We start from the raw sequence: 72,089 nt of genomic DNA on the forward strand, positions 1-72,089 counted from the left end.
TGTGTGTGAGGCAGTCTGTTCTGGAGCTGGCCCGCATTTCAATTGGGAGCCATTTAAGTTCTCTGAGTGTGGGCGAAATGTGGTCGAATTTCTTAGTTCCGGTGATCAAACCAAGATCTAAAGGAAAATATGTGTTTGTAAAAGAGAAACTCAAAGTAGAAGACCTGTAGGGATTAGTAGTTGTGAACAAACATTTTACATTTGAAATTATGAGGGGCACATGGCCAATATTAAAAACAGAGACCGTCATTTCTGGAGTTCATTTTGTACGTGGAAAGGGTGCTTATTTTTAATTGGCAGCTCATAGGGAAGGTATTTGCAATTTAGCTTTCCTATTTCTTAAGATGTATCATGCATATAGTACAGATGCTTTAACAATGACACCATCACACAGACATACACGTAGCAAAGGTGATGGAACACAACTAGTTATTGCCATTTTTGGAGCAATCATACCACCAGTAGGAATTGTTTTGAATGATGAGAAACTTAAAAAGCTTCCAACAGTTATGGACAAACTGGCAACCAGTACATCTGTGACTTCATTAGTTGTAAATACAGAAGGAATGGCTATTAGGTCAATGGTTTTACAAAATTTCTTGCAGAGAAAGATGGAGTCCGTAAGATGCTGAAAGCTCAGCATTACTGTTCATAAATACCCGACAAAAGTAAGAACATTTTAGAATGCACTAAAGGCATTTGTGATCTGAAACCTGAATTAGATCCTTTAGAGACACCAGAGGGGCATATTTATGAGAGCTTTGTGTCATGCTTGCACCATATAATGTGGAGCATGCACAACTATTTCTTGGATATTAATTTACCCTAAATAAATGTAAAGAAAAAAGGTTTGGCAAAACAAAAACAAGTTGGTTTAATTAAACGTGGAGAGCCTGGACAGAATGCATCTGCTCAAAATCTCTCGATGTACAAAGATTTAGCCATCAATTTTTACAGTTCAAGAGGTACAATAAATCAAACTCCTTCATTCCAAAAAAAGCATCTTAGTTGTAAGCAAAAAACACGAAAATCTGATAAGGACACAGATGTTTTTTTGACTCTGGGGAGAGCTAGTGTGGGCCAGTTTGTATTTGTCCAGATGTCCGGCATGCAGAGTGCGCATTCTGATTGGTTGAGTGTGCCTATCTACATGTGGTATCTAGCTTTGATGTATTTCTGGTAAATGTGAGCCTTTGGCCAAATGGTTTTTATTGGGGCCAATTGTCTTGGTTTCTTTGTGGTGCAACTATCTACCTGTGGAATCGATTGGGGATTTCACTAGGTGCGTCATTGTCTTCAGTTTATGGGGGATCCAACCTGTTACTCGATAGGCATGGAAACTGCTCACAGGACCTGCCTGACCATGGGTTGATGGAGAAGTCGCCTTGGGTGAATACGACATCAATTAAGTGAATTCATCGGAACTCCTAAAAAATAATATGACATCCACTGCTGTCATCCTTATTGACATTATCAACATTACATATACAATGGTAATTTTGTCCATTGATATAATTTGTACTATTTACAAGGTTATGTTGCTCTGGCTTGATCATACGTTGACATTGTTCTTGACCCCAACAATAATTTTATTGTATGGCCATGGATCACAGAATACATTGTTATCATTATTGCTGATGTCGGTGCTGCTGTGTGGGCACAAGTTACAGTATATATTGACACTGCATTGACAGGTGTTGCCGGGGAGAACATGGCAGACAGCTAGCGGATGCCCGACTGCTCACCACAGAAAAGCGAGAATGCGGTTTTAGTGAAATAGCGCATACTTGTAAATAAAGCCCAAAAGTAGAAAAGAGTTTTTAACATGCTGGAAAGCAGAGAGAGTTAGAAACTGTGAGATCTACACTTACGGGGTGTGGCTGTTGACGGAGAGCAGACTTTGGCAATGGGGGTCAAGAGTGCCCCCGGTGGCAGGATATGGCAGGTCGGTGCCGCCGTGCTGCTGGAAGGCATCCTAGAAGGAGAAGGCTGGAGGTTGGTGACCAAGGAAGTGAGGAGAGCACATAGGCCTACTTTCAGGGTCGTCAGGAGAGGGTGGAGAAGTTATGCACAAACAAATTCCTCAGTCCTGGGCTGCATGTCACTGGACCTGCAGGGAGTTCTCCTGGACGGCTGGTGAATGTGGTGGGCGGCAGCAAAAGCAAACCATTTCCAATAGGGTCAACCATACAGCTGGAGGTTTAAAGAAGAGGACTTGCTTCAGGTATGGAGACAATTTGGGTATGGCTAATGAGGAGGGAAGGACCGAAGGCACAGAAGCCGAACAGATATACATTAAGGAGTGTCAGGGGGGTTGGAGGTGGGGATCCTATTTTCCCAAAAGAGCAACCTACCCAAAGAAAGAAAGTGGAGGTGGGCTCAAGAAAAAACCAAATTAAAGGCGCTAAAGGAAGGGGAGAAAAATCTTATTGCACTACAGAAGAAGCAGGGTGTGGCCAGCTTGAGGCTGCAAGGGTTGCTCAGGTCCTTTCAACTTCAAAGACTGGGAAATACGGTCTTGCCCTCAGAGATTTAATGCATTCAAAATGACCCCCTCTCTCAGATCCTACTTTAAGCTGTGGGAAAAAATCTATTAGTCTGAGAATAGCCTTCTATCTTCAGACACCCCCAATCTTCCCTTACCGATCCTCCCAATACCATCAACTGTCGTTGAGACACTGGATAAGGAGCCTAAAGACACATTGTCAGCCCTAGATCAAAACAGGGGGACAAGAGATTCTGGTTAGTCCGAAAAGATACCAATGCTTAGCTGTAGACGACCTTAATGAGGATGCAGGCAAGGGAAGATACTTGGAAGCAGGTGTGGAAATGGATAAGGCTAGTAAAACATTGATGGATTAGGATAAATAAGAGGGGAACTCAATCTTATGACCCTATTGGTCGAAATACCACTCAGGGCCAACATCACAAAACCCTGTAGAGTGAGATGTACAGGCAAAACGATTGGAATAGCTCACAAAATCTCTTTCAGAGAAGGTTAGAAGCGGGTTTGCTGTGTATCAAGCAAATCAGAAGGAGAATCAAGGTGTTTGCAAGGGACTTGAAGAAAAGTTTGAGTCTCTATCTCAAAGGACACAGGTACTCAAGTCCCCAGTTGTGTAATAACAAGAGAGCATCACACAAGACAGGCAAGAGCTGAATAGGCTAAGGCTGAGATTCAAGGAAAGCCAAGACAAATTGCAATCTCTGGAAAATAATGCAATGCGAAAAAACATTGGAATTTTAAATTTGTCCGAAGTAAGCGAGAAGGAGGATATAAAAGCTTTTATGGTAGATTTACTAAAATCCAGTGGTGCATGGTAGGTTTTGACAGAAACGTTAACGCAGGATATCCAGAAGACCCATTAGGACCCCTTCAGGAAGTATGCAAACAAAGCAACATAGAATATTAGTGAGCTTCCTAACATATTCTATCAAGGACAAAATGTTAAATATGGCCTTGAAAGCAGGAGCACTAACTGGGTGGAGGGTTCTCTCTTATTGTCATATTAGATATTTTCCAAACACCGTTAAACATACAATGGGAGCTTGGAACAAGAACGGATGAATTTAAAAACATGGGAGAAACTGTCCAGTTAAAATTTCCAGCCACCTTGTGAGTGATGATAAAAAAATTAAATCCATAACTTGAAAGAGTACAAGAGGCAGACACGTTACTGGAGAAGCTTACATTTTAATGTAGGTCCCATGAAATAGAGTAAGGGGTGGGTTAGATAGGTTTCTCTGGATCGGTTTCTGATTTTTGAGATTTTCGGCGATAGTAACATTTGATCTTTTTTTATTTACACATAATTCTTATTATTATTTTTTCACCTTTTTGGTGGTATTACGTTAATTTCCCTTGACCACTGGTAGGGCCAAAATGGCTGGGTTTGCCAAGGAAGGTATAGGCAGGGTTCTCCAGGGAAATGAGGGAACAAAGTATGAGGTTGAGGGTACACGGGGTGGGGAGCATAGAGTGAATAAAATAAAATAGTCAGATTGCATTAATAGCATCCAAGGATATGAAGCTCTACAATGGCAACATGCAGAAAGGTAGCAAGAGAATACAAATTCTATCCTGGAATCCTGGAACGGGCTACAGGCTAGAAGTAGTAGAACTAACGTCTGAGGATGCCTTAGCTCAAATTATGATACTTCAGGAGTCACATTTATCTAAAGTAGAATGCCTAGTTATTTATAAAAAGAAACAGCAAATGGTATGCTCTGAACAGAATTTCCATATGAAAGGTATGATCAACTTAACAAAAAGCAAACAGAATTATCTATTTTAGATTGGAAAGTGGATGAGAGGGATAAATGGGCCACTGTAACTAAAAAATACATGACAAGCTTCATACGCTGGTAGAATATTATGGTCCAAATATGGATGACACAGAGCCCTTACAATCTATATGCTCAGAGCTGATTAGGTCTTATTGTCTGATTATGTGGCCTGGAGATTTTAATGTAGTAATGGATTACCACTTGGATAGATATAACAATAGTAGATCAGTGTTTTGCCCTAAAATGCATGCATACATTAGATCTTTGATGAAACAATTTGGCCTTAACGATATTTGGAGAGAAAAACATAATTACTGAACAGGGATATACTTTTCACAACAAAAATACAGTCACCACTTCAGGATTGACTATTTTTTACTAGACACATCTCTAAGAACAGATGTTTAAGAAGTGAGGTATTTATCCGCCCACTCGTCTGATCATGTGGCAGTCATATTACAGTTAAAAGTGGAATCAGGGAGAACGGAGAAAGGAAAGAATATGGACATTAGATTGTTCCTTATTAAATAACCAGTCTTTAATTGATACTTTTACCAAAAGAAAATTTGAATTATTTGAGATTGATAGTGCTGCTACAACTAAACACATAGTTTGGGTCACGTTTAAACCTATATAAGCGGGGTTCTGATCAGTTTATCTACTCAAAAGTGGAAGAAATATAGGAAGATGGTTGAATACATAGAGCATGAAATAGTGGCACTAGAAAACAAGTGTAGAGAGCCAATGGGGGTAGGGGGACTCCACTGAGGAGCGAGATGAAGAAAGATTGTAAACTGACTCCTATTACTATTCTGGAAAGCAAGGTTCAAGCACACTGGGAAGCCAGTAAATTAGCCCACTTTGAATACAACAAGTTCTTTTATTAGAGAGAATGTGTGTGTTTTGGAGGTGCAAGTTAACATATGGTTGTATGGGCAGACAGTGGCGAGACTTTCATTTGAAGAAAAATAAACTCTAGAGGAGAAGATAACTCATAATGAGGTATACTCCTTGATAAAAAATGTTAACAAAAAGCGTCCGGGCTAATGGGCTTTCAAATGAATTTTATTTACATTAAGTGATGTTTTATGCCCAGTACTGACTCAGCTTTTCACAGAAATGTGGGAAGAAGGAGCTCCCCCCAAGTAAATTCTTGTAAGGAAGCAGTAGTCACACTAATTTTAAAACAAGGAAAAGTTCCAAGGTCTTTTGAATCTTACAGACCATATTCGCTCTTGAAATGTGACTATAAGCTCTATGCTAGAACTCTGATTAATAAATAAAGCAATGTAATAGAAGGCTGGAAGTGGAAGACCAAAAGGGCTTCATGAAAAGTAGATTTATGCATCATGAGTTGATAGGAACAATTGATTTGGCAATAGAAATTAAAGCACCCTTGGCAATTTTTACGCTCAACCCCACCAAGGCCTTCGATAGGGTGAATTGGCAATATCTCTATACCATGCTGAATCATTGTAATATGTATAATAAGTTCTGCAGGGCTATATGGAGGATTTATAAAGCCCTATCGACAAAGATCTTGTTGAATGGAAATTTTACATCAGGTTTCAAAATAACAAGAGGGACCAGACAGGGATGCCCCCTCTCCCTGTTGCTTTTTAATTTGTATATAGAATATTTTGTTGATAAATCAGGATGGAACAACCGATCTCCCATTTTTCGTAAGGCACTTGGTAAAAAAAAAGTCTTCCTATACTCTGACGATGCAATGGTTTATGCAAAAGATCTGCCTCCAACTTTAGAAAGCTTAGAGCTCCTGGTCACAGAAGGCCCGATTCACAGAACTAACTTAAGACAACATCCTAAACTTACTACCATTTCAGTATTCACAGAAGTTAGGAGTCCTAACTTTAGGACTCCTAAATGCCTTCTGTGAATACTGAAAGTCTTAAAGATAGGATTTTTCTCAGTTTAGGACTCCTAACTTTAGGATTCCTAAATGCCTTCTGTGAAAATCCAAAAGGCTTAAAGTTAGGATTTTTCTCAGTTTAGGAGTAGTAAAGTTAGGAATCCTAACTTTAGGACTCCTAAATGCCTTCTGTGAATACCTAAAGTCGTAAAGATAGGATATTTCTCAGTTTAGGAGTAGTAAAGTTAAGAGTCCTAACTTTACTGCTCCTAAACTGAGAAAAGAACCTTCTGTGAATACCAAAATGAGTAAGTGCCTTCTGTGAATACTAAAATGGTAGTAAGTTTAGTATTTTGTCTTAAGTTAGTTCTGTGAATCGAGCCCAGAATTTGGGTAATGTGACAGGGTAGGGAACTAACTCCTCCAAAACAGAGGTGATGTCTGGAATATAGATGACCAGCATAGGTTGATAAAAAAGGAAAAATACATACTTGGGTATAAAGGTGGAACGCTCACCAGAAAAATTGGCAGAATGAAACTTTAACATAATGATGGCAAACGTAAATAGGCTACTACTCAGCTGCTCCCATCTTTCATTAACAATATTTGAGAGGACTAACTTAAACTGACAATTTCTCTCGACAAGAAACTTCTCCATTCAAGAATACATGGCTCCAAAAGCTTCATGGCAGATTAGACTGTTTCATATGGGCATCTAGGGGCGCAGGAATTGCAAGAAGGAAGTTGCAAAAGAAGTATTATGAAGGGGGCATTGCACTGCCAGATTTCCAATTATAGGCATGGGTGTTTCAGCTAAAACCTTTTTCATTTCTTCCATCTGATAAAAGGGGATCAGGGAGTGATCAGCTTTGAGAGACCTGGCTAAAGGAAGTGGAAAATGGGGGGGGGGGTCCAATTATATATTCAAATTTAGACACCAGAAGTGTTTTAAGACATAAGGCTAAAGGTGATGCAAGTGAAGTCTCAAATGTGAATAGACTCAACACACAACAAACTTGCCATATTTTAGTAAGTATGCTCCATTATGGGACTTTCGTGATCCCCAAAATGTCTAAAAGGCAGACTGGCTGAAAGTTTAAGTGAAGCTGATTTCACCTAATGGGGTCAGATTAACCAAGAACAGCAGCTATGCTCTTGGGAGCAATTCCAACAAGTAACCACGATGGTACACTACAATAAATGTGGCGTAAGGATTGCTGATGATATCAATGTTTGTGACTTGTCCCCTCAACCAGGACTTCTGGAAGGACATATGTAAGTTTGTGAACGACCTCTTGCATACGCAAATTGAGATAAGTCTTGCACAAATATTTTTTGGGTTGGCATCAGAAGTTGGAGAGAAATTAGATTATGGCAATAAACTGATGTTTTATCTAATATTATTGGGAAGGAGGCTGATTTGTAAATTTTGGATTCATATGATACCCCCTCAAAATCCGACTGACTCCAGTCAATATCTGTTGTCTGTGGGATGTATTTAAATCACTCTCTCTCCAAAAAAGTGGCTACGTTATGGAAACCTTTAACAAATTAATTGAAAAGGAACAATGGAAGACAAAGATTTTTGAGTCTGACTATGAAGCCGATATACTGTCGAACTAGTCCAATGATTACAGCCACATGGGGAGAGGGCATGGCAATCAACAACCCCTTTTCCTAAATACTATCATCTTGAGGGTTTCCTAAAGGGCTGGCTACCAAATAAGAATGGAAACTTGGAGGTTTCAGTCGGAAAAAATAAGGCATATAAGGACAAAAAATAAGAAAAAAGACATTGCTTCAATGGGAATTGTGCAGGTACAAGCAGTGGCATAAGTTCACATTGCATTTACTGATATTATCGTTGTCGGGCCTGCACATATCATGACATTCATTAACATCATATTCACCCTATGCACACAACACAATCCTCCAAGTCATATTTATGAAGCCATGCAAACCCACTTTACGTGTCTTCGAATGGCATCAAAAATATGGAGCAAAGGTAACTAGCTGTGCTGCCCTGCACCACAATTCTCACAAATATGCCCCCTAGTTTCTTTGTGGGAAAGTAGATGAAAATGGGAGAGTGACCCACATTAATTTAAGATTGATACAACTTAGTTGCAAACCTAATATTGCTGTCTGAGGATTATTGTATTCCTGTGAGAAGATGAGGAGTGATCCTCTTCCCATAAATGCATTGAACTCTGATTGGCTGGCTGAAGGTGAAGAAGACCGAATGCTGCACGATTGATTAAATGTTATGACTATATTGGTCCATGTTTCTTGAGCAGAACTAGACACTTCTTTCTACACCACTTATCCCCACTTGTCCAGATGCATTTACCCAGACCCAGACTTTATGTCACATAGTTTTGAGACTCTACTGATTTTATTCAATATCCTTTTATGAAAGTTTTGTATATTTGTGATCTATTTGAGCTGAATTTAATGCTAAAGCTTTGCACTTTTATCTCACTCTTTCGAACTAGAACTCTTTATGGGTTCTGACTAAATCCAGTTTCACCCAATTCTTAAAATAGGGATTCTTTACTTTATGAAACATGCTTTGATACATTTATTATATCATCTGATTAACTAAATTAACTGAAAGATGTAATTAATAAAACATGTTAACTCTCATTATTAACTGAAAATAGATTTGTGATTGTGATTATAATTTCTGTGATGCATAGCTCCGGATCTTCCTTAAATAAACAGAAACAATCCACTGCTTCAGAAGTGAGTGGCATGGGTTATACCTGATGCTGGTAATCCATGACATTCAATTCCTGTTTCCACTTCAGCATGACAAATAGGTAAAATTTAATGGTCATTGCTAATAACTTAAAAAATATGAGGAGTTGTCTTTCCTAACCACTGATAGTTCCATTTTCTTTATGGATTATTGTCTGGATGTCACACATTTATGTTGATAAATGCTCTTGGTAAAATTCTCAGTTGGAGATCACTGGAGGATGGTGCAGCAAGTTACTAATCAGATAAGGGGCCCTATTAAAGAGAGTGCTTAGGGGGGCAACAGGTGTTCATGCCCCTTTGCACGCTCCAGGCGCACTTTGATATTACAGAAGGGACCGCAGACAGGCCACTTCTGTTATACCGATAGTGCTGGCGCACATAACATTGCAGCACTATGTGGAGGGGGCATTCCTTCATTTACATGAGGGCATGCCCCAAGCAAATGAGGGAATCCCTTTGCCTTTGTGCCCATGCCATATTACAGATGCGGGCATAGAGACAAAGAAGCTGTCAGGAGGTGCACTGACCGTGCGCCACCTGAGAGCAGCACTCTGCCGGGGGTAAAGGGCTTCCTATAGACTCCCAAGACATCCCCTTGCTTGTGGGTGCAGTCACTGACTGCACCCACCTGTGATGGGATCTCTAATACCCTTCAAAGTGCAGGTGAGCTGAGGCCTTCACAGTGAAGCACAGAGAGGCTGCTTCAAAGCTGCTCCATTTTTCACTTGAATGTGCGGCCCCCAGGGCTGCACAAGTTCACAGTTTCCCTGGGGGCAGCACATTCTATGTAATAGGGCACATTTTCTCTGTTTGCACCTGGCACACCTGTTTTAAGGTGCACCTGGTGCAAACAGGAAAAGTGTGCCCTAATACATAATATGGCGCCAGATATAATGTATGGTGTGGTAGAGAGCCACTAGAGTAAATAACTGAATTCAAGTCCAGTAACCCTGGGCTGTTGTGATGTAGCAATAGTTGTTATCCACTGTTGCTACATCATAAACAAATCCCAGGCTGATTTAGCTCGGCTCTCTGAGAGCATGTCAAAGCAGCACTGAAAAGCATGGATCACATCTTCTGAAAGAGAGGTCACAGAGTGGTGGAGTGAGTGGCAGAAGGCAGGTATTTTTGTTTTACATTTTGGAAACACACGAGAGGCCATGTAACATATGGCTCCCCTATTAGTCCTCTGCCCCTGACTAGTAGTTGAAAGCCAAGGCAGATGATTTTGAGGGCTACACATAACATAAAATTATGGATGGTTAAAAAGTGAATTATACCGATGTTTTTCCCCTCGGAGTCCTTAGTGACAGCAACAACAGCTCAATCTTTGCTCTCGCTGTTTATTCGATGACCCTCTGAACTCCTAAGTAAAAAGCATCCTCCTAACTCACCTGTTAATAATTCTAGTTGCAAAGCATGGCTTTCATAGAAATCGTCTAATGTTTACACCTAATGTTCACTGCTATGAAGCGCAATAGTTGATAACAAACCTCGTTATGCAGTGTTGCTACCTTATAATGGTCTTCCAGGCTAGGCTGATAGGGCTCTCTGAGAGCCTATCAGCACAACTCTGCTTGTCTGATTTGACTGAGAACAGAGAGCAGTGCATCAAGAGGGGGCAGGAAGTCAAGGAAGTTGGTGAGCGTTGGTTAAGGATAGTAGGTAAAGATTTTTTTCACATTTGAGATAGTGAGGAGAAGCCACATTATGAACACCCCCCATTACTTTTGCCTCAGCTACCACTTATAACCAGAGGCACCTGATGGCTGGGGCATAAATAGCATACGATTAAAGATGGGTAACTGTGAGTTACGGGGATGTTTTCCATCTCAGGGTTCTGAGTGACACTATAGAAAACTCATTGTTTATTTGATGCCACTGAGACCAACTTTGTGAAAAACATCCCTGTGGCTAACCATTACCCAGCTATAATTCTGTAAGTTATGTGCAGCTCTCATTGAGGTATACTAGAGTGAACGCCAGAGTCTAAATCTGATAGTTCTCCACATGACGTACCAACAGTTGTGAATGAAAACTGTTATCTACTGGTGCTACATCACAAAGGAATTCCAGGCTGCTCTGGAAGGGGTCTCACAAGCCTATCAGAGCAGTACTTGAAAACAGGGTAGGCACAGCGTCTTGAGGGGAGGGAAGCCAAAACTTCAAGGGCCACATTTATGAAAAGTGACACATCGCTGCGTGAAAACAGCGATGCATCACTTTTCACTGCGCCCTCCTTGCACCACCAATGATGCGTCATATTTACAGTATGACGCATCATTGCACAAGGAGTTACAGATACGTCAGTATTTCTGCCGCAAAAGTGGCGCATTGCTGGAGTGTGTCACAAAAGTGACGCAACTCCAACAATGTATCCTTTCACATGGGGCAAGCCCCCATGTGAAAGGGCCTGTGTCAGTCTTACACCTGCTGTGAGGCAGGTGAAAGATTTTGACGCATCTGAGTCCTAGAAGTGGCGCAGTGAAATCTCATAGATTTCACTGCGTCACTTCCATGACTCTTTCTTGCGTCAATATGTCCCCCTTGCATACATTATACCTGGCGCAGGTATAATGTGGTGCAGGGGTTTACAAAGTGACGCATCTACCTAGATGCGTCACTTTGCAAATATGAGGCAACAAGGCGCATTTTTTACGCCACTGGTTCGTTACAAAAAGTGACGCACCGGCGGCGTAAAAGTGACGCAGAGGCTCCTAAATGAGGCCCCAAGAGTGGTGTGGATAAGTGGCAGGACGCAGGTATTATGTATGAATCCCTTATTATTACTTTGCGCCTGCGAAGCAGTTGGAAGCAAGAAGATATTTTTCTGTAGCCAAAGATACCAAAAAATTACAGATGGGTAAAGAGTGAATTACAGGAATTTTTCACACCAGGGTTCTGAGTGACATCATAGACGACACAATCTGTGCTCTTGTTGCCTCTTTGATGTCATTTAAAACTCTTTAGTGAAAAACATCTCCATAATTCAATATAATCAACCTACAATTCTATACGTTGTGCATGACTTCCATAGGAGACATCTATCTTTCATACCAGATTCTAAAACTGGTAATTCATTTCTATATTGGAGAAAAAGTTCATAACAAAACTCATTGACCACTGTTGCTACTTTATAAAGACCTTCAAGGCCAGGTTAATAGAGCACTCTGAGAGCCTGTCTGCTTTGACTGAAAGCATAAAACACAGCTTCACGTCGGGGAAGGATGGCAGGGAATGTGGTAGAGGTTGGTTGGCTAAGAATGGTGGTAAAGTATTCTTTTCACATTTGGAACAGGAAGGAGAGGCTATATTCTTCATGGCTCCCTTTAGTCCTTTGGCTTAGTCTAGCAGTAATGTGCAGGGACAGATTATTTTAGGGGTCATATATAACAGAAAAATGTACATGGCTAACTATGAGTTGCAAAATGTTTTTCACCTTGGGGTTCTGAGTGATATGTTTGGTAGCTCGACCTGCCCTCATGTTGTCTATTGGATGTCACTCTGAACCCCTGGGTGAAAAACGCCCCCATACTCTCAGTTACCCATCTATATTTCTATATGTGTTGAACACCCAATAACGAATCTTGTTTACTGGTCCTGTGGTAGGTCCAGGCCATTCCACTCAACTCCTAAGTGAACCTATTGTTTTGATTAAGCTGTCCATTCACAGTAAAGTTCGAATTTAAAGCTTACATGACGTAAGCTCATGCAGCTCCGCCCAGATTTATGGGATTATGATATGTTATACACCTGGAAACGCAATAGTAAGCCAACTAAATCAATTAGAATGCTTGAAAATGTCAACAATCAATTTATGAGATGTGCAGTACGGAAAGTACAAGTTGAATCTACATTCCTAAGAGCAGTTGCTGGAGAATTTTAAAACTCTAAGAGCTTATTTTTCTTACCTAGTTAGCTAGTGTCCTGTTTCATCTGAAGACTGTCTACCAGAGCTCATTAAACTAGCTTCATGATCTAATGACAGGCATGATTGATAACTTTGTCAGCTGTTGAATATTTTGCTCGTTCGTTGTGTGGCTCATGTAGTATGCATAACTCTATGTGTTGTGTCTAGAAGATAACCATGGGAAAACGGAGGACACAATTAGCGTGTACAGCCAAGACTAAAAACAACAATCAATTCAGTGTTAATTGGTCAAAATCATGTTCCTTTCTCGCAGAGAAGCAGCTGGACTGTGAACAATCTTCAGAGATACTGGCTGAGTGTTATAATGAAAGAAATAATCCTAATTGTGAAATCCTCTACATTTCTTTAGTTGGATTACGCACTAAACAAACATAACAAATCGAGTGTAGTTTTCCAACTCCACAGAGTCTGTTGAGTAAAGGCTCTTGAGCGGATCAGATGAAGACTGCAACCTCCTCAGGCATGCTAAGTACTAGGTAACATTTGAGATTTTTTGAATGACACAAAGACTCTTCCCTGACAGAGGGTTATTTATGATCCCGTTTGTATTGTGTTTTCACGACGCAACGTGGTACATGCATGATTCAAACCTTAAGCGAGATTTATGTAGCTACATAAGGCCACTTTGGATGATCCTTAATGGCTCCATAAATCTGGAGTAAAGCAGTGTAAAGCAAATCACTGTGTTGCCTTTCTCTGCCCTGGGAAGGTGTTTTGTGGGTGCTCCAACACAACTCCTATAGTTTTTGACAAGTTCCTAGATTAGCAGATTTGATAAACCTGGGAATGCAAATTGTACATACAAAAGAATATCCCAAAGTCTACAAAATAAAAGAGAACCTTATGCCTTTCTCCTGATAAAAACTACCAAGACGTGTGAATAACCCAAAAAAATATACAATACATTTTCAATAAATTTGCGGATTCCCATCACTCACCCAGACCACGTGACATGCTTCATCATCTGGGTCTCCTCTGATAGTCAACCTAGTGACTTCAAGGGCTACAACTCCATCATATTGATGGAGGAGCCCGAGGATGTTTTCATCACTGTTTAGGACAATCTATCTGATCTACCAGATGTGAGAAATAGGTCAATAAAGTGTATGGCAAATAAATGCAGTTCAATAGTGAGATGTGGAGTTAAAATTGGACCAAGGTAGACCCAATATTTATTCTACCGTAACCCAAATTAAAAACAGTAAAAAAAGACAGTTACAACAGATAGCTGTCTATGATGATTAAATGGTCAACATGTTTCAGCACATCAGGGCAAAAAATCTACCCAGTGCTTTCATCAGGACCTATCAAATAAATTCTGCTACTCTAAAAAGTGAAAAAATAAAATGTGTCAATACACTTAAACTGGTTGGAATCAATACAACCTGTTCACCTGATTAATGGTGTGTACAATTCCTCCTCAGCGATACTCATGTATCTTGAGATATCTAGGAAAAGAGTGTATATACAAAATGGCAGCCTGAGAAATCAAGGAAAACCATATGTTCTTTATACTTATAACTTATAGTGGACATAATTTGCCAGCTAGTAGCCTCCATCTTACAGCAAAACATCATTCTTTCTTATCTCGAGTATTTGAGGGAATTACCTTACCCCACCTGGCAACAGCTCAGGGTAAAGGAGGCACCGCTCTAAAAAAAGGGAAAAGCAGAACAACCCATCAATTGCTATGGTGCTCTGCCTATCCTTACATCTTGTTGCTCATTATTCCGATTACAATCTACACACAGACCTTCCATTCACATTTACAGTAAAGTGCCTACCCATCTCTCTATGGGTTAATGCCTTCTCTTGTGTTATTATTCTTATGATGTTATGAAATGTGCCTCAAATCATTCTTGTCATATTGCCCTATCGTGGCACTTTGAGTAATTATCATATATTCTTACAGCCACTAGACCTATAGGTGAATGCAGCACAGATCTAAATAGAATTGAATTTATACACGCTGTACCCTACTCGCCTTATGCTGACAGGTATATCGATCTAAATATAACCGTGATATATATTCTACATGGTTAATTGATTGATATAACTTCATGCTTTATTTGTGTTAGAATTGGAGCTATGTCCTGCCTCTCAAACACTCTCATCCTTTTGTGTGTTATCACATTACTACCTTTCATGATAAATCGTTAAACAACCCTTTGTGCAGCTCGTTCTTAAAGGAACAATGACTGGGTGCCCAGTTGTACTGATAGACCCCTCTGTACATTCCTATTTTATTGTGCCTCTTGCGTTGCAACAAAGACGAATATTGTACAACTAATGTAGGCAGAAATGATTAGGAGAACACACTCGCACACTGCCATCAGCGAGTTTATGAACAAAGATGGAAAGTTTACAGCTCCGATAGGTGGAAATGATTTAGAGAGCCTAATCGAACACTACCATCAACAAGTATATTAACATCAACTCCTCACCTGTTTGTCGGTACCTCGAGACGGTCAACCGAGCCGTCGGGGAGGTACCGACTACGGGGTGAATTCACTTATATCTCTCGGGCTGATTGTTAGTTGCAACGACGTCAGACGCGCAACCGACGTGATGACATCATCATACTTATGGAAAATGTAGTGTAGACTTTGAAAGTTTGTCGATAATGCTCACCAATACTTTGTGGGTATCACAATCTATTATAAGTGAAAGCTTATGCTACTGGTAAGGGATCCAAAACTTCCAATACTGCATGTTTATAGGTTTTATAGGTTTTATTGGAGCACTAGTGAACTTGATAGCAATACGCCAGAGGGTAATCATAACAGCCCTGTTTGTTGAAACACAGCAGGATTGTATTGTATGCTCATAGGTCCACGTCTAGAGAAGAACCATTAAGAGCAATTTAGATAATTCATTTCTAAATTGGGATAGTCAAATGCCTCTGACCTATAAATTCCAATGACCCAATCCTAAGCTGTTGAGTGTTAGTGTATATTTTGTATGGCAAATCTTTATAATATGTCTCCAAAAAAGTCACCGCATATGACCAAACAATATCTCTGGATCTAATTCCATGTGTGTTTATTAACAAAACTAGCCTATTAGCTTCATTTATAGTACAACTACTTCTTTAAGCAAAATAAATTTAGATATATAAGTCACATGTTCTGGGATGTTCCAGTACTGTCCAGACAAAGTCGTCTGGACGATGGTTTACCTCAAGCAAATGACTTGTCAACTTTGTTTCTTGCTTTCTACACTTCACAATGATTCTGTGTTCCATGATTCTAAGCTTTACTTTGCGGGTAGTCATCCCCACATAGTTTAGTTAGCATGGGCACGTAATTAAGTATACCACTCTCTCGCTGTTACAATTTGAAAATGTCCTCTGCATCCAGGGTTTATTTGTGCCAATGTCTATTGATTTGGATTTCATTGTTTGTGGACATGCTTTACACGAACCACAAGGATGACCTTGTACGACCGGTAAACTCCATAGGGTATCTGTTGTCTGGGTCTTGGAGATTTGTGGTCTAGTATGTACCAGTTTATTCCGGAGATTGGTATTCATTTTAAAGGCAAAAAGTGGCTCTGGTATACCCTCTCCCCCAATATTCAGTATCTTCCAGTGTTTTCGCACCGCTTTTTTCACTTCATTAGACACTGTACTGAAAGTGTTAACAAAAGTTAACCTTGATGTTTCTTCCTTTGGTTCTGATTGCTCAAGCAGGGCTTCTCTATTGTTGTTAGTTGCCCGCTTAGCTGAACGTCGTACTAGTCTGGGAGGGTATTTCCTTTCTACCAGATGAGATGTTACATTTTTCGCATGTTTCTGAAAACTGTCCTTAGTGGAACCGTTTCTGTGAATCCGCAGAAACTGACCTTATGGGAGATTGTCCCTCAATGCCCTCGGGTGATGACTCTCATACCTCAATAATGAGTTCCTTGCCATAGGTTTAGTGTATAGTTCAGTTTCTAACCCAGTGGAAGAGGCTACAATCAACAACTCGAGGTATGCCAGCTTCTGTTTATTGATTTCCACTGTAAATCTCAGAAAATAATTTCTGCCATTTAGCCAAACAAGGAAACTGTCAATTGCTGCTGTTTCTCCTCACCAGATGACCAAAATATCGCCTATGTATCGCCTCCATAGGCGTATAGAACCATGAAAGGGATTGGTTGTACTCAGCACATGCTCCTGCTCTAACCCAAAAGTGGTACAAAAGGGGGTGGTGATGGACGGAGCATCTGAATCTAACCCATGCACATATAAGTTTGCCAAGCTAGGAGCAATAACACTCCCCATGCTGGTACCGGAGGTCTGGAGATAGATGGTATCCTCAAATTTGAAAAAAATCTCCTTCATGGCAATCTGCGCACATGCCATGATAAAGTGTATAGGTGTTATTGATTTCAGGTCTCTATCTGCTAGGAGTAACGCAATTGTGTCTAATGTCTCGTCCTGTGGAATTGAAGTATAGAGTGACTCCACATCAAAAGATACAAGCACATCGGTTTCTTGATTGAGCTCAACTCCCGTTAATAGCCTCAGCACGTCCTTAGTGTCTTGTAAAAAAGTGGGCATCTCTCTTACCATTGGTCTGAGAAAGTGATTGACAAATGTAGACAAAGGTTCCAATAAGGATCCGATGCCAGATATATTCGGGCGTCCTACTGGTGGTCTAGTGGGTTTATGGACTTTTGGAAGAACATAAAAATAGGGCATCACAGAATGCTTTGTCTGTAAGAAGATTGCTTCTCATGCTGTGATCCACCCTTCACACACTGATTCCTCAACCATAATAGAGATGTTATTCTTAGTCCTCTCAGTCAGGTCTTCTTTAAGTGGGCGATATGCATTCCTATCTCCCAATTGTCTCAGGCACTTGGCTCGATATATCTCAGTATGAAGAACCACTATTGCACCACCTTTATCAGCCGGTTTGCTGGTAATCTGATCATCAGACATAAGGCTGCAAAGTGCTGTTTGTTCTTTTTTTGGAAAGTTTGAAAATTTCTTATGTTCTTTTTCAAGTATAGATGTAATATTGTCACTCACAGCTTGTTCAAACGTGAGTACCTGGGGTGGAACCATATTTGTAGAAGGGTTAAAAGTAGATTTCTTTTCGAGCCCAGTGTTAGTGTCCATGATCTCCGATTTTTCCTCTTTGTCTTTGTGGCCTGATTTTGCGGAAAAAATTGGCTAATTCCCAGTTGGTCTGGAATGCATCTCCATGGGTTGTAGAGACAAACCCTAGGCCTCTATTCAATACAGTCTCCTCCTCCTCACTAAATAGCCTGAAGCTGAGATTCATGACTAATCCATCTCTGCACTTGTTCCCGCTTTTCCAGTCGGCTTCTTCTTGATGTACCGTATGAGGATACCAATTTATGTCCTCTACTATCGAATTCTGGAGGAACATAACTCTCACTGTTGTAAGGGTATACTCTGGGAATGCAACAAAAAGATATGCCTTCCAATGAGAGGTGTGATTAGGAGAAATATCTTTATTTCTCCTCGCTGCTTCCTCTTTCTATGTGTGCTGCATTCTGCAGCATGCATAGAAAGAGGAAATTGCCTTTCAAGTGCCCCTTCCTGTAAAAAAAAAACAATGATGCACGCAACATAGGCACCCTTCCACCATGGTGCACGGGTGCCTGAATTAGTGCTAGGCTGCCAAAAGAGTGCCAGCGCAGGGGAAAAGACAGAAATGCAACGTATTGACTTAAATATAGCTCATTCCTGCTCGTTCCCTGTCTCAAAGTGTAGCGCAGCAAGGTGACTTGCTGCCCTGCACTGGGTGACAAGTTTATAAATCTACTCTCAACTATTAATACTGGAGAGACCTGAACGCCACAAAAATATAGAACATTATGATAGCTTTTCTACTGGGCCTTATCCCTAATTCCAAGAAAAAGAAAAGAAAAAGATACATTGACATTTTTTCATATTCTATGTGGTATTTAGTTAATATCTTAATACAATGTTTATTAAACCATGATTAAATATTAAGATGAACTTTATGCCTTTTGTTCTTTTAGTTACTTAAGATATACAGTGTATTACTTTATTTTTATTCATTTTCATCACCATGAGTTTCCTTTAATTTGGGTTTTGTGTTAAAGAATAATGGTAGTATTAGATCAAAGTCTTAGGGCCAGATGTAGGTGAATTAAATTTAGCGAGTCCGTAATAGCGATTGTTACTGAATCGCTATTAAGGACTCGCAAAATTTAATGTAGGTAGGAATTGCAAACATATTTGCGAGTCCTTAATATTCCTTAAGTGCGAATCACAAATTGAGTTACGCAATCAAGGAATACCATCCCAATTCATTCCTATGGGCCAATAGGCCCATAGGAATGAATTGGATTTGTGCCTGTAATTTGCGAGTAACCAAGAGGCACGCGCAAATTGCGGGTGCAATTTCAAGGGTGCAAGGGTTCCAAAAAGACACCCTGTTGCACCCCTGAGGGCATGTATGTGTGCCACATGGCACTTTGTAAAAGGCCAAAAAATGATTTTTGAAATGAAATCGCAAATACCACAAACTTAAAGTTGGTGGTATTTTGCCATTCCTTAAGGCAAAATCGCAATTTGCGATGCCTACCTGCTTAGCATGTAGAGAATTGCAAATTGCGATTCTCTAAATGCTTGCTCAAAATACGGAATCGCAATTTTTGCAATTCCTTACTCTGCATGCGGGTATTTACCTCCCTACATTGCTCACAGCCAAATTGCGAATTTCAGTGTTCGAGATCGCAATTTGGATTCCTACATTATTATTATTATTATTAAATTAGTTTTGTAACGCGCTCAGCTACCCAAAAAGGGTTTCCCGGCGCCTAGCACACAAATTGTTAGAAAAAGAGTAGTCAAGAACCATTTGCTACTAAAAGAGCCAAGTTTTAAGATTTCTTCGAAAGCTGAGATAGGACGGGCCATTCTTCAAGGACACCGGAAGAGAATTCCAGATTATGGGGCCAAGACAAGAAAAGGGACGGCCTCCCATTCTTGCAAGTTTCAATCTGGGAATCACAAAGTCTCAGAGGGCTGTAGAGAGCAGGGGACGAGAACGAATGTAAGGATGGATGAGCTCTTGCAGATACGCTGGTGCCACACCTTGTTTGATTTTAAAGCTGTAACACAGGGTTTTAAATTTAATTCTTTGATCAATTCGAAGCCAGTGAAGGTCATGTAAATACGGCAAGATGGAAGCCTGTCTACGAACTTGACAAAGAAGGCGTACTGCAGAGTTCTGAACTACCTGTAGCTTTCTCAGTACCACTTGGCAGCTACCGAGATAGAGAAGTCGGTGAGCAAATGAAGCGTGAGCAAGCCTTGATTAAAAAAGAACAGCGAAAGAGTATCCATTCGAAAGCATTGGAAATGAAAAATAGGGAAATTAAAGAAATTAAAGAGAGGGAAGATAGGGAGCGTAATTTACAGGTAAATGGCCAATACGCTGTTCGTAGACCTCTTTAACCTATTCTTAATAAAACCCCAGGATGACTCTCTCTTATTAGATTGTTGTAAACCTCCGAATACTCTTTCTTCTGCTCCTTATGAGTCAGATGAGGACCCTCCTACAGACCAGGACAAAGCTAGAGAAATTCACTCCATATCATCTGCTGAAAGTGCGTCTCAGATTAGATCTGCTGCGCGTAAAGCCGTTCGTAGTACTACTACTGCTTCTGAACTTCTAGATAGTATAAAAAGTTGGCAGGAAAGGGAGCAGATATATTTTACTGAGGTATTTGCTGCAGAGGTTATTGAACGATTTAGGAAGCATTCGGTATAAATGGAGCCCGATGATGTAGCAGCTGATTGTAAACAATTATGTGACGGTCTTTTTGTCTTCTCCCAGGTGGCTGACACAATCAGACGTTTGGTTAAACTGCGTGTTGAAGCAGCCCGTTTGCGAGAGGAGAAAAAGGCATCAGACGCAGCTGCACCAACATCTCAGATCAGCATGGCATGAACTTCTACTCTTGAAACCGATAAGAATGTTGTAATTAATGTGAAACCCATGCGGAAAGCCGCGCCTTTATATGTTCCTCCTAAGGGAACGGGTACAAATGATGATAAGACTTCTGTAGATGATAAAGGGGATTTTATTTATAATTGGGTTTACACTCCTTGGAATAGAGCAGATTTTATGGCCCTTAAAAATGCATTGCCTGATCCGCAAATGAATACAGCAGCCTTTTATGAGAAAGTTGAGGGTGCAATTAGTTCTTGTACTATGACTTTGCCTGATATTGATTTGTTTTTTGGACTAATATTACCGCCTGATATGTGGAGAACTGTGCGTAAAATTGACGACCGTGCGACATTTGGAGTATTATGGAAAGATTTAGAGCAGTTAGATGAAGATAGAGAATCTGCACAGAAACCGGGTCAGTTAATTTTAGACCTTCCGGCAGCTATATTAGTTAAGTTAAAGACGATTATTCCCCCTGAAAAGATAGATTGGACTGTATTAGCGTCGTGTAAGCAAAAGGCAGATGAATCGGTTTCAGATTTCTTTACACCCGTAGAAGAGGCATTCCACGATTTTAGTGGCCAGTCATTAACAGATGACACAGGTAGGCATCTGTTTGTTGATAAATATGTTGCAAACCTTTTGCCAGGAATAGCTAGTCGCCTAAAGGCCAGTGAGAGTTCATGGACTACCTCTTCTCCGGTTTCTCTTCTAACCTTTGCTCAGAATTATGAGCAACAAGAATTAGAAGCTAAACATAATGAGGATAAAAAGTCTAAAGAGTTGAAAACAAAGGTTATGTTAGCTCAAGCATATGAAACACCTTCTAGAGGTAATGATAGAGGCGGACGTGGATCTTATGGTTCGTCTTTTCCTCCTTATACTCGTTCAAATTTGTCTGTTGATCAGTGTGCGTACTGCAAGAAATTTGGACATTGGCTTTCTGATTTTCCAGTACTGTGTGCTAAGCAGTTTCACGTGGTCGGGGACAAATGTAAGTAAGTAAGTAAGTAAGTAAACTTTATTCGGATATCCAAGTATCCATAAAAGTACAATACATAAAAACAAAAACAAAAAAAAAACAGTACATGAAAATTACCATAGTAATAAAGGAATCACCATAATACATATACAGAAGGCCAAAATTATGGTTCAAGCATTGTCTGTCTGGCTCGAACGGCTATACGCAAAAAAGTGCTAGTACGAAAAATGATTTCATCCTCATATAGAGTAAATAACATCAAATAAGCATTTTCCAAGCTGATAGGTTTACATTTTCAAAAATACAGAGTTAAAAACAATTGAATATATTTCATATAAAATTTACAGAAAAATAAAAAGTGCACAACAGATTGTCCACTCACGCCATCACACGGGCAGGGCAAAAAATCAAGTTTATTATGATGACCAAGGGGGAAACAACGTGCAAATTTAATAGTTCCAGCCCTGAGACGGAATATTAAGCCACGCTCCCAGTGACTCATCAGGAGTGTCAGATAACAGGGCAATGGTGGGATCAAAAAAGCATAAGACAAATAAGAGGAGACAGTTTTCTTTAGAGATTCCTTGTAAGATCTTTCCCTGGCGTACAGTGTGTACAAAGAATGTCGCAAGTCATTTTTGGGTGGGAGAACGTTTGCTGTATGATTATTAAAAATACTCCCTTGATTAATGCTACTAAGACTATTATACACTCCCGAAAGCCAGGGAATGTCCATGAACTTATCACAGTTCAGACAATCGGTGATAATATCTTTTGTGAGTATTGCAGCAGGGTTCTTCCAAATAGAAAGCCAGAAGACAGCTGGGCGTGCATGGACAAAATTTTCACCAAAATTTACGCCCAGTTCTTAATGACAGATATATTGAGGAGTGAAAATAGGGACACAAAGTGTCTTCCTGAGAAACCTGTTCTCCTCATATTGTATGGGGAGGCTCTTAGCAAAGCTCCAAACCTCTGCTCCGTATGTGGCCACCGGAATACATTGGGCTTTGTAAATCAATAAAGTTGCCACTATAGAACCTATGTTTTTTGGGCGTGGTAAGCTGACGATAGAACTAATGGCCTTTGAGAACCTGCCCCTGGAATAAACAATGTGTTCAGTCCAGGAGTTGTTCGCAGCAAAGACCATCCCTAGATACGGGAAACTATTAGTAGGCCACAGCTTGTTGGTGCCCACAGAAATGCAGCCGAGCTGACATTTCTTAGGGCCACAGGACATAATAAAAGATTTTTTAAAATTGGTTTTTAGATCAAGGGGCTCCATATAGTCAGCGAACCCCTTGACCAGGGCACGTAAAGCGTTCGGGGTGCGGCCCATGATCACTGCATCGTCAGCATATAATAAAACAGGGAGGGGTCTACCCATTATTCTGGGAACATCATGAGTGATTTCAATTAGGGTTTTGTGCAGCCCAATAATATAAATGATAAAAAGAAGGGGAGCCAGCATGCATCCCTGTCTACCCCCCCTGTGGACTTTTATTGCATTAGTCACTTCATCCCCCTGGCCAATCCTCACACAAGCATTAAGAACTTTGTGCAAATATGCTAAAAAGTGCACAAGAGATTCGTCCAAACTAGGCATGGGCGGAAAATCCGTTCCGCTCGCGGATTTTGCGGATTTTCGGGAAATCCGCAATCCGCGAGATTTGCGAATCTCCCGCAAAATCCGCAAATCCGCGAGCAGCGGATTTTGCTCGCACTGCTCGCACTGTTCGCGTGAGTTCGCGTGAGTTCGCGCCCCGCGAATAAGTGCAAAATTGCAGAAATACGATCTTAGCAAAACTGAAAGTAACTACTTACCAGGTTCAAAAGTTCAGGCTCATCATTTGTAGCCATTTCCTGTAGTGCTTCCTGAGGGGCCCCTCCAGAGTTCAGTTGCCAGTTGAAACTATTATGTGACCCTGCTCTGAACCTCAGAATAGTTACACATATGCCACAAAGGTCCTGAATTACAGCTAAGGGAGACAAGCAGGAGCCAGGCTGGAAGTTAAAATCCATTAATCAGCCCCTAATTCATTATTGTCAGTTGGGGCAGGGCAGGTGTTGTAACTAATTTTGCAACAATGAAAGCACTTAGCAAGTGCAAAAGATCACTAATCAGGGCGCACTAAGGAAGCAGGTGCCAGCTAAAAAAATATTCTGTGACACATTAATCAGCCCCAAATTAATTCAGGTCACTTGAGGCAGGGAAGGTGTGCTTTGCTTTGCCGAAAATAATGTACACTGGACAACCAGAGGGTGTGGTGATGAAACAGAGGGTGGCATGGGTGGGCCAGAGGGTGGCATGAGTAGTCAGAGAGTGGCAGTGGTGACAGAGAGTGGCAGTGATGAAGAAGAGTGTCCCAAACAGGCTGGACACGTAGAAACAACAAGTTCGCGAAACTTGCGACCCGACAGGTAAGTTCGCAATTTGCGAAAGTGTACAAAACCCTCGCGAACTGGCAGAAACACGGGCGAACACAAAAAAAAAAATCCGCAAATTCGCGGGAATTCGCGGATTTTGCGGATTGCGAATCCGCAAATCCGCAAAATTCGCGAACGCGAGATCCGCAAAATTCGCTCATGCTTAGTCCAAACCATAATTTAAAAGGGCTGTCCAGAGCTTCGATCTATTAACAAGATCGAAAGCGGAGGACATGTCCATGAAGGTGAGATAAAGTGTTGATCTGCGTGCAATATTATATATGCCTAGGATAAGGTTTAGATTGAGAAACTGTTCTATGGTTCCAACTTTATTACGGAAACCTAATTGACAGTGTTCCAAAATGCCATTGTCCTCAGCCCAGCTTAAAATCTTGTTATATTAAATCCTGCCAAGAATTTTCATAGTGTTATCAATAAGGAGGATAGGTCTATAACAGCTTGGTTGAGAGCAATCTCCATTCTTGAAAATAGGAACGATAATACTTGATGATCAGTTAGGAGTAAGGGGAGCGGACGTGAGGTTATTAAAAACATTTAGAAGAAGCGGAGGTCAAATTTCCAAGTTGGATTTAATAATATCAATAGGTAAACCGTCAGGGCCAGGTGCCTTGTTCCCTGCGCTTGGAATAATTCCATCTTCTACCTCTGTTAGGGTTATGTAGACCCTCAGTGGTTTAAAAAAGGACACTGGAACTGACCCGAAAGTTGGTGCAGCATAAATGGTGGCAAAATTATCCACCCATGCTTCACCTGTAATAGTACAACTAATCTGGGACAGGAATTGACTTGAAATTCGTAGGACCTTAACAGCGGCCCAGAAGTCGTCACACTTTCTCAGGTTGGCAGCTCTAGCTAATGCATCCCAGCAATATTCAAGGATGTCGTTTTTCCTTTTATTAATTGTAGTCTTATACCTTTTTCTTGCTTCTCTCACAGCAGTAGGACAGATAGGTTTAAAAGACAATGCCCTACGAAATTCTCTATTTGCTACTAATCACTCAGAGTTAAAGCATCTCAGGTCTGATTTAATTTCCCTTTGTGGTGCTGATAGTAAAGACTTTGAGGCTGAGCAAATCTTAACAAAATCAGAGACAGCCTTAGAATAGGGAGCCGTATCTGACAAACATGAATTGAAGAGGCATAAGTTGTCTCTTACTAGGACTCCAAACACTTCCTTTATAATAATACCCCGCCATCTGAGTCTAAGGTTGTCAGTTGAGGAAGATAGGTTCCTGGCACCGCATTCCCTTTCAGGGATCAGACATGATTCCAGTCTCATGGTGACCTTGATGGGATTGTGGTCCCCCTGGCTCATTGGGATAACAATGCCATCAGTTAGACGATCAGCAAGGCGAGGCGAGATAAAAAAAATAGTCTACGACTGACGAACACCCCCTGCCTTTAAAAGTTGGCACACGCTGAACATTCAATAGGAATTTATCAGCTATATCCAGGGCACTTTCCAGATTGTGTGAGCTCAAAAAAGAACGCAGCTCAAGACCTCTTTGATAGGAGGTGCCTTGCTCGTTACTCCTAGTATGAGAGGGGGCATTATTAAGCCTAGCATTGAAGTCCCCGCCCAGCAAAGTGCCATCAGCTTTCTCATAATCTTGCCTGGCTTCAAATTTAGTAATAAATGTAAATAAAGCAATATAAGTCCTATTTGGGATCATGTCGGGGACAAATGAGAAATCGTTCAGGATATTCAGGGCCTAGAGGAAGCACAAATGATCGTGCTAGGTTTGATGCTAATACAAGTGGACAGGAGGGGTCTAATACTTTTGACAGAAGGAACCAATGTCAAATGTCTGACTATGTGCCATCTGATTTGCAAGATTCTGCTTATGCATAGGATTGCCTAGGATGGTGTAAGGAATAAGTTGAAGTTCCAGTAGATCAGAGGGGTCCCTATGTTACAGCACATGTTTTGGGTTCTACTGATCAGTTTCTGGTTGATACAGGAGTTACTCGTAGCGCCTTGTCTAAAAAATTGCTTTCAAGGGCTCCTCTGCCAGGCTTAACCATTACATCGATAGGTTTCGTTGGAACACCTTCCCTTAGCCCATTGTCATAACCACTTGCATTCCATGTTTATACGTTTACTGCTCCATGTCCATTTTTGCTTTCTCCAAACACACCAGACGATATTGTGGGTCTTGATATGCTTAAATATTTCAGGGCTACGATACGATGTTCTCCGGAAGGGTTATTTTGAATGACAACTACCCTGTGATTGAGAGATCCTGTATTGTTAAAGAGGATATTGCGCTAGCCTCACTCCCTAGTACTTTGTGGGCTACTTGAGACACCGATGTAGGGCAAATGGTTATTCCGCCAGTGCATATTAGTGTCAAGAAGGGTGCTTCATTGCCAAGACTGCCTCAGTATAAAATTTCTCGAGAAGGAGAAGAAGCATTCACATGTATTGTACAAGATTTGATTAAGGTGGGGGTTGTGGAAGAAGTTCCTTACAATGTTTGCAATAGTCCGATTCTACCCATTTTGAAAAAGATACTGACACTAGGATTTATAGATTTATCATCGATTTGAGAGAAGTCAAAAAGATTGTAGTGCCGCAGTACACTGTGGTTTCTGACATAACAACACTACTTACTTTGGTTCTTCCGACAGCAACTACATTCTCTGTTATAGACTTGAAGAATGCTTTCTTTTCGATCCCTATTCATCCTGATAGCCGATATTTGTTCGGGTTCACTTTGAATAATTGATCGCATAGATTTTGAAAAGTTCCTCAAGGCTATACTGAGAGACCTAGTATTTACAGTCAAGCATTGAAGAGACAGCTTAATTCCTTTACTTTACCTGAAGGATTGGCTCTCATACAATATGTCGACGACATCTTGAAAGCCGGTTCGCCTGAACTATGTGAAGCGTGTACTTTTTCTTTGCTTTCAGTTCTTGCTACACACTATCATAAAGTGTCACGAAAGAAATTGCAATATTGTAGACCAAAGGTGACCTATTTAGGACACCTTCTGTCTAAGGAGGGCCGTGCACTTACACCAGATCACATTCAAGCAATATTAGACACACCAGTACCTTCCACACAGAAAGATGTCCGTGCATTTATTGGTTTGACTTCGTTTTGTAGGCAATGGATATTGGGCTTTTCACACATTGTTAAACCCCTGCTAGCGTTTTTGATAAAAAGCACTCTGATCCCCCTTCCATGGACAAATGAATGCCAAAATGCTTTTTGTCAGCTAAGACAAGCTCTTTGTTCTGCACCAGTGTTAGGCACACCAGAATATACAAAAACGTGTACACTCTATGTACACGAGAAAGATGGGTGTGCATTGTCAGTTTTAGTAAAGACACATGGTGATAAGCAGCGTCCCTGTGCATATTTTTCTGCAGTTCTTGATCCTGTTGCTCGTGCGTTGCCTGGATGCTTCCGTTCAGTTGCAGCAACAGCTGTGTCAATACGTCAGAGTGAAGGGATAGTTTTGTCACACAAACTGTTGGTGCTAGTACCCCATGCAGTAGATGCCCTTTTGAATCAGACTAAGACACAACACTTAACTAGTGCCCGCTTGACAGGATATGAATTGACACTGTTAGCACCTCATATTACCTTGAAGCGGTGCGCAACACTGAACCCAGCCACTTTGTTGCCATATCCTGCGACTCAGTCCCAGTCAAAGGAACCTCACGATTATATATTCCCTACTGAGGAATAGACAAAGGGTCGCATCGATTTGCAAGATACTCCCCTTCCAGATGTAGATGGGGAACTTTGGGTTGATGGGTCCTGTTTGAAGTTACCAGATGGCATGACTTCAGCTGCTTATGCAATTACCACGCTTGAGGCAGTAGTGGAAACAGCTCGCATACCTCAGAAGTCGGCTCAAGCAGCTGAAATATTAGCTTTGACACGAGCGTGTGAACTTAGCCCTGACTTGTTTGTGAGCATTTACACGGATAGCCACTATGCTTTTGGAGTGGTCCATGATTTTGGCCTACTCTGGAAGGAAAGAGACTTTCTTACATCCCACGGAATGCAGATAATGAATGGAGAATTAGTACATAATCTCTTGACTGCACTTACATGCCCAAAGAAAGTTGCTATTATGAAGTGTAGCGCACACAAGAAAATTATTGACAAAATAGGACAAGTCAATGCCTTTGCAGACCGCGTAGCTTGTGAGACTGCGATGCAGCGAAGCACTACTTCCATGTACACAGTGAAATCTCAAGCTGAGCGTTGGCATGACGCTAGAGAGGAAGTATTGGATATACAGAGATCTGCCTCTGTGGAAGAACTTGAGCAATGGTCTAAAGAAGGAATGTTAGACGATGAGGGTTGTTGGCGTAACAAAGAAATGAATATGTGGCAATTGCCTGCAGCCTATTTACAACCTATGGTTCAAATGGCACATGGGCTGGCACATGTTGGAGCTCTAGCAATAACTAAATTGCTTACACAAGTTTCGGAGAATCCTGAAATTGCCAGCACAGCTAAAAGAGTAGTACAGTCCTGTTTGATCTGTTGGCAGTATAATACTTGAAAAGGGACACAGACTCCTACAGGAGGGTTTGCTTCACCAACCGCACCTTTTGAAGTCTTGCAGATGGATTACATCCAACTTGAACACTGAAATAATGTAAAGTACGTCCTAGTGGTGGTATTTGCCTTCAGTAAATGGATAGAGGCGTACCCTCCAAAGGATAATACAGCTCTCACCACAGTGAAGGTACTTTTAAAGGAGTCTTTCCCTAGATACGGTGTTTGTAAACTTTTGTGGAGTGACAATGGACCTCATTTTATTGGGCAAGTTGTTGAGCATGTCCTTAAAGGATTAGGGATCAAGCAGAAATTCCATACAGTCTTCCGCCCACAATCAGCAGGATTAGTGGAGAGGTACAACGCTACTTTGAAACTAAAGTTGGCAAAAATACTGGCTTCCACGTCTTTGAAGTGGCTGGATGCATTACCCTTGGCATTGTTGTCCATAAGATCTGTGCCACATTCTTGATCTGGTCTCACCCCATACGAAATGGTCTTTGGGAGACTGATGAATATCTGGGGAGTTCCTAAGTCATGCCCCATACATGATGTTCCTTGTGTTCTGATGGATGATTATTTGGCACAGTTAAACCAACAGTTAGATTTCTATTCATCAACAGGTTCGGGAAGCGCTTCCTGACAGATCTACAGGTGAAGACCACAAACTGCCTTGGTGGAACCTGCTGCGCTGACCGACCATCAAGAGATTCTGGAGACGGAGAAAGGTCAAGCTATCTCACCTGATGAATCTGCTGAAGTCTTTCCAGACCACACGATTCCTGGAGCATCGTGATACCACTTGAGACCGAGGAAAGAATATGCATCGTTGAACGAGACTGGTTGAGCTACCGCCCTGGGTTTGTGAAACGGATTGCCGATATGACAAGGGGGGGATCAGCCCTGCGTAGTGTAGTGACACCCGTCTTGATCTTCGGTGAAGAAATCAGTGGCTGCTCAAGAGATAAGAGCTCCAACTATTGTTTTCAACTAGTTTTTAGAAAGATAAATTGTTGCTGTTGATTAAATGAATAACAAAAAAATAATTTGTGCTGTAGGGTTTGTTGTTGCCCTGGTGGTTATGGCGATAATCACCTGGTTTATTGAGAAAGTGGCTCCTGCTCTACAGCTTCTTGTTGCCACTACTCCAGTACCAGTGGAACACCACTACTTCACGCTTCCCTACTGTGAGCAGAAGCATCGACAATCCTATCTAAACAATACCTTTGTCCAGATGTTGCACCATACTCACAATGCTACAAATACTACCAACTGTTGGGTGTGTGGGATGATACCTGCACATCAAAAGAAAGTAGGAACACCTTTTATTCCTCTTTTCATTTACTCATAATGGTTCTTGTCAAGCTTGGTATGCGCTTTTGTTTGCTTTCGGAAAGCCCTCAGTAAGTGGAATCATTTTTTTGGTTGAATAAAGAATTCTACCAAGATGAAGATGGTTATCCTCAAGCTAAAAGGACTAAATGGGAATGGGAAGAGTACCAACTGGACAATATTTTGACACCGTATGTCTTTACAAATATAAGGAATATGAAAAACACTGGACCCTTTGTGATTTCTGTAACTAGAGCTAAAGAAGATTTATGTATTGGCAGCGTTGGGAGAATTCCTGTAGGACGGAGTGAATGTATTTCTACATTAACTATTGAAGGTGCTAATAACAGTAGTTTTACATCGTCGCACAATATATACTTTGTGTGTGGTAATAAAGGATACTATCAATTGCCTGTTGGGTGGTCCGGGATATGTTACATACCATTTTTGTTATCCCCTGTGTTTTTAGCACCCACATCATATCACCTTGACCTAAAGTTGCACAATGATATTTCTAAGAATACATACAAACGAACAATAAGTACAGATGAAGTCGACCAGACAGATACCACTTTACAACAAAACGTCGATTTCGATTTGGGTTTGCTCTTCTTTGTGGGTGCTGCATTGAATAGCAGAAAGATCAGACGATTGACTTGTGTTGTGGAAGATGTCACCAATCAGACAGTTATGGCACTTGGGAACATTACAGAAGAAGTGCAAATTGCAAGAATTGTAGAACTCCAGAATAGGATGGTGCTTGACGTGGTTTTGGCTGATCGAGGTGGTGCATGTCCCATCATCGGTAGCAGTTGCTGTGTTTTCATACCTGATCACTCAACTTCAGTTTATGATGCAATCTCTAAACTGCATAAGGTTGCTGCAGAAATTCACACAGAGACTGGTACATGGACATTTTCGAACTGGATATGGAAATGTTCTGTTACTTGGGGCTGGAAACTACTGACTATTCTATGTATACTACTGGTGATACTATTTACATGCTGTACTTGTATACAATGTGGTCCTATGCTGTGTAACCCTGGGCGTAGTTCGCGGAGTCGCACTCCGCGGAGCTACGGGAAGACGCACTTGCACTCCGCGACCTACGCATAGCTCCGCAGCCATGCGTAGTTGCTTGCTAGACCCGTTCGCGCGCCGTTTTTCGTCTTCGGGAGCGTGGTGCGCGTGTTCGGGCGTTGCCTGCATGCTCGGGATGGCTAGCGCGCTAAGTTACCCAAGAGGTTTGTCCCGCCCGCTTGCGTTCCCTTATTTCCTGTTCCGGGTCACAAGTAACGTGTTCGGGTTGTGCAAGACATGTTCGGGAACTCATCTTCTTGTTCGCACTACAAAAGTGCGTGATCGCGCTAAATATCACGCGAACCTACCCACGCGGTCGCGATGGGCGCAGCCATCTTGAATTACACACTCTGGCTATGGTTTTGGGCCTACTTTAGCATCTAGCTCATATCTCTTCAATCCTGGTCTTTTTACCCACTTTTTCAAACATTCTTTAGTTATTACCTATCTCTCTCTGTGCCTAGGTTTATATTTTTCATTTTATTTCTACTTTTACAACTTTTCTATTGTTTTATTTTACTTCCTTCTTTTACCTTGCTTCTTATTTCCCCTACCTTTTTGTCTTGAACTTTTCTTCTACCCTCCACCCAGAACCATGGTCAAGGGCGCCAGCAGCAGCGTTGGCTCAAAGGGCAAGGCGCCTGCGCCCCAAAAAACCCGGCTGCCTTGCAGGCAGAATGTGCCCCCTAGGGGTGAGGGCCAGCTAACTTTTTGGGGAGGAGGAGGTGGCTGCCCTGGTCTTTTTTATCCAGCGCCACCTCCCCTTGATCTGGGCAGCAGGCGGCAGGCCCGGCTCCGGCTACCAGATTGAAGAGCGTCTCCGGCGGTGGGCGAAGGTGCGCCGGGCAGTCTTCCGCTGCTCCGGTATCCAGCGTACCCACCATCAGCTGTACCACCGCTGGGCAGACATTTTGGACCGGGAGCAGGACCTGTTGGACCTGCTTGGTGTCGAGGTCGTGGGTCTTGGTGAGTGGCTACCCAAAAACAAAAAAGTGTGTGTGTATATATATATATATATATATATATATATATATATATATATATCTCCACACTTCTCCCCAACAGGACAGAAAACGAGCCGCACACGTAACTTACTTTTCACCACTTTTATTTCTTTTGGAACAGCATGAGGCAGATTCCTAATGCATTTCGTTCTTCCTAGAACTTCTTCAGAGGTAAGCCTGCACCAAACACGCTGCTTGCATTCACAGTTCTTTTATTCTTTGTTTGTTGTCCTTCCTCTAATGGAGTCTTTTAGAGGTGCATTGTGGGGTTTGTGGTGCAAACAGGCATGCCATTTTTTATTCCCTCCAATGGGCGGTGCTAAACCATGCTGTTCTTAGTGCAATACTTTTGTTCCTTATTTTATTTCGGGTGTATAGTTACCCCATAACCAGTCCATTTTCAAGACTTGTCTGAGTCCAATACCGAAGCCAGTCTTCGGCGGCACCGCATCGCCCTAAACATTTACATGAGCAACACAGTTGGTTCACGGTCAGGCGGTGATGGCGCTCTTGTGGTGGTGCGTCGCTCTTCGGCAGAACCAAGCCGATAATTATCTCCACACTTCTCCCCAACAGGACAGAAAACGAGCCGCACACGTAACTTACTTTTCACCACTTTTATTTCTTTTGGAACAGCATGAGGCAGATTCCTAATGCATTTCGTTCTTCCTAGAACTTCTTCAGAGGTAAGCCTGCACCAAACACGCTGCTTGCATTCACAGTTCTTTTATTCTTTGTTTGTTGTCCTTCCTCTAATGGAGTCTTTTAGAGGTGCAATGTGGGGTTTGTGGTGCAAACAGGCATGCCATTTTTTATTCCCTCCAATGGGCGGTGCTAAACCATGCTGTTCTTAGTGCAATACTTTTGTTCCTTATTTTATTTCTGCCGAAGAGCGACGCACCACCACAAGAGCGCCATCACCGCCCGACCGTGAACCAACTGTGTTGCTCATGTAAATGTTTAGGGCGATGCGGTGCCGCCGAAGACTGGCTTCGGTATTGGACTCAGACAAGTCTTGAAAATGGACTGGTTATGGGGTAACTATACACCCGAAATAAAATAAGGAACAAAAGTATTGCACTAAGAACAGCATGGTTTAGCACCGCCCATAGGAGGGAATGAAAAATGGCATGCCTGTTTGCACCACAAACCCCACAATGCACCTCTAAAAGACTCCTTTAGAGGAAGGACAACAAACAAAGAATAAAAGAACTGTGAATGCAAGCAGCGTGTTTGGTGCAGGCTTACCTCTGAAGAAGTTCTAGGAAGAACGAAATGCATTAGGAATCTGCCTCATGCTGTTCCAAAAGAAATAAAAGTGGTGAAAAGTAAGTTACGCGTGCGGCTCGTTTTCTGTCCTGTTGGGGGGAAGTGTGGAGATAATTATCGGCTTGGTTCTGCCAAAGAGCGACGCACCACCACAAGAGCGCCATCACCGCCCGACCGTGAACCAACTGTGTTGCTCATGTAAATGTTTAGGGCGATGCGGTGCCGCCGAAGACTGGCTTCGGTATTGGACTCAGACAAGTCTTGAAAATGGACTGGTTATGGGGTAACTATACACCCGAAATAAAATAAGGAACAAAAGTATTGCACTAAGAACATCATGTTTTAGCACCGCCCATAGGAGGGAATGAAAAATGGCATGCCTGTTTGCACCACAAACCCCACAATGCACCTCTAAAAGACTCCTTTAGAGGAAGGACAACAAACAAAGAATAAAAGAACTGTGAATGCAAGCAGCGTGTTTGGTGCAGGCTTACCTCTGAAGAAGTTCTAGGAAGAACGAAATGCATTAGGAATCTGCCTCATGCTGTTCCAAAAGAAATAAAAGTGGTGAAAAGTAAGTTACGTGTGCGGCTCGTTTTCTGTCCTGTTGGGGAGAAGTGTGGAGATAATTATCGGCTTGGTTCTGCCAAAGAGCGACGCACCACCACAAGAGCGCCATCACCGCCCGACCGTGAACCAACTATGTTGCTCATGTAAATGTTTAGGGCGATGCGGTGCCGCCGAAGACTGGCTTCGGTATTGGACTCAGACAAGTCTTGAAAATGGACTGGTTATGGGGTAACTATACACCTGAAATAAAATAAGGAACAAAAGTATTGCACTAAGAACAGCATGGTTTAGCACCGCCCATTGGAGGGAATAAAAAATGGCATGCCTGTTTGCACCACAAACCCCACAATGCACCTCTAAAAGACTCCATTATAGGAAGGACAACAAACAAAGAATAAAAGAACTGTGAATGCAAGCAGCGTGTTTGGTGCAGGCTTACCTCTGAAGAAGTTCTAGGAAGAATGAAATGCATTAGGAATCTGCCTCATGCTGTTCCAAAAGAAATAAAAATGGTGAAAAGTAAGTTACGTGTGCGGCTCGTTTTCTGTCCTGTTGGGGAGAAGTGTGGAGATAATTATCGGCTTGGTTCTGCCGAAGAGCGACGCACCACCACAAGAGCGCCATCACCGCCCGACCGTGAACCAACTGTGTTGCTCATGTAAATGTTTAGGGCGGTGCGGTGCCGCCGAAAACTGGCTTCGGTATTGGACTCAGACAAGTCTTGAAAATGGACTGGTTATGGGGTAACTATACACCCGAAATAAAATAAGGAACAAAAGTATTGCACTAAGAACAGCATGGTTTAGCACCGCCCATTGGAGGGAATAAAAAATGGCATGCCTGTTTGCACCACAAACCCCACAATGCACCTCTAAAGGACTCCATTAGAGGAAGGACAACAAACAAAGAATAAAAGAACTGTGAATGCAAGCAGCATGTTTGGTGCAGGCTTACCTCTGAAGAAGTACTAGGAAGAACGAAATGCATTAGGAATCTGCCTCATGCTGTTCCAAAAGAAATAAAAGTGGTGAAAAGTAAGTTACGTGTGCGGCTCGTTTTCTGTCCTGTTGGGGAGAAGTGTGGAGATAATTATCGGCTTGGTTCTGCCGAAGAGCGACGCACCACCACAAGAGCGCCATCACCGCCCGACCGTGAACCAACTGTGTTGCTCATATATATATATATATATATATATATATATATACATATATATATATATATATATATATATATATATATATATATATATATATATATATATATATATATATATATATATATATATATATATATATATATATATATACATATATATATATATATATATATATATATATATATATGTATATATGTATATATGTATGTATATATCCAACGTAACCAGGAAAGCACAATGAGGGAGGCCACTGGAAGCTTTCAGTGTGAGGTTCTTTATTCTGTCAAAAACTTGCCGACAGCCTCTGCAAACAAAACCAAGGTTTCCATTCATGCCATGCCAGACGCGTTTCAGGAACAACAAAGTCCTTTCATCAGTGCCGAAGAGCGACGCACCACCACAAGAGCGCCATCACCGCCCGACCGTGAATCAACTGTGTTGCTCATATATATATATATATATATATATATATATATATATATATATATATATATATATATATATATATATACATATATACATATATATATATATATATATATATATATGTATATATGTATATATGTATGTATATATTACCTACTGGCGATAGCCAGTAGGTATATATAGTTAGGATTTTTTCCCTATGGGATTTCTGAAAATTCTATGTCTAATAACTTTGGCGTTTGTGGACGGAATTGGCTGAAATTGTCAGGAAAATGGCACATTTTGTTTCTGAGCAGCCCCTGAAAATTTGGGGGGGGTTCTTCAAGGGGGGGCCGAGAAAAAAGGGGGGTCCCAAAACACGTTTTTCCCATTCATTTTTCCATAGGGCGGTTGGACTCACTTTTAGCCCGAACGGCTGAATGGATTTGCACGAAACTTGGCAAAATTGTAGGGACTGTTAGCCCGATGTGCCTTTGCTAGGTCTCAATATATGTGCTTCAGTGAATTTTGAGAAATTAACGTTTTAAACAAGATATATATCTGTAACAGCGCTCCGGGCAGCGCTCCGGTTCGCGTACTTTTCGCGTATCGGAACTTTGCGATGCGAAGCTGATTGGCTCTCTGGTGTCTGTCAACATTCTAAACAGTCCGGAGCGGCCGCCATCTTGTCTCTCGGTAGGATCGAGAGACAAGAGGAGGCCAAAACAAAGGGGGAAATAAAGGAAAGGGGGCAAGGTAGACCCCTTCTGACCCCCTAGGATTGATGAGGGGGATATTATAGAGCCACGCGGGGCAAACATTTTTTTTTTTAAAAATTCCGATTTTTTCGCCGTAGAGACGCGTCCCGGTACGCGAACCGGGCAGCTAACCGGGCAGCTAACCGGGCAGCTAACCGGCAGCGTAACGGGAGTCTGAGGAGTAGCTGATTGGCTGTCAACATTGTAAACAGTCCGGAGCGCCCGCCATCTTGTCTCTCGGTAGGATCGAGAGACAAGAGGAGGCCAAAACAAAGGGGGAAATGAAGGAAAGGGGGCAAGGTAGACCCCTTCTGACCCCCTAGGATTGATGAGGGGGATATTATAGAGCCACGCGGGGCAAAAATTTTTTTTTTTAAAAATTCAGATTTTTTTCGCCGTAGAGACGCGTCCCGGTACGCGAACCGGGCAGCTAACCGGGCAGCTAACCGGGCAGCTAACCGGCAGCGTAACGGGAGTCTGAGGAGTAGCTGATTGGCTGTTAACATTGTAAACAGTCTGGAGATCGAGAGACAAGAGGTGGAAAAAAAAAGGTGTAAATGAAGGAAAGGGGTAAGGTGAACCCCTAGGATTGATGAGGGGGCTATTAAAGTTGCCCGCGGGGCAAAAGAAAAAAATATTGCGATTTTTCGCGGTAGAGGTGCTTTCCGGTGCGTTAACCGGGCAGCTAACTGGCAGCGTAATGGGAGTCCGACATATTGTGTTTTTGGAACGTTTGTGATATGTGCACGTGTGGATTTTGTCTAATTAAGGTAAAAAAAATATATATATATCTTTAAGCGTGCTCTGGCGCGCTTACGTTACGGGTTTGGTTTGCGCTGCAGAGACGATACGTCACGGTTATGCGATGCATAATGAGGCGTCTCATGGGCTACGTGATACGTCACGTAATAAAGAATATATTTTACAGCTATAGATATTAGCTTTTAAAAAACCAATGAAATTCACTGAAAAAACCATAGGTTATAGACCATATATAGTTAGGAATTTGCATTTACAAAACCTTGAAAATTCACTGAAAAAACCATAGGTTATAGACCATATATAGTTAGGGATTAGCATTTACAAAACCTTATTTTACTCGCACAAAACCATTGAAATTCCATATATAGTTAGTTGCACTAACTATATATCGCGCACCCGCAATCCATTGCTAATGATGTCACATATTACATCATTCATGACATGGTCAGTGACATCACTGATGACATCACTGATGACATCTCAAATGACATCACTGATGACATCACTGATGACATCTCAAATGACTTCACTGATGACATCACTGATGACAACACCCAGTGACTGTATGTTTCTGTAAAGTTAAAATATGTCTTACATATTGAAGAATGAGTGGATGTATAAGTGTCTGGATGAAGGATTTAGTAGGTGCATGACTGACTGTATGAGTGAGTGATTAAATGTGTCTCACTGAGTGCATGGGTTAGTGACTAAACTGTCTTAATTTGGCAATCATTATATATGTTGTTCTGTAAACTGCTGCATGTTTAAATCAGTAGCTATATGAGTAACTATATGGGTTATTGAATGGTTGCCCAAGTGTTTGTATGGGAGACTGAGTATGTGTGTGGGTGGCTGGGAGGTGTATGACTCTGTGCATAGATGTGTGAGCAGTTGATTAACTAAATGTATGGGTTCAAAAGTGCATGTGGAAACAGCTGTATGGGCGGTCGACTGACTGCATGAGTGTATTGGTGAGTGAATGGATATCTCAGTGCTACATGTCAAAGTAAGTACATATGTAAAACACAGTCCATGTGAGAGTTGACATATATAAATAACTGAACATAAGAGCTGGTGAATGTGAGAGTGGCTGTATCGATCATTGTGAACTTGTATCAGGGATTGTATAAGAGAGTAAATATGTGTTAGTATATGTTTGAATAAGTAAGGTGTGTATAACTGTATAGTTGAGGAAATGGAGGTGTGATTAATCTTTTGCATGACTGAGTAGGTGTGTGAGTAACTCCATGGATAAGTGACAGTCTGTGAGTGTCTGTTTATACTGATTGTATCTAAGGTTATATTAGAGTCTGAAGATGTTCATTGTATTATCACATAAATGATATCATCAGTGATGTGATCAGTAATGTCAAATGAGATGTCAGTGATGTCATCAGTGATGTCATTTGAGATGTCATCAGTGATGTCATCAGTGATGTCACTGACCATGTCATGAATGATGTAATATGTGACATCATTAGCAATGGATTGCGGGTGCGCGATATATAGTTAGTGCAACTAACTATATATGGAATTTCAATGGTTTTGTGCGAGTAAAATAAGGTTTTGTAAATGCTAATCCCTAACTATATATGGTCTATAACCTATGGTTTTTTCAGTGAATTTTCAAGGTTTTGTAAATGCAAATTCCTAACTATATATGGTCTATAACCTATGGTTTTTTCAGTGAATATATATATATATATATATATATATATATATATATATATATATATATATATATATATATATATATATATATGTATATATGTATATATGTATGTATATATTACCTACTGGCGATAGCCAGTAGGTATATATAGTTAGGATTTTTTCTCTATGGGACTTTTGAAAATTCTATGTCTAATAACTTTGGCGTTTGTGGACGGATTTGGCTGACATTTTCAGGAAAATGGCACGTTATGTCTCTGAGCAACCCCTGAAAATTTGGAGGGGTTTCGTCAAGGGGGGGCGGAGAAAAAAGGGGGGTCCCAAAACACATTTTTCCCATTCATTTTCCATAGGGAGTTTGGCCTCACTTTTAGCTCGAACGGCTGAATGGATTTGCACGAAACTTGGCAAAATTGTAGGGACTGTTAGCCCGATGTGCCTTTGCTAGGTCTCAATATATGTGCTCCAGTGGATTTTGAGAAATTAACGTTTAAAAAAACAGATATATCTGTGACAGCGTCCCGGGTAGCGCTCCGGTTCGCGAACTTTTCCCGTAACGGAACTTTGCGAAGCGAAGCTGATTGGCTCTCCGGTGTCTGTCAACATTCTAAACAGTCCGGAACGGCTGCCATCTTGTCTCTCGGTAGGATTGAGAGACAAGAGGAGGAGAAAAACGAAGGGGGAATTTAATGAAAGAGGGCAAGGTAGACCCTTCTTGACCCCCTAGGAATGATGTTGGGGTTATTAAAGGGTCCCGTGGGGCAAATAAAAAAAATTGATTTTTTGCGGTAAAAGCGCTTTCCGGTTCGCGAACCGGGTAGCGAACCGGGTCGCGAAACGGGAATTCGCCATTTTGTGTTTCGTTTTAATTAAATTACAAGATGGAGGAAAAACAATGTGAGAAATGGGCATAAGGGGGTAAATGAGACGTATCCTGACCCCCTATGTTTTCTGAGGGTGGCTGAGGATGCTCATATATGTTGATACATGTCTTCCAGCGGCTGCGCGTGAGCGTTTTTTTTTTTTTTGCTGCGTGACGTCTGTTAACGTTCGATTCGAAGGAAATCAGGAAGTGTTGACCGCCATTTTGTCACTGCGAGTAAATATATTGTTAAAAATAATTGTTATAAATTAATCCGTATTGATAAACATTGTCTGCGCCATCTTGCCTTTTTTCCAATGCCACACTTTTGTCGTGCACGGCAGCCATTTTAGATGCCTTGACCAGACCCACTCTCTGCACGCCGCCGATCCTCAGCATGGCTCCCCACCCTCGCAAGCATCTCCCCCACGCACTGGTCACCCCCGCTCTTTCTCTCATGCATGAGCCATAACCATCCCCCATCTGCGCTGCTCTTCCCTGAGAATCACACCCTGTGCCCGCCTGACACCTCCCTTTCACCCTATTCACTACCGCACCCTCTGACACTCCTCTTCCTCTGTGTCTGATTGTCCAGGCCGGTCCCAGGCTATCACCTAGCCCTGCGGATGTAGTTTATGGCCCCAACTGTAAAGAATCACCCCTCTTCAAAGGAGTTACAGTAGATCAAGGCCCCCACCCAATGAGATCCGTCACACCACACGCGTTCCTACTATCTGATAACGATCCTGTATTGTGATTGGGGAGGGGATTCTCACTGTGAGGGTGTGTGGGACCGAGCCTTAAGCGGAAGATTCCAGGGATGCCTTTTTGTACATCAAAGTCTTCACAATTATGTGCCACATTAAAAATATATAGCACTCCAACAAAGTAGTAGGATTATAACACTTTAATAACTTATAAATATATACAACGCTCCAACAAGGAAACACGTTAAAAATTTTTTTTTAAACAAAGCAACAATGGGCTGCTTTGGTCTGTCTTTTAGTCGGCAAAATCCGTCTGCCTGTGAGGTGACGTCAGTAGCGGTCCGTTGTGCGAATAGGCCGAAGGCAGCACAACGCGCCGAGATCCGGACGGCACCCAGGTGATGTCCAGTAAGTTGCTGCACTGGTCTTGGCATCCTACAATGCTGCGCCAAAAAATGGCGTGCGGGCGCCCCGGGGGGGGGAGGTGGTGAGAACGGGCCTCCCCCGCCTCCCAAGGTGGAGGCTCCTCTGCTGCAGTGGGGCACCCATTTAGCGTTTCAGTCGCCATTCAGCTGTTTACTGCCCGCTTTTGCTGCACTGTGTCTCATCCGCCATTCAGCTGAGTTGCGCCCGCTCTTGCGGCTACAGCGTCTCGCCCACCATCCAGTTGAATTGCGCCCGCTCTTGCGGCTACAGCATCTCGCCCACCATCCAGTTGAATTGCGCCCACTCTTGCGGTGCAGCGATAGGCGGCTGCCACAGGACTCTTAAAATGGCGGCCGGCTGTTCGGATTTGGGCCTGGTCCACTAAAATGGCCCTGGGACACATTTGAACTCGGACATTTGCCTGCTAGGGCTTGGGCCCCATTCTCGAAAGCGCCCTCTCAGCCTTGAAGATTCTACAAAATTCATCAGGGCCCCCGACTCCCGCAGGCTTCCGGTGGGGAGCGGCTGCCATGATTGCTTGCGGAATGGCCACGACGGAGCTACGAGATGGTGGTGCTCTCATGCTGACGCCAGCTTCAGTCTGAAACATCCAGAAACACTGTAGACTATCAATTCGATGACTTCCGGTGGAGCCCCAACGTGACCCGGTAGGGAAGAACTTGCCCTCTCCTCTTTTGACTGATGGTTCTTGTTGCCTGTCCCCTCTGTTGTCATCTAACGGAACCTTTTTGGATTGCCGAGTGAGAAAAAAAAAGGTGGGGCTTTCATCATTTAGGAAAAAAAAATGTTTCAATCCAATGAAAAGTGTTATTTTTAGGTCATATGATTAAGCATTTTCATCATTAGGAAACCAAAAGTAAAATGAACCAATGAAAAGTTTTATAAACAAGTCACATGACCTGTTATGCGGCTTTGGGCTATAAAAAGCCTACAAAATCCGTTGGCCTATGAGGCGGCGTCAGTAGCGGACCGATGTGCGAATAGGCCGAAAGCAGCACAATGCGCCGAGATCCGGATGGCACCGAGGTGGTGTCCAGCAAGTTGCCGCACTGGTGTGGCCATCCTACAATGCTGCGCAGAAAGACATCGTGGGGTGCCCGGGGGGGGGGAGGCGGCGCGAACTGGCCTCTCCCGCCTCCCCAGGTGGATGCACCTCATCTGCAGTGCGGCGCCCCTTACCGTTTCACTCGCCGTCCAGCAGAGTTGCGCCCTCACTTGCTGCTACAGTAGGCCGAAGGCAGCACAACGCGCCGAGATCCGGATGGCACCGAGGTGGTGTCCAGCAAGTTTCACTGGTGAGTTCCGCCCGCTCTTGCGGCACAGTGCCTCACCCCCCATCCAGCTGAGTTCCGCCCGCTCTTGCGGTACAGCGTCTCGCCCACCATCCAGCTGAATTGCGCCCACTCTTGCGGTGCAGCGATAGCCGGCTGCAACAGGACTCTCAAAATGGCGGCCGGCTCTTTGGATTTGAACCTGGTCCACTAAAATGGCCCTGGGACACCTTGGAACTCGGACGCTTGCCTGCTAGGGCATGGGCCCCATTCACGAAAGCGTCCCCTCTTTTGACTGATTGTTCTTGTTGCCTCTCTCTTCTGTTGTCATTTAACGGAACCTTTTTGGACTGCCGAAAGGGGTTCTGGTCCGACCGCTGGCTGGTGGAGACATTTTGACTATATCCTGGACCTGCCCGGCCTCGCCCAAAATGGCGCCGGTATAAATGGGACTCGTAACTCCTTGTTGTGTACTGGTTGCCCAACCTTGATATCACGAGATACGTATGCAGTTTTGAAGCACATGGCGGGCAGGGACGAGTACTGATTGAACATTTGGACATCCCTATTGATATTAAGTTCTGATATGTTATTGATTACTGTACTATTGAAAGTTCGAATTAACGTCACCCATGGTACTTGCCCGCAAATGTATATCTAGATAATTTTATTGTAACTGGCCCTGTCGTACTTTAATTATAAAATGAACGTCCACCGATTCCGCAACTGTTAGACACCTTAGTTCTTGCAACCTAATGGCCCGCCCGTTACGTTCTTCTACAGTGTAAATGTCCCCTCATCATATACGATTCCCGTTTGCTCCGTGGCCGGCCCACGTGGTTATAGGCCCGTATTTGTATACTGACATTTTCACAATAAAGGTTTTTAAAACAAAACATGGTAGTAGTACCTAGATTGGTAACGTTTTGAATAATAGCCACTGTTTTCGAATCAGTAAAAGGCAATTGAAATAAAGCAGCCCGATTACATGACGGTTAAAAGGTATAATACGCAGGAGCGCAGTAAAGATAAATGGTCAAGGGCTGTTGTGTTTTCTACTCCTGCAACATAAAGTGATCGATAAGAATCCGATATTCATGCCTATCAGCGACTAAGACAGCAGGCCGAGCCTCTTTTGTTCAACGGCTCCCTCATGGGATGAAGAAACGCCCTTTTTCTCGAAATAGGAATATTTTACTTGCAGGACAGTTGTGAATTTCCCGGGAAAATACATTAGCCTGGAACATTGTTAGTGATAAACTGTAAATGCATCTGGGTCCTTTGCTTTACAAGTCAGAGTGAGAAAAAAAAAGGTGGGGCTTTCATCATTTGGGAAAAAAAATGTTCGAAAGCAATGAAAAGTGTTATTTTTAGGTCATATGACCAAGCCTTTCATCATTAGAATAACAAAAGTAAAATGAACCAATGAAAAGTTTTATTAACAAGTCACATGACCTGTTATGCTTACGTTACGCGCTGCGCGCTGCGCTCTGGATCGCTTCCGGGAAGCTGCGCCTCGCGCACCGGAGCACTTCCGGGTGCGCTAACACGGCGCGCCATATGACGCATTACGCGACAACGCAGGTCCAGAATATAGTCAAAATGTCTCCACCAACCAGCGGTCGGAACACAACCCCTTTCAGTAGTCAAAAAAGTTCTGTTAAATGACAACAGAAGGGACAGGCAACAAGAACCATCAGTCAAAGAGGGGAGGGCAAGTTCTTCTCTACCGGGTCACGTTGCGGCTCCACCGGAAGTGATCGAATTGGTAGTCTACAGTGTTTCTGGATGTTGCATGAGAGCACCACCATCTCGTGGCTACGTCGTGGCCATTCCGCGAGCAATCATGGCAGTCGCTCCCCACCGGAAGTCTACGGGAGTCGGGGGTCCCGGTGACTGTTGTAGAATCTTCAAGGCTGAGGGGACTCTTTTGGGAATGGGGCCCATGCCCTAGCAGTCAAGCGTCCGAGTTCCACGGTTGCCCAGAGCCATCTTTGCAGGCCAGGCCCAAGTCTGTGGAGCCGACCGCCATTTCGTGAGCTCCGTAGCAGCCGCCTGTCGCTGTACCGCAAGATTGGGTGCAATTCCGTTGGATGGCGGGTGAGACGTTGTAATAGCAAGAGCAGGCGCAATTCAGCTGGCCGAGCGAGGCACTGTGTCGCAAGAGCGGGCGCAAGTCAGCTGGTAGAGTGAAGCGCTGGGGTGTAGCTGAGAAACCTCCACCTGGGGAGGTGGGGGAGGCTCATTCACGCCGCCTCTCCCTTCTAGTGCACCCCACGCCGTCTCTAGTCTCAGGTATATGTGATGGTCGGACCAGGGCACCGCAGGACGTGTCTTCAGGTCAAACGGATTGTGGGACAAGGTGTGGAGCAGGCGCAAATATCTCGGAGGCCTCTGTCAAGCGGTTCAGGGAGGCACCGCATCACATTGTTTTCCAATGCAGTCAGGTCCACAAACAGCCCCCACTTACTTTGAGAATAGTGAAGCTGCAGCAGGTGCAAATAAGCTTCAGACAGCGTTACAAGCGCTGCTCGGAACCCTCAACTATGGCACCCAACATCCAGGACTTATGCCATTTGTGCAAGGCAGTGACATCGAAGCATCTCAGGGACCAAGCAACATACTATATCCAGAGTCCTTACCACAACCTCTGCCTTCCTTCCTACCTAGTTATTGTTCTTTCACTCCCACTCCAGGCTTTTAGTCTGTGGATGGAAAACCATGAACCTACCCTCACCTATGAAAATCTTACTATTGATGTTTGATTTTGAGCCCAAAATACAAAGGCTTGTTTGGATCGATGTTGCAGCAGGCTGCCATGTAAATAGATATTTAATAAAACGTTTTACCCTGTTACTTGTTGATTTTGAGCCCCAAATACAAAGGCTTGTTTGGATCGATGTTGCAGCAGGCTGCCATGTAAATAGGTATTTAATAAAACGTTTTACCCTGTTACTTTGCTGGTGTGTTGTATATATTTATAATATTTGCATAGGGTTTGTCGTTATTTTGGGTGGGGTGGGCGGCGGAGCCGAGCTGTCTTGCAGCCATCATGGTGTCGAGCTCAGTTCCTCTCACTAGTTTCGTATTTCTCATGAGGGGTTGTTCATAATGTTTCTATTTTAGCGAGGTCAAAAAGATATCCCATTAGTGGCCTACTGATTTTGCTTGATTCCTTTTGTTTTTTTAACGATTTTTCACTATCTGCAATGACTAAACAGAGTATTGCGACTCTGTGCTTGTTTGTAAATAGAGAATGAACCAAAGAGAACCAATTCCAAAACAATAAATGCTAGGATAACAATCAATCAAATGGGGAGGGAAGCAGGCACGACGGATTACAACGGGGGCAAAGGCCTGTGTTACCTACCCTTCACTATCTGCAAAGAGAGAATACTCCTAAAAGAAAAGAGGGGGGGGGGCAGCGTTCAAAGCACATCAGCGTGTATAAACACGAAAATGTTTTTACCTACCACGTACTTGACATTTTACAGCTTTTGATATTTGCTATTAAAAAAACATTGAAATTCACTATAAAAACCATAGGTTATAGACCATATATAGTTAGGAATTAGCATTTACAAAACCTTGAAAATTCACTGAAAAAACCATGGGTTATAGACCATATATAGTTAGGAATTAGCATTTACAAAACCTTATTTTACTCACACAAAACCATTGAAATTTCATATATAGTTAGTTGCACTAACTATATATCGCGCACCCGCAATCCACTGCTGATCATGTCACATATTACATCATTCATGACATGATCAGTGACATCTCAAATGACATCACTGATGAGATCACTGAGGACATCTCATTTGACATTACTGATCACATGACTGATGACATCATTAATGTGATAATACGGTGAACCTCTTCAGACTATAATATAATCTTAGATACACTCAGAGTAAATAGACACTCACAGACTGTCACTCATCCATGGAGTTACTCACACACCTAGTCAGTCATGCAAAGAATCAATCACACTTCCATTTCCTCAACTATACAGTTATACACACCTTACTTATTCAAACATATACTAACACATATTTACTCTCTTATACAATCCCTGATACAAGTTCACAATGATCCATACAGCCACTCACAAATTCACTGGCTCTTATGCACAGTTATTTATATATGTCAACTCTCACATGTACTGTGTTTTACATATGTACTTACTTTGACACATCTATGTACAGAGTCATACACCTCCCAGCCACCCACACACACACTCAGTCTCCCATACAAATACTTGGGCAACCAATCAATAACCCATATACTTAATCATAAAGCTACTGATCAACACATGCAGCAGTTTACGGAACAACAGACATAATGATGCACAAATTAAGACAGTTTAGTCACTAACCCATGCACTCAGTGAGACACATTTAATCACTCACTCATACAGTCAGTCATGCACCTACTAAATCCTTCATCCAGACACTTGTACATCCACTCATTCTTCAATATGTAAGACATATTTTGACTTTACAGAAACACACAGTCACTGGATGTTGTCATCAGTGATGTCATCAGTGATGTCATTTGAGATGGCATCAGTGATGTCATCAGTGATGTCATCAGTGATGTCACTGATCATGTCATGAATGATGTAATATGTGACATGATCAGCAGTGGATTGCGGGTGCGCGTTATATAGTTAGTGCAACTAACTATATATGAAATTTCAATGGTTTTTTGTGAGTAAAATAAGGTTTTGTAAATGCTAATTCCTAACTATATATGGTCTGTAACCCATTTTTTTTTCAGTGAATATATATATATATATATATATATATATATATATATATATATATATATATATATATATATATATGTGTGTATCCAGCCCGTCTACACCAGTGCTTAGCTGCACAGAAAGGCACACAGAGCAGGAATCAGCACGCCCAGGCGAAAGTCAGGTATCCAAAATGTTTTATTTTAGTTCATCGTGCGGTGGAAAAGCTGCCATCAGACGCGTTTCGGGCACGCCTGTGCCCTTGCTCACTGACAAATGACAGAGATGGAGCAACACAATATATACATCCAGGATGTTTGAATTTCGCGCCAAGCATATTATTAACATAGAAGACAGACTCCTAGCACTTAAAAGACAAGGTTTGGTTGAAAATGTGGACGCCATCTTGGGCTAGTAACGTTAACATAATGCAACTAATACTATACACTACTCAAAAAAACACTTTTGACATCTAAATAGACATAATTAATCGATCGTATTCAAGTATCAGTTTTTTACATATTTAGTATACATTGTGCCACATTTTAGTTTTCTGGTATTACTTGTACATATAGATGTTGACTACTTAAGCCAGTCCTATGTTGTTATGGGAAATATACAACCTCCTCGAATTACACCAATAATACAACTTTTGTCAAACCGATTGTTTGGTTATCGTACATAATGTGCGATGCCATAGTTATTCTTTGTGCAAATACGCTATGTGCAATTCTACATTCATGATGAATTATATCCATGGCTACATTCCAGAAGCGTTGAAATCTTTAGATCTTATAACTTTTGGCTACTGGGTTCTGCAAGGACTGATATAAAGTGTACTCCTGTTATTTATTCAAACTGAACAACCCATTCATACAGATGCAGTGATATACGCAAAGCCAATTTACCAGGTTATCATTCACAATGATCAATGTCATGGTTATCATATGTACAAATACGTTATGTACAATAATATCTCCATATATCACAATTTATGTCCCAAAATGGAACCTGTGGGGTTGAATCCATAAATCCTGTGAATATTAGGTACTGCAATTTACCCGGAGTAACCAAATTATGTGCTTAAGTCAACATACTGAATCAATGTACCAAGTGACTGTGCTGGGTCTCAATATTATCTGCTAAAATAGAGGCGACTAGGTTCCATTAATATGGATGACAATAATCGTGTTGCATACATCAAAGTGCGTAAAAAATATAAACAAGTGCTAATTTGAGGATCAATAAATATATATTGGAAAAGTGCATAAGTGTTGTGCTCAAATAAAGTTTCAAAAATTTCCTTTCATTTTTTCTTGAGTTAAAACAGTCATGTTCATCACAGTGGGTTTGTAGGCATTGTCACATGAAGTTATGTAGGCAATTCTGTATACAGTCTTATTTCTGAACGTGAATGATTCTCTTGTAAATATCTATTGTCTTATAGATACATAACAAAACAAACAGTAAGGAGAGCTACAGGAAATTGTGTAAATCTTCCCCCATATTTAAGCCCCCTGGGCTTTTGCTGTTAAGCAGGACTATGTAACGGGACTCAAGTTGCCTCAGTTTTTTCTCATAGTTACCACCCCTCTTGTTGGTCACTACAGCATCGATGACATAGTATTTCAAATGTGCTAGATTTTTGTTGTGCACCATTTGAAAATGTCGGGCCACCGGATAGCTTTGGTCTGCATGTAGGATTGCACGGAGGTGCTGCAATATGCGTTGATGCACCGGTAGTTTGGTGCTACCTACATACTGCAAATTGCAGCTGCAGGTTAAAACGTATACTGCTAATTCAGTACGGCAAGTGAAATGGTCACGTAGGGGGACGGGGTTGATTTCAAAAGGGGTAGTGTATGATCTTGTGTTAACACCAAATTTGCAAGCTCTACATGAGCTGCAACAAAAGAAACCCCTGCGTGGGGACAACCATTTGTTGGCCTTGATGGTCTCAGGGCTGGTTTTTACTAGATCATCTTGCATAGTGTATGCTCGCCTGAATGTCACAGTTGGTGTGGCTGGCAAGATGTCTTTGAGCACTTGGTCTGATAAAATATTAGGCCACTGTATGTTTGGAGGTATTTTGAGCGAAGATTCCTGCTACCCTCCTTTATGGAATGGAATTGGTGGATATAAATCAATGGGATTTTATGCAAAAAACGGAGGGAAAGGTATTAAGGAAAATCTCCTCATTTAATTCAGCCTGCTCCACATCATCTTGCAGGCTGGAATTCGGACTGCGAAGCTGCTGGGCTCAAGGGCTGGCTGCTCTTGTAAGGTGGGTAGCATGCCTGGCCAGAGGTAAACCAGGAACCCTACGTGAAATATTAAAAAAGGAACTTTTAGGTAACTTTAATGAGTTCTCGCAGCTGGTAAAAAATTTCAGAAAAGCTGTTTTACTATTGGAACTGGATGAAAGTATGTTATTTTCTCTTTCTCCATATGAGTTAAAGTTAAAGTTAAAAAGTAGGTCCTGGGAACTATGTTATAAGCGGGATATACTTGCCCAACAGAAGTATAAAGAAAGGGAAGCCCTGGTCTTAACCTATACACCTAAACAAGCACAACAATACTTAACGTGGAATATTCCGCATGGTGTCCGTAGGATATGGTACCTTTTACGCCATAATCTGCTTCCACTTAATACACTCCTCGCAAAATGGTATGGAGTGTCTCCCTTATGCAATTTATGTAATAATGCTGCTCAAGACCTTAACCATGTACTGTTTATTTGCCCGATATTACGCCTATTGCGCAAAAAATGGATAAAACCAATTTGTCTACAATTGGGAATTATGAATATAAAAATGTTTTTCCATGCTCTGAATTGCCCCCCTAACGAAATGTTCTGTTCCAGAATATTTAAATATTTTAAAGAATTTTTAGACATATATTAATGTGATTTTGGGAGATGTTGATGAGTGCATTATTTGTTTATAACAAGTGGTTACTTCTGTTGCTGTATGTAATTTGTGTTTATTTCGTTATGATAATATGTATGTTATTTTATGTGGCCCTCATTGAGAGCCAAATCATAATAAACTTTAAACTTTAAAACTTAAAAACTTTAAAACTTTAAAAAACTTTAAAAAGGCCACTGTTGTTTGATGATTTTAGTGATTTGTTTAGATTGGCGACTGTAACTTGTAATACGTCTAGCAGTGTTGGTGTCACCTGACTGTGTTGTCTGAGCTTGATTTTCTCTGTCAGGCTGCAAAAGATCTACTCTCACCAGCTGATTTGCTCTTTTTATAGCCGAATCTAATAAAGTTGTTTTGTACCCACGGCAAATTAGACGTGCCCTAGCTTCTTGCTGGCATTTGTCTCTTGTCAAAGGGCAACTACAGGCTCTGTGGATACGTAGGAACTCCCCATAGGGGATGCTCCTAATAGTGTGATTAGGGTGAAAGCTTGACGCATGGAGGATTGAGTTGCCGGAAGTTTCCTTCCTGAATAGACTAGTGACAATCTCATTTCCTGTAATGTCAATTTTCACATCCAAAAAACTAGCTTCATCGTGGCTAATGTGTGATGTAAAATGAAGATTCAGCTGATTTGCATTAATGTTCTCAACAAACTGCTTCGCCACTTCCTCAGTCCCTTTCCAAATGATGAAAACATCATCAATATATCTCCAATATTTATATACATTGTTGGACCACATTTCTTTGTGTTGCACCTTGAGTACGTGTTCCTCCCACCAGCCTACGTGGAGCCCCGCGTAGCTGGGGGAGAAACACGACCCCATGGCGGCACCCCTAGTTTGTCGAAACACATCATTGTTGAATAAGAAAGTGTTATTGTTTAAACATATTTCTGTCATTTTAATCAACATCAAACTGTGTTCTAACAATTCAACTGGGCGTTTGTCCAAGTAAAACTTCATAGGGCGTAACCCATCTGTATGCACTATGCTGGTGTATAGGGTAGATATATCTAATGTGATGAGAAGATATTCATCAGACCAAACACATTGTCCCAATTGGTAAAGGAAGTCAGTCCTGTCCTTGATGTAAGCAGGAAGGTTGACCACATACTCCTGTAAATAAAGTCAATGTACTTAGAAGTGTTTTCAAAAACACTATTGATAGCTGATACTATCGGTCTGCCAGGTACCGGTGATTGCTGCTTGTGTACTTTAGGTATTAAGTACATGTTTGGTAAGACAGGGTGCTCCTTGTAGAGGTACTTAAATTCATATATATATATATATATCTATAGTAGTATAAGTATTGTTATTGTATCTTTCTAAATCTTGGCTGAATAAGTAACGCGATGACTGGTGCTCCTAGTTACATTTCCGATGTATTCCGTTATATCTACTGTAATTGTATGACACTGGTCTGCGCTGCGCTTCTTCACTGACTCTTGCGTGTTCAATTTGGCGCTAGCTTTTGCTGTTTATTGATGTGAGATTTTCTTTATTGTAGAGAACTGAAGTTAGTTAATGCTATTAATAGAGTCTTGTCCTTCCTTTGTCCGTCAGTGAAATAGCGGTTGATGGATAATTGTACGTAGTTTGCATATTGTATCATTTTTTTTTCACGGCCTTCTCTTCTGCATGAATCCTCCTCTGGCAATGAATGCTAAAGTTACTTTGTTCTTCTTACCTCAGCCAGGGCAGGCTTTAGGCATGTGCAAGCTGTGCAACTGCACAGGGCCACCAAACGCCAGGGGCCACCACACCAATATATATCCTTAATTTAATAATCCTCTGAGGAAGGATACATATTTGCATGGCGGCCCCTGACAGGGATTTGGTGCCTCCGGCTCTGTTCCACTTCCAAACACCCTGACCCTCTTCACTGGCCTCCGTGCTCCGCCCCGACCTCCTCTTCCGGGCCCCCCTACCTACGCTCCCTGCCCAGGACCACCATGAGCCTAGAGCCGCCCCTGCCTCAACCCTCCATAGAACTGATGTAGTTTGTTTAGTGAGTGGGTAGGCTTAGCAGCAGTAGCATTCAGTCAGTAGCAGAACAAAATATGATGCAACAAACGTACAATTTCGTGTTAGTATGCACAAAGTTAAGCATGTCTCCTCCTTGTGATCTATGCATTTTGCGGGCAAAAATAAAAAAGAAATGCCTACTTACAGATAATTGATTACCCCATTCTTGAATCGGTGGTGTTGTTCAGGTGTTACTGCCTCTGTGTTACTTAGTAATCTGCAATCAGAATGTTTATGGAACATTTGATTTGTTTTCTCCAAGTATATACAGTCAGTGAATCATGCAAGGCAGTAGTCATTTGGTAGATCAATGTTTGTTTCTTTTAATGTTCTAGCAGTGGTTTTTGAAATGATGTCTATGTTTCACAGCACTCAATGTTTTTCTCTTTCTTTATTATTTCTTACATGAACCACAGAACCCAGGGGCAAGCAGAAGGCTGGGACCGAGTCGGCGGGTGAACCACAGGCACAGAGCTCCTCTACTGAGGATCCTGCTGCTGTCCCCAGTAAGTCCAACAGTGCTTTCTTTTGGAACACTGATATTTCCATAACTCTCTAACTGAGCTTTTTTTTCCAACCGATTAATGACATTTCATTCCTAAATACATTTTGACAAATGCTTTTTTGATTTTGATTATGTTTTCAAAATTGTGGGTATCTGTCCCTGCCTTTCTGTTCCTTCAAAGAGCCTCTGCTATGACTCTCTGTGCTACTACTAGACTGTCTGTAGGTAAGCTTGCCCTGTTGCCCACTCTTTAGTTAAGGTATTAATCTTTTCAAAAAATCTGTGATAGAATAGCTGTAGGCACAGGGTCCACTCCTGTCTTATGCTTTTTCCTCTGTAATGTCTCTTCTTTGCCAATTGACACCAACCAAGTATGCATCCAGATGTTGGTCTAGTATTTTGTAAACGTTAGTATACCACTACTACTCTTGCGGGTATTCTTCTATGCAGTCACATACATAACTATGTATGCACCAGAAAATTGGATGTTGGTGATAGGCAGGTTGGACCTTACTTACTTACACCTCAGTCACAGAACTCTGAGGAACCCACAATTCACTGAACGACAACCTATATGGGCTCAGTCATTGGTCAATTATTCAATTATCCCACTCCTGAACCCCAATACCAAGATGCCCAATGCTTTTATTACACAATCCATAACCTAAGTATCCCCCTTTTGCTCACTCACTCGTGTAAGTCTACAAGACAACAGGCACTGAAAATATACTTCCGAGTCAATGTGGTACTTCAAAAGCTTTATTTTGTTAGAAGTAACTAAGTAAGTAACATCAATGTTTTTAAGTTGTTCCGTGAAATACGTGAAGGCCCACTAGAAAAATACAGAGTTAAAAAAGGCTGAATAAAGTAATCTACATTTGTACAGCTACCAGTGCATAATAGGGAAATGTGGGAAATGTCGGAGACCCCTCACCATTGAACGTATACTGGTTACATATGCCTCTTTTTGGTAAGCTCTGGAAATCTCTGCTTCGTAGAAGGAAATCTTCTCATCTGCCGAAAAATAATGACAAAAGTGGTGCACGTTAGACAGTATGAAAATAAATACATTTATGCAAGTTTTTAGCAGTCATGCTAAAAAAAAGGTGTAACCTGAGGCTGTAAGCAAACTCGATTCCACAATCCACATTCAAAAACTAAATACGGGCCTTTTTATTTTCCAAACTCTTCAGGTGTATGCTTTGAACAATCATGTGGCCTCAAAGGCGTCTTCTCGTACTGCGCAACAAGCTGCGAGGTAGCATGCACAAAACTGTAGACATTGATGTACAAACTGGTTACATGGTTCAGTCTAAATTTCCAAGGACTAGAGTAGCAGTAGAGATGAGATGAGCTTGGGTACCATACCATAACAAATGAATGCTAATATGTGTAGTGACTCTGCTGTACTAGGCAATGTGGACTACTACTGATTACGTTGTACTTAACTGTTTTGCAGAACTCCATTCTTGGTGAACAAGTACAATGGGGGCTGTGCATCCATCTAAAAGGGTGTACTTATTTTTATAGGTGCAGAACTGGTACCATCCACCAGTGCCGACGGGGACAGCGGCGCAGCGTCAGCAGAGGCGATCCCGGAGGGGACAGGAGGACCAGAGGCACCTACACCAGCACCAGCAGCAGTGGGGGAGGAGCCAACAACGGTGGGCGATGGTAAGTTACATTCAATAGTGATCCGCATTACTTGGTGGGAGGGGAAAACTTCCTCACTGTACTCTGAGATTTATAATGAACTTGAAGTTCTACTGGACAATATATGACGCCACCTTTCATTACCAAGCTTAGCATTACCACCGGCGAGAATTGATAAAATAACAGGCCTCTTCTATCTGACTACAACTCAGCTGTGAAAGGTTTGTGGCATACTAAAAGTCTTATCCACAACATTACATGACCGTGATGGATTAACACTAAGGAGATCGATTTTAAGTATGATGTAAGGAGCAAGGAAAAATCACCAATCATCTAATATAGAAGGATACTTTGGAATCAGCAATGCAGGTGGCTGATAGCAGTCGGATGCATGGGTTGTTGTGGAAGCATGGAAAGGGGAAAACACAGCTGCCTGCGTGGGTGGGAGACACACCCAATATCGGTGGGTAGTGGATAGTCTCAGCAGCGGTGTTTTGGTCAAACCCAAAGGCAAGGGAAGGAGGGGACGACTGAATGCATGCCGGGTCGTTGCTGGCGAAACACAAACCACCTAAGGTTTGTTGCGTGATATAAAGAATGATAGTCTCTACTAGACATTTACTAGTACTAGCTGGCCCCTGTTAATTAATGTTAGTTTGAGACTGCCACTGTTCCTGGAAGCACAGAGTATATGATATAAAACGAGATATGAAAAAGACAGGTGTTCGTATGTGTGTGACCGTTGAAGTACACCCATGCTACTAGGGCAGGCATAATGCCGTGCCAAAAGGTCCAACAAATTAATGATATAGGCCGTAGAATGTTCAAGATAGATACAACACCATTTTTTGTACTCAGCTTGCTTGCTAGTGCTACTGTACTGTGCCACTATGTGTTGAATAAATTGTGTGTTCTTGATTTGCTGGGATTTTGGATTACAACAATTCTGTCTCTTTCTTTATAGTTACTCCTTCAAAACCAACAAGAAAGGAGTTGGAAGTCCGGGCCCGGCAGCGGAAACTGCAGGCCATCGTTGAGGCCTACCGCCGGCTGGTGGCTCAGGCCGAGGAGGAGGAGGAGGAGGCGGCGGCAGCAGCTGCTGCCTCTTCCAATGCCCCGGCCCCCAAGCCTGCAGGAGTACGTCGCCCTGGTCAGGCAGCCGCCCGCCGCCAGATTTTTTCAGCATCGGCCACCCCCCCACAACATGCATGCCAATGTAGGTGCCGTCAATTCCAAACAAAGATTCTCCTCCGGGTAGCGAGGCTTGAGGATAAAATAGAGGAGCGGGTGAAGCTTATTGTGGACAAACACTTGAAAGCCCGCCGGCTTTGAGATGGACCCTGTTTGTTTGCCCCTTTTTCAATCCTTTTGTTGGTGGGTGGGAATTGGGTGTTGGGGTTTACATTACATTGAACGTGGAAATTTGGTTGGGGTTAGGGGAGGGTAGGGACAGCTGTGGGGTAAGATTTAATATATATTTTATTTTTGTATCATCTTTCTTTATATTATGGTAAAATAAATGAGACACAAAGTTATGTTCAAAAGAAAACATTTGAAGTTCATTTGTGTTTGTTGGGGGGGTGGAAGGGGGACTGTTTCACCAAATAATGTACGTTGTGCAACATCGCAAGGTTTAATTGGCCATGCAGGTCAGCGGACAGTGCTTTCGAATAAAAAAGATATAGTGGCCACATCTTTAACATGCAGACAGATAGATGCGGTAAACCCTCACCGAGTTATATTTGTAGTATTAGAAGAACTACCAGTCTGTCTTGCGTTAAACCTCACAGCAAACTTATCTTACCTGTGATTGCTGATGATGATTGATGATGAAGTGTGGCACTGCAAGGGCTGCATTTGTTTCCCAAGACAATGGAGAAGAATCTGTGGTTCTGAATTTCTGTGATAGTACTAGTAGTAGACAGACCCTGCCAGTAGCATTTTGAGACAAAAAGAAAGAGACAGTCATTTGCGTGACAGACAATGTGGGGGTAGTATAAGTATTAAGTACAGTACATTACACGACTGACCCAAAAACAATATTGCAACTTCTAAACTGAAACAAAACAATGGTTTTGGGGACTGGAAACTAAGTGTAAGAGAAGATAAGAAGTTCAACTGTAGTTGTAGTACTCACGGCAACGTCAAACTTTTCTAAATCATAATGCTGTAAACTTAAACCCAAACAATGACGCCAATTCATTAGATGTATTCGTTGTTTGATGGTAATGGTAAATTATTTGGCATTATACACAGAGCTTGAGTTGGGAAGCCGAAGAAGATCCTGGCCATGCCTTGTTGAAATTTCACTATTGTTGCATTCACCACATCTGCCCCAGCAAGCGCGTGATCAAATTGTTGGTGTATATTTAATGTGACAAACATCACACCTCAATGAAACCACGCAGCCCGGGGGAAGAGGGTTAGGGTTTGTTGAATGGATGGGTACGGGGGTTTTGGGAAAGGTTTGAGAAAGAAAAACAGTACGCATGGAGACAACAAAAGCAAAACAATGAAGACGATGATTTATGATGTTGATCCACTAGCCAATAAATGTAAGGAATAAACGTAGGAAAAGGACACGCTGAATATCCTTCTTGGTTTCCCGCCATCCAATTGCTTGATGATGAGGATTAGTGGTAAGGGTGAGTTGATGCTCATAGTATAATAGCAGTGGGTGAAAAACGTCCAGCCTGAAAAAGAAAAGGCAAATACAAAAGAATGTGAATGACCTAAACAAATTGTAATACAGTGAAGATCAAAAAAATAATACAAGAGGAGTAGTCGTAAGAGAGGACTTTCAGACTGAGGCGGCTTTGATACAATATGTATAAGTCTACTAGTTGCACATCATTATTAATCTAGAAGTACAAGAAAAGACAGGAGCCAGCACAGAACAGGCCACGACACAGGGTTGCCCGTAACACAAACTGCATTTCCCTAAAAATTTCACTGAGCCACAGAAAGGGGCATAAAGAAGCAACCTAGCATTTACAAAATTAATCAACAAAATCAATGCGTCATTCTCAGTCATCAATCATACCACTATTGTACTCTACCACTGCATTGTATTTATTACCTTGTATTCCACTCCAAGAAACATCGTACATCAATCAGCTCAGATCCAATTGCCTGACAGCGTGCAAAGATATGGTGGTCACCATCATTATCAGGTGTGGCACGTCTAGTCCAACAGCAACAGCAACTAAGTCTGTAGTGAGTGACTACGATAAATTAAGTCCTGACTGCACCTGTAGTAGTAGGAACACAAGTGCGTAAATAATTTATATTATTAAATAACATGGAAAAAGTGGCTATCACGTGAGTCTGAAGTTACTAGTATACTTCAACTCCATGCACATTTGCTCAGAGTCAGCAAAACATCCAATGCAATGCATGGCATCATTCATTTAATATACCTGTCTTGCTCTTCTCTTTCACTGTCAGATGATTGATCACAGATGCTGCCGAGCCTTTTGAAAAGTAATGACGAGTCACAACAAGTTGACTTCAGTTGTGGATGCCTGCTCAAGTTTTGACACTGAAGAGTCGTCTATCAATGCCTGCAGACAGAGGTGGTAGCCTTAAGAGTAAGACAGTGATGAGTTGCAGATTTCAAATGAAATAGAGGATGGCTGTAGTCATGTACGGTTCACTTGTTATGGAGGGACTGTTAGAGGCTACATTATTGTACTATACTCTATCTACAACATCCAATGTATGGCTGGCAAGATGGAATTGTATTGACTTGAGTGGAAGTCAAGAAGATGGAGCAAGACTCTGAGGAGTGCAGTCAACATGGAACATAAATGCACAGCGTGCAACTCCAGGAGGTAAATAAAAAGATACAGTGAAAATAAATGCACAGGTGTGCAACTTTAGTAGGTACATAAAAAGAATCAGTGGTGGGGATGGATTTGGTTGTGGTTTTTATTAGCAGTTTTGCACCAGAAAGCCATTGTTAATAAGAAAATAAATAACACAAATAAAGGAAGGGAGAAAGTAACAATTTAAAAGCCTAGTTGTCAGGGAAGAGGAGCTCGTCCTCAAACTCTGGGGGTTCGGACAGAAGTAGGTCATGTAACACAGTAGTGATGATGTCTTCGGACTCGCTTTCTTCATCCTGCTCTGATTCACGTACTTTATAGTCTGGAGGTATGAAGTGTTGATTCATTTTTATCATTGTCAGCCTCTCCACGCTTTTAGGGGAGAGACTGGTCCTTTTCGATGTCACAATGGCACCAGCAGCACTTAGAACCCGCTCAGAAGGGACACTGGCTACAGGACAAGCCAGATACTTTATCGCCAGCCTGCTCAGCACTGGCCACTGTCTCCTTCTTTCATACCAATAGACCAATGGGCTTTGCTCCATGAACACCTCTGTTGTGTCATCCAGATAGGCCTGAACCATCCGCTCAGTGTTCATTGGTGCTCGGCTTTGCTGGTCCTCTTTCCCCTTTGCAACAGCAACGGACTTACCCATCCCTTTCTGTAGAAAAAAAGCAGTTATGCTTTTGGTTGTGTCTGCTGAATCAGATCGTGTAGGTGCTGCTTTTGGTACTGTTGGTGCCTGCTGGGAAGCAGACACACTGCTCTCATGCTCTGAAGAACTTGCCTCAGGAGGATGGCCTGGAGTACTTTGACTGTCCTGGGCTGGCACTGGCAGGCCTTTAAGTAACAGCCGTTCAGTTTCTAAATCATTAGCTTCCACAGCTATGGAAGTTTTGTAATTGGCAACATCCCCATCTGAAAAAGGAATTACTGCGCTACTGCTGACAAATAATTTGTACCGTGGATCCAACATTGTTGCAGTTATGTAATATTGATCTGACACAATCATTTGAAGCCTTGCATTTAGAGATAAGCGGTTGGCTAAGGCCTTGGCCAAGGTATATGCATCAACTTTTTCTTCGTCACCTTCGTATGTTTCACAGACCTCCTTCAGCTGTTGCTCAAGCATGTACAACAATGGGATGGCTTGGCCCATAGTACAGTCCTCCCTGCTAACTGCACGTGTGAAGACCTCAAAAGGCAGTAGCATCTCTGTCAAGCATTTAATGATGTCCCACTGACACATCTCAACGGTCAGGGTTTTAAGATTAACAGTAGGATCCCCTAATCTTCTTGACATGACATAAGCATTCAGTGGTATGTACTGCTCAAAGAGACGCTCAAGCATGAAATAAGTAGAGTTCCAACGTGTTGGGACCTCCTGGATCAGTGCTTTGACTGGCAAATTATGCTCACGCTGAATGACCCGTAGCAGCTTCCGTGCTTTAAAAGAATGGTTAAAATGCGTGCATATTCTTCTGCAGATGGTCAGTATGTTGCTGACTTTGGCTTCAGTTTTCAGAAAGTCTTGCACAACTAAGTTAATGCAGTGTGCCAAACAGGGTACCCTGAAATAATGTCCTTCTCTCATTGCCTTCACTACATTACAGCCATTGTCGGTGGCAACAAAACCAATCTTAAGGCCTCTTGGTTGCAGCCATTCAAAGACCTTGCTGTTAAACTCAGACAAAATGTTTTCAGCAGTATGAGTTTTCTCCATACCAAACATGGCTACAGTTGCATGTCTGCGAGTATCATTAAAAATCCCAGCAACATCAAGGCCTGAAATTAACTTGTCTTTAACACCTGCAAAAGAGATCCAGTGTGCGGTGATGCACATGTAATCTGTGGCTTCGCAACTGCTCCACATGTCTGTTGTCAGGTGGATACAATAGACAACACTCTGTTGTAAGGCTTTCCCAATCAATTCCAGCACGTTGTGGTGTAGTGCTGGAATAGCAACTCTTGCAAAATAGTAGCGACTGGGAACGTTCCATTTTGGGCAGAGTGTTGCCACTAATTCCCGAAATCCCACTGCCTCAACAAATGAAAATGGGAGAAGGTCGAGTGCCAACATTTTTGCAAGTTTCGCATTGTACAAATGTGCTATTGGGTAGTTCCACTCGTACTTTCCCTCCTGCCTAAACATGCTAGTAATGGTACGCTGCTTGGTATTTCTTTCAGTTATGCTAGACGGACCACCTAGCATCGCAGACTTTGACTCCTTGGTGTCTCCGGCTGACTCTGGTGCCACTGAGAAGTTGCTGATGCGGAGGATGTGGACTGTACCACTCCAGTGCTGGCGACAGGGCTCATTTGTGTACCACTCCCAGATAGAAGGTCATCGTCTCCCTCTTCTTCCTCCTGGTCAACCATGAGTGGACCTTGTAGTACTGTATCCCCACCAACACCAGTGCTTACATTTTTTAAGCTTGCAAGGTGGTTCTCCCACGTGATTAAGTGTGTTTTTTTCAAATGGGTCGTTTGGCCTCCTGTACCATAGTTTGTACCAATCTTACCACGACTAACATTGACATGACAAATGGTGCATATAGCAATGTTCTCCTGATGTGGGTGAACCGTAAAGAAGTCCCACACTGGGGAGGTAAACTTTTGTCTCCTGACATAAGAAGAGGACCCACTTCCAATGCCGGATGAACTGGAGGATTTTTGTTGAATTTCCCTATGTGACAGCTCAGTACTAGTACTGCCACTACCTCCTTCTGTTGAGGTGGCGCTTGTGCTGGATGTCGGATGCTGCCGGGCCTTCGCTGATGAAAAAATGGGAGCTGGTGTTACTTTGGGTGCTGAGTGTGTAGGAGTTATACGTGCTACCTGCTCATCACTAATCGCAGCCCTTCTGGATAGGGTGAAAATGTTGGTCTCTGCATCCTCTGCACCAGGAATAACGCTCGTGATGATGACAGTGTCAGACCCGTCTTTATCACCAGCAGTATCCTGCTCACCTACATCGACCTCCATAAGTTCAAGCCTTGGTGGATCCTTCCTTTTTCCTAGCCTGGTCTTGGGATGTCTCTCCTTTGAATGCTCAGATAGTTGTGGATGCCAATCCTTATCAAGGTCATCTGAAGAGATGCTTGGCGAAGAACTCGATGCACTGCCACTAACCCTCCTTTCCCTTGGTGAATTGAAAGACAATAGATCACCTCCAGAAGTGGCTTCCTCTTCTTCTTGCTCGGAATGAGGCTCTACTTCCTGAACTGCCCCGACTTTGGGAGAAACAACTACTACTATTGCGTGCGGAGATGGTGGTTGTTGATCTTGAGGAAGTACTATTGCGGGCTGTGGTTCTTCAACAACTACTATTGTGGGATTTGGTTGTTGTTGTTGAACAACAATTGCGGGCGGTGGTTGTGGTTGTTCAACAACTATTGTGGGAAGTGGTTGTGGTTGTTGAACATCTACTGCTGGCGGTGGTTGTTGAGTACTTTCATCTTGCGTGGATTCTGTACTACTTTGAGACAGCGATAAGTTTAGTTCAGGCTCAGTATCACTGCTTTGTAACACTAGGCTGGCTACCTCTTCGACCCTCATGTGCTTGGCCCTGGGTTGGTGGCTTGCCCCCGCTAATGCAGATGTGCTGGCCCCAGCTTGCACCCCGGACACCGCTGCTGCAGGCGTACCTTTTGGGGGCCCAAAAAAGGTTTTGGGGTCCATACCAGACTTAAGTGACACTTCCTTCTTCTGTACCTTCTTCTCAGCAACTTTCTTGGTGGTGGAGGACCTGGTACCTGCTTTCTTAGGGCCCATCTTCTTCTGATGTCAGCACACAGCAGCACTCAGTAGCACAAATTGCAGAGATGTCTGGTCAGATGAGTCACACACCACACGTGGCGTACAACTGAAGGACGTCCGTCTGGCAGTAGAACGGGCGATGGATGAAAAGAACCAGCACCTCCTCAGTCTTTTTTTGTGCACCTACAAGCAAAGAAGGCAGAACAACATCAGTCAAACAAGCAGTAAGCCAACATGAACAATGAAAGACACACAGGCCAATGTATAAAACACAAAACAGAAGACTAATACTACCAGCACCACAGCTCCCAGCCACATGAAGTCCAGAAAGAACCAATAAAGTCAAGCAGGCCTATATATACCAATATGGACAGAAAAAGGAGGATGCCTGCTACACATGACAGGTTAATGCAAGGAATAAAATACCCCATGGCTAAGAGGTTGGAAACCTACACCGCAAAAACACATACAAGACATAAAATTATTACACACACAAAAAAGTTACCTACACCCCTGCCCAGACAACACATTTGGGAATACAATGCCATACACACATGCCCTAATGATGTTAATTGAATAGACCGAATTGAAACAGCTACATAAAGCACCCCCGCTAACTACTACCTCTGGGACTCTGGCCTACTGTCAGATCAGACCAAAAGCTGGGAGGCCAATGATAAATGCACAAAGGAAGTACCTACAAAATGGCCGCCACCACATGGCCTGGCCACCCACAGCAACATGAAAAGAAAGAGAAAAGAGAAGACAGATAATAAATGCCTATGGGAAAGGGACAATGCTTTGCTTTGCTTCACAAAGTAGCTGCACCACTGCCCACGTGGTCAGCCCACCCAGAAACAAGAAGACAGACACAGGAATTGTTCCATGCACCAAAAACTACAACCAAATGACAACTCCAGTTTTTTTGGGTGCACAAGAAACACATTCAACATTTTCGAGAAACTTTTATGCAACTCGGGACATATTGTTTGCGAGATTGCTAAATCGGCGTGTTCGGCAGCGCGAATTGAATGAAACGTCGCGTTCCCGAGCAAGTACATTGAGCGCGCGAACAAGACAAAAAATGTAATGTTGCGTGTCCACACTGTGCGATGTTACCAAAAGTACGCGAGCTGTATTCCTAAGGTTACCTACTGACAGGGAGTGCCATATTAGTTACACACACCCAAAAGCTGAAAGTACCAACATAAAAAAAATGTGAAGCAATCAATGCCATACACGATGTAATTAAAGATACACCACAAAAAGAGTTGATTAACTTTAATGCACCTATGGCTATGAGTAGTAGTACCTCTGCCCTACTGCCAGAATAGTCAAAAACCTTGGATGAATATGGCAAAAGCTCATAGGAAGGACACACAAAATGGCCACCACCATATGGCCTGGCCACCAACAACAACATGGAAAAATCACAAAGGATGTATACACAAAATGGCCTCCACCACATGGCCTGGCCACCAACAACAACATGGGAAAATTAGTCACAAAGGAAGCATACAAAAAATGGCCGCCACCACATGGCCTGGCCACCAACAACAACATGGCAAAATCATCACAAAGGAAGTACACACAAAATGGCCCCCACCACATGGCCTGGCCACCCACAACAACATGAAAAGAAAGAGAAGACAGACAATAAATGCCTATGGCAAAGGGACAATGCTTAGCTTCACAAAATGGACACACCATCGCCCAAATTGGTCACCCCACCCATAAACAAGAAATCATTACGTAGAGGACAGAAACTGGAAGTGGTCCATGCTCCAATAAGAGAAAACTACAACCAAATGACACATAAATGAGGACTTTTTGTAGCACAAGAAACACATTCAACATTTTCGAGAAACTTTTATGCAACTCGGGACATATTGTTCGCGAGATTGCAAAATCGGCGTGTTCGGCAGCGCGAATTGAATGAAACGTCGTTATCGCGTTCCCGAGCAAGTACATTGAGCGCGCGAACAAGACAAAAAATGTAATGTCGCATGTCCACACTGTGCGACATTACCAAAAGTACGCGAGCTGTATTCCTAAGGTTACCTACTGGCAGGGAGTGCCATATTAGTTACACGCACCCAAAAGCTGAAAGTACCAACATAAAAAAAATGTGAAGCAATCCAAAGCCATACACAATGTAATTAAAGATACACCACAAAAAGAGTTGATTAACTTTAATGCACCTATGGCTATGAGTAGTAGTACCTCTGCCCTACTGCCAGAGTAGTCAAAAACCTTGGATGCCTAGGGCAAAAGCACAAAGGAAGGACACACAAAATGGCCGCCACCATAGGGCCTGGCCACCAACAACAACATGGAAAAATCACAAAGGATGTATACACAAAATGGCCTCAACCACATGGCCTGGCCACCAACAACAACATGGCAAAATCAGTCACAAAGGAAGCATACACAAAATGGCCACCACCACATGGCCTGGCCACCAACAACAACATGGCAAAATTTATCACAAAGGAAGAACACACAAAATGGCCCCCACCACATGGCCTGGCCACCCACAACAATATGAAAAGAAAGAGAAGACAGACAATAAATGCCTATGGCAAAGGGACAATGCTTAGCTTCACAAAATGGACACACCACCGCCCAAATTGGTCACCCCACCCGTAAACAAGAAATCATTACATAGAGAACAGAAGCTGGAAGTGGTCCATGCTCCAATAAGAGAAAACTACAACCAAATGACACATAAATGAGGACTTTTTGTAGCAAAGAAACAAATTCAACATTTTCGAGAAACTTTTATGCAACTCGGGAGATATTGTTCGCAAGATTGCAAAATCGGTGTGTTCGGCAGCGCGAAATCGTACAAACGTCGTTATCGAGTTCCCGAGCACGAACACTGAGCGCGCGAACAAGACAAAAAATGTAAGGTCACGTTCTCAAACTGTGCGACGTTACCAAAACTACCCAAGCTGTATTCCTAGGGTTACCTAATGGCAGAAATTGACAGATTAGTTAAACACACCCAAAACCTGAAATACCTCACACATAAAAATAAGATTTTCTAAATCAATCCAAGCCATCCATGATTTTCTAATTAAGGGTACACCGCAAAACAGTTGAGAAACTTTCATGACCCTATGAGTAGTACCTCTGGCCTACTGGCAGAGTAGGCCAAAAGGTTGGAGGCCTATGGCAAGAGCAAAGTGGCTGGAAACATAAAATGGCCGCCAACACATGGCCAGGCCAACCACAGAAAGTAAATACAATGACCTCAAGCATGCCTACACACTAACTACATGGAGTACTAGGGTCAGCTATTGGCTTAAAAAAATAAAAAACATTTAAATTACACAAACAGAAATTCCACAACATACATTGCTATTGCATAATGACCATAATCCAATGCCATCCATGATGTTTGTTTACAAACTTGAATACAAATTTAAACACAGACCACAGAAACATGATTGGACCCATGGGTACCTCTCTATAAAAGTATAGGCCCCCATCAATAATTTAAATCCAGGATTGAATACTGTAGTTAAAAAAAATCTCAAATCAAACAAACACAAGTCTACAACATCATACTCACTCATACATTACTCAAACTTACTTGAAAAAGAGAATTCCAAATCCAAAAGTCCTCAATAAAATCCAAGAAAAAGCAGTAATGCAGCCAACACACACAGAAAGTGATCCTTCCAGCTCAAATCCAAATGAAAGTGAGCACCTCATGGACAAAGCACTGGAAGGAGCCTGGTGGACAGGAACAGGAAGTTGTAAACTCAAGGGCCCTTCCTCCTTACTCTTCAAAAAAAGAGTAGGAACAAAAATAGGACTCCTTCCCCCCAAAAAATACAGCCAAAGGTACAACTTTAAGGGGTTTCTCACTTTTTTGCTAACCAAAATGGTAATTTATTATGGTTTTACTTTTAACATGCTCGCGAGTTATTCTGTGCAAGATTGCAGTTTCTGCGTGTTCGGCAACTCGATCTTACCAACAAGCATCCTCGCGCGTCCTTATGACGCTATCGCGCATCCAAATGACGTTATCGCGTTCGCACAGTCGCACGGAATTTTGCGGGAGGGTTTACAAACCTGGTGGCACACACGACCGGGAAAAAGCGAACGCAGAACGAAGGTAAGCCATTGCCGCGCACGCGATAATGTTATTCAGTGCGCGAGAACTACGCTACGCACTGGATCGCGGAGTAATCGACAGCTACGCGTTCTCCGCGGAACGCGGAGTTGCCGAAACTCGGCAAACTCTGCGAACGGAGCGTAGTTCTTCGCCCAGGGTTAATGCTGTGCTACATGTGCATCACTGCTTGTACACCTGCCAAAAGAAATATTGCAGAAATAAAAGCACAACAAATGTTAAATAAAGAAGTAGCTGAGATGATGAGCATCAATGTACAGGATGCATATTTAGATTACCCCAGATAGAAGAATGTCTTCAGCTAATGCTGAAAGGGTCGTCTGTTTTAATTTATCAGCGAGTAAGTTAAGCTTTAGCAGAAGACATCTTGTATTTAGAAACTATCTTGTCCGTTGTGTGGAATCCATTTTGCATTTCTGGCAGCAATTTTGTTTGTCATGTGCTCACCATGTGCTCTGTCCTACCTTCCTGACAGCTGCTCTTGAAATCTGCCGAGAGACGAGATATATTTAGCCTCTTCTGCTTTGCACATGCTCTGTTGAGCTTACGGCTGTCCCCAACTTGTAACTGTCAGGATGTGTCCATCAGAATTAGCTAACTGTCAGCCCCTTCCACTTGTTGCCAGCACACTCTCTGTATGACCTTGTATGTATTTGAAACCAGCATTCTGAACTTGTACCGCCTTAATTTGAGCCGCTGTGTGGGTATAAAAGGACCAAGCTCCTTCCAGAAAGTGTGCTACTTCATGCATTACCGAAGGGTGCTGTGTGAATGTAGTTCCACCTCATGAGGTTTAATAAACTCTGTCTTTTCTATTCCAGTTTCTGTGCCAACTTCTTCCTATTGGTCTGAGAACTCTGTGCAGAGAAGGGTGAATCCCTTGCACTGGTAGGCCTTTCTGAGGCTCACCACCACACCAGCAAAGTCACCCAAACACACAGACACAGACAGCACACAATCACCCAAACACAAGTCAAAACGTGCACGCAAGCAAAGTCAGGGGACTGATACCACACACATAGGGGATGGGTCACAAACACACACACAGGCATCCACAATCACTCCGCAGTCCTCAGATCCCTCGCCCTTCAAGAGCCCTTCCCTTGCTTCACCTGCAAGCCCATCTCTTAAGAAGCTCTTCCTGTGTGACCTAGGCCTCTTCCCCTCAGATCCAGCAGATCCAGACTACAGGGGGAAGAGGAAGTCCCCCCACACAGAGAAGAGTGCCCCTCACACCCGGATACCCTCCCCCAGATGCAGGCAGACTGTGGCCCCCACCCGCAAGTCACCCCATACCCGGAAGAGCAAGACCCCACCCCCCAGCTCCACTGCACAGTCTCCTTCCTCCATCCCTCAGGTCAGCACACCACAGGTTCCCCTGCCACTCCCTGTCCCAGGTTCCCCCACCCACAGATACATCATCCCCAAAATGCTCAGGCCCACCCCAACTCACACTTGCTCTTCCACTGACCCCACCACCAGTCTGTATGTTACTGCAACCACTGTGGGGACCGTGCCCCCCCCCCCCCCCCCAGCTGTCCTGCCAACCTCACCTGCACCCCTTTCTACTCCCATGGGGTTAGGCACTGCAGTGGAGTCCATGACCACCCAATCTGACATGGGTACTGCAGTGGGGACCATGTCCACTACACCTGACCTGCCCACTGCAGGGGTTCGAGCACCCACCCCATCAGAGTTGCGCCCCACAGTTGTGACGGCACAAACCATGTCAGACACCTCCACTGCAGTTGCCACTGACACTCCTGCACCCACCACCCCTTCACAGCCTCCTTCTGATGAGCCCTGATCCTGTCCCTGCAGAGCCTGGCCTGCCCCATGTATGCCCCTCAGAGGGGGTTTCTCCAGTCCTTAGTAGTGCAGGCAAGTAACGGGTGACAGGAGTCACTCACACCCTTATTGAACTTTGTTTTTTGAGAGGACATTGGACTTAATTTCATTTTAGATTTTCCCTTTCAGATGTCAATTTGCTGAATAAAGCTTTTTTTTTATCCTTGTGCATTTGATTTAGCTGTACATATTGTTGATGCTGTTTACCCTGACCTTGCTGTGATGATGCAGGATTTACAAATGTCTGTTACTGAGGTGTTGATGTGATGTACTCCATGTGGACCATGAGATATGTTTCCTGTTCAGGTCGGTATCCATGTCATCCTTTGCAGCTGACTCGGTGTGTCATGATTAGCTAATTTAGCCCAGGGATGTTAACATTTCATTGGCATGGCCCCATCTGTGGCTTGCACCCATGCACATATGATGTGCTTCCCATTGTACAATTTGACACTTTCCGGGACTGTTGTTCCATCTCCACTGCACATGCAGGTGTGGGCATCATTGTTGTAAAGTCAACTGTGTCCTCTGTACAACTTGGTAGACATATGTATTGTCTATGTGCAGGTGACTTAAGGGGCAGTCCCGTACCCAGGCGTATGTCACCAGTGCCTGCATTGGGTGGTAAATGATGTTTGACTGGACATGTGTTGTGCTGACATGTCCAGGAATCATACATACTGTTTGACATGTGCTGCTATTTTCACGATGACACTTACCTTAAGGTCACTATGATGATGGGGGATTTTCACCCTTTGCCGTAATGCTCAACTTTAGCTGCAGTTTGTGTGCACACATTTTACATTGGATGTACACACTGATGGGGGTTTCAAAGACATCGGCCCTGTGCTGGTTTAAAGCTTGACTTGTGTAGCCCACACTCAGGTGTTGTTCACACATGTGATGGTAGTTACATTGTGTGTCGTAAATCAAATTCACTGTTGGGGGTATTTGTCAGGCACTACACACTGTTAGCATGATGTTGTGGGGAAATGTATTTGGCTGACATACCTGTGGTTGATGTTTGATGGATATGTGGCGCATCATCCACCCTATGGGTGGGGGTGTCAATATTGTCAGACACACTGACCCCTATGGGTGGGTGAGGCAGTGATGATGGGCAACATGCCCCAATGGGTGGGGTGCATCAGTGATAGGCAACATGACGCATATGGGTGGGGTGGCAGGATGGGTGGGCAACACAACACATATGGGTGGGATGGCATCAGTGATAGGCAACATGCCCCTAAGGGTGGGGTGGCATCAGTGAAAGGCAACATGCCCCTATGGGAGGGGTAGCATCAGTGATAGGCAACATGCCCCTAAGGGTGTGGTGTCATCAGTGATAGGCACCATGACACATATGGGTGGGGGGCATCAGTGATAGGCAACATGCCCCTATGGGTGGGGTGGCATCAGTGATAGACAACATGCCCCTATGGGTGGGGTGGCATTAGTGGTAGGCAACATGACACATATAGGTGGGGTGGCATTAGTGAAAGGCAACATGACACATATGGGTGGGGTGGCATGAGTGATAGGCGACATGGCCCTATCGGTGGGGTGGCATCAGTGATAGCGAGCCTTACTTGCTGAAACCGCCGCTTTCCCACATTGTCCTCAGCGCAGCAAACTACGTGCTGACGCCGGGGAGTACAGGGTGAGCAGCCGCCATATTGGGGGAAGGAAGGGTGGCGTTCCAGTAGCTGGACGCCTCCCACCCTCCTCAGCATTGGATAAAAGGGGAATGTCATCTCGTCTGCGCAGCGGGCGGGCGCAGCAGGCGCGCAGGCGGCGCGCCGAAGGTGCGCCACAGGCTAGCCCGTCTGCGCCCATCTGCGCCCGTCCGCACCAGACCCGCGGCCAGTGCCAGAACCCCTGTTTCAGTGGTAACAGAACGGATTAGATACACTTTGGCTGAGATTATGCAGCTGAAACCACCCCATAAGTCGGCCTGTTCACAACACTCCCCAAAACTATTTCTGGGGTTACCACTGACTGTTGTCTGAACTGTAAGTCTCCTTTTCCCTTCTTTAATACCAAGGCCACTATCTCAGATGTTCATACCATCAAACATGAGAATATTATACTTTCACTTATCAATGCACGCTCTCTTGCCAGGCATAGGCAGGAGATTTGTGACTTAATTTTGGATAGGAAAATAGATGTCCTTTTCATCACAGAGACGTGGATGGATGAAGCGTCCGATCCTGATATAGTGGTAGCAGTGCCACAGGACTTCACTGCTTATTGGCTAGATAGACAGGGGGAAAAAAGGAGGGGGCTTGGCAATTATCATCCGGAATATCTATCCTGTTATAATATGTCCCATATTTACATCAACCTGTGAAGCCCTACACTTTGCCATGAAATTTACTGCTGCATATAATCTTAAAGGAGTACTTATTTACAGACCCCCTGGTGCACGATCAGAATTCCTGTCCTCCTTTGTGTCACTTATAGAACCCCTGGCAATTGATGACACCTTTATGGTTTTGGGAGATTTAAACTTCCACTTGGAGCAAATGGAAGATGCTGATACCTTATCCCTATTGGCCGATTGTGAAATGTTGGGTTTAACTCAGTTTGTAAAAGTAACAACTCACGAGGCCCGACATATATTATACTGCATTTTTTCTAACATCAATGAACTTACAATACGTGAAATACTGCCCCTCACTTGGTCTGATCATTATGCCATCTTGTGTCATAATCCTACTATCCAGGCTCCTACTTTTAAAGGGGTCCCTATAACTCAAGAACTTTTTAGAGTCTGGAAGGACATTGATAATGGGGCCTTTAGAGCGTGGCTAGCTAAATCCCGTCCTACCATTTCAGCAGACCCTAACACAGCGGTGGATCAGTTCTTCACCTGGTTGGGCAGTGTGGTGGAAGCACTTGTGCCGATTAAATCTATTTCCAAAAATAGGAAAATACCCTCTGCCCCATGCTTCTCAGAAACTCTAAGAAAGCAAAAACAGGTCTGTAGAAACCATGAAAGAAATAGGCGAAATGCCTACGATAGTAAATGTAAACTGGTATATAAAGAAACATTGGCTGTCTATAAAAAAATGATCCGTGAGGCAAAAAAGAAATATTTTGGGGAACAAATTGATAACGCCAAAAATTCAAGCAGAGAATTATATGAGGTGGTAAAATCACTGGCTGGGAAAACACCAGACTTAGGCCCACCTCTTTCGCAGGAATTTTGTGACGCACTGGCAAGTTTCTTTTTTACGAAAGTAAACAACATCTACTCAGAGTTTTCAGTGATGGATAACTCCACGAAATTTGGATCCACCCCTCCAAGTAAACACAGTGACTGTTCACTTGCTCAATTTAGAGAGATAAAGGAGGATCAAATAATCGACATCCTCAGACATATAAAATCGGGCTCAGCCCTAGACCCTTGCCCTCCAAAAATCTTTCCTCCAGTAATTGATTTAATCAGTGAAGTCATCACACACGTCTGCAACGGGATGTTTGAATGAGGGGTGTTTCCGGATAGGCTAAAGAACACACTATTAAAACCACTCCTCAAAGCGCCCGGTCTAGAACAAAATATGCTGAAAAACTACAGACCTATTGCCAGTCTGCCTTTTTTAGCCAAAGTAGCGGAGAGAGTAATGAACAATCAACTGTCAGAGTATATTGAACAAAACTCACAACTCGACGACTCTCAGTTCGGGTTTCGGAAAATGCATGGGACCGAGACCGCACTTATTAAAGCTGCTGATGACATCAGGACTATAAGAGACCAAGGGGGTACAGCAATATTGGTCCTGCTGGATTTATCTGCAGCTTTCGACACGGTCAATCATTCCACCTTGATTGGCCGTGTCGGAGAGCTAGGCATCCATTTTATGGCTAGGGCTTTGCTTGCCTCTTTTTTGTCGGGTAGAACGCAGGCTGTAATACTGGGATCGTTCAAATCGGCCGATTTAGCTCTCCCGTGTGGTGTTCCCCAAGGCTCATCCCTAAGTCCGACACTTTTTAATATCTATGTGTTAGACTTAGCTAGGGTCATTCAAAACTACCGGATGAGCCTTACCACATATGCCGACGATACCCAGTTGGTGCTTGCTATCAATAATGATGGAGAAGAGGTGGCGGCTCGGTTTCAAGAAGGCATGTGGCAATTAAGGAGTGGATGGCCAGGAATTGCTTAAGGCTCAACTCAGAAAAGACCAGGGTGATTATTTTTGGGAAGTTGTCTCCTCTATGGTCTTGAGTTTGGTGGCTCCCAGCACTTGGAGCCTTGCCAAACCCCGTTCAGAAGGTCAGGAACCTAGGGATAATCTTCGACGAAAAATTGAACTTCGTAAACCATGCTAGTCAGATACCCTCCTCAGCTTTCCTTAAACTCAGGCTTTTATGGAAAATTCTACCATTTCTTCCAGAGAATGCTGCGAAAACGGTGGTCAGCTCCCTGGTACTCTCATCCCTGGATTACTGCAATGGTTTATTTGCAAATGCTCAATCCAGGGTGGTTGCCAAATTACAACTAATTCAGAATGCAGCAGCAAGGCTGCTATCAGGCACCCCCAAATTTAAACCGATTAAGCAAGTAATTAGGAAGTACCACTGGTTAACGGTCAA

The 72,089-nt window shown here is 42.8% G+C and overlaps 1 protein-coding gene across 1 annotated transcript; it reads left to right on the forward strand.

Moving 5' to 3' along the window:
• The first annotated feature begins 4,025 nt into the window (after nucleotides 1-4,025).
• Nucleotides 4,026-55,243, forward strand: LOC147708545 (uncharacterized). Its single transcript, XM_086925749.1, has 4 exons — nucleotides 4,026-4,251; nucleotides 52,170-52,259; nucleotides 53,789-53,932; nucleotides 54,876-55,243. The coding sequence occupies exons 1-4, from the start codon at nucleotides 4,026-4,028 to the stop codon at nucleotides 55,241-55,243; spliced, it is 828 nt and encodes a 275-aa protein (XP_086781875.1).
• Nucleotides 55,244-72,089: the final 16,846 nt, after the last annotated feature.

Source organism: Lissotriton vulgaris, chromosome 6 (genome assembly GCF_964263255.1).
Source record: "Lissotriton vulgaris chromosome 6, aLisVul1.2, whole genome shotgun sequence".
NCBI classification, from domain to species: Eukaryota; Metazoa; Chordata; class Amphibia; order Caudata; family Salamandridae; genus Lissotriton; species Lissotriton vulgaris.

Excerpts from the sequence above, each read along its gene's own strand:
- LOC147708545 (XM_086925749.1), top strand. The coding sequence starts at position 4,026 with ATGAAGCTCTACAATGGCAACATGCAGAAAGGTAGCAAGAGAATACAA. Across the intron at positions 52,260-53,788 it reads GGATCCTGCTGCTGTCCCCA|GTGCAGAACTGGTACCATCC; the intron begins GTAAGTCCAACA and ends TTATTTTTATAG. Across the intron at positions 53,933-54,875 it reads GCCAACAACGGTGGGCGATG|TTACTCCTTCAAAACCAACA; the intron begins GTAAGTTACATT and ends CTTTCTTTATAG.